Consider the following 72089-nt stretch of genomic DNA (forward strand, 5'->3'; position numbering starts at 1 on the left):
CATTGCTTACTACATATGCCTACTTTGGAGCAAAGATGCCAACACTAAATCATTTCTATTCGGGTCTAATTTTATTCCAACAGACAAAAGAAGAATATTAGTCCTCTAAAACTTTTCTTTCTAAGAATGGTAAATATACTACGAGTCCTCTAAAACTAGGCTCTTTATATATATTTACATGGATGTACAAGTCTAAAACTAAGAAAAAGAAAAGCTCTAAGAATACCGGACGTCATGGAACTACACTCATGTGAGACCCCTCTGTTTGACTAACATACAACTTTTGATCTTCCATATACCTTCATTTCAAAGTTGGAACCAAATGAATGTAACAAACAACAATTCATTAAATCCAACAGGTAGTTATTGCTCATATGGTTTTTTATCTTCCCCTACACCTTCATGAATCTTGGGCGTCTAATTTGTTCAAAAGTAAGCCCTTCAGATGACATGGATCCTAAGAGATCATCGGTCCTTTGAGACAACTTCCCTTTGAGTAACTCTATATACATCTCATCCCCTTTTTCACCTTTAATCATCATATTGATGCATTACAGAACGGTATATATGGTCTATGTAAAACATGGTTAAACTATCTCAAGCTATCTTATCTCATCTTATCCTCCATGTGTGTCGCTTGGACCTTCTATTGAATATGACCATATCTAATCTTATCCAATCTTGTATGACTTTATATACATCTTAAAATTTGCATTTTACGACATTCACATTGTGGATATGCTGAGTCCTAACTGCCAAACATTCACTCCCAGATAATTAACGGTCTTACAACAATTCTACAAAACCTTTGCTTTATTTTGTTTAGTATCTTCCTATTGTATAGCACTCTGAGTCATGAAATTTCCTCCATATGAACAATCCTACATTAATTTTATGTAATATATCTTCAACTACGATTCCATTCTCTTGGATATAACAAACAATATGATTAAGTTATCCATTGTCATTTGGAAACTCTTTCAGAAGCAATTACAGATAATTGCATCTTCTAGTAGAAAGTAATAAAAGCACAAGTGATATAAACTGAAGGCATAACAAGAGAGAACTTTTCTCAGGAAAAACCTTAGCCAAGAGTATTTCACTTAATTTCCCACATAATGCTTCTCTCCTTCCCTTCAGTGATTTCAACACAGTGCTGTACTCATTCAATCTGCCAAAAACACATCATCACCACAATTAGAATCTTGCAACCCCCACCCACCAAACTTCCATTACGAGGAACTTAACATTTAAGCTAAATTTTGTGAATCACCTGTAATTGACGCAAAGAGTACAAACGGAAGGTAGATTTGAATTCTCACAAATACCACAACAGCTCGTTTTCCGCGTCATCTCCACTGTTCCAAACCCTAGAACATCTACCTACACATAATAAACCAAAATTCAACAATTCCATACGTGAATTTCGAGCTCAATTGCAGCTATTGTGTCAAACATATATAATTGAAGATAAAATTAAGGAAAACTCACCAGGAAATTGGGCAAATCAACTCCATGAAAAAATAAAAATAGCTACAATAATAGTACCCAACCCAATTGTGAAGGGGATATTAATAGATGATTTTTTTCGGATATATAATAACGATGCCTTCGATAAGTATTTGTCGCCGGAGCTCCGGTGAGCTAATATATTGTAATTAAAAATTGAAACTGTAGACCTCGTAATAACTTTGATTGCAAGTTTAAACGAATTGACTCGATGCTATTGATTGTAATGTAATACTCTTTTACTTGACTAATTAATTTTCTTATTTTTTAATTAAGTACTTAGGACCGTTTGGCCCCAAAAATATTTGATAAAAAATTGGGAAGTAGTGTTTGATTATATAATTTGATAAATATATTTGTCAAGTATCTCAAGTTCTAAAATATTAGAAAAAACTAATATTTGGGTCAAGTTCTAATAGTTAGAAATTTTAAAAAATTCAAAAATTACCGCAAAAATTTATATTTTATAAAAAAAATACTCATCATTTATTAATTCCAACTAATATTTGTTACTATTTCCTCCGAAAAAGTTTGAGTTCTAATTTGAGTGATAAAATCGAGAAAAAATAATAATTTGTGTTTAATAAGTTATAATTATAGTTGAATCAATAACAAGTTTGAGTTTGCGATTAATGTATTATCTTGCCTATATTGTTATGTTGTTGTTGTTGATTATTATCAATTATATTAAAACATATTCATTATAAAATGATAATATAAATTTATGGGCATGTAAAAAAAAAAAAAAAACTTATGCGTATAATCATATTTTTGAAATAGTCAAATATTTTTGGAAAATTTTGGGATCAAACACACGGTGAAACTTTATCAAAAACTTCACTTAAATATAATTTGCCAATAATATTTGAGAATTTGGGGTCAAACGCTAACTTAATAATAAGAGAATTATACACAAATAATGACATAGTGTTAAGAACTAATTACATCTTATCTCTACTCTTTTTCAAATTACAAAAATCTCTTAATATGATTGAATCGAGATACATCTCAAAATATCTCAATACGTTACGTCCTAATTTCGGATACATCCCTCAATATTTGATACATTGTGTCTCTATTTCATCTATGATCGAAAAGAACCACTATTTATACACTGAATTAAGTTAGTACTAACTTCTTAACAAACTTCAGCAGGTCACGTGACCTTTAGTGGACTTGACTTGAGCCTATTTTTTCTAAGAGAAAATAGAACTGAAATAGAGACAAATGCTTCCCAGCAGTGTTGAGCCATTTAATCACTAGTTTAGTAGCAGCTCTGCTTACCAACAAGATTGTGGTAGAGTGGTAAGTACTCTTTCATCCTTAACCAAGAGGTCTCGGGTTTGAGTCCCCTTGGGTATAGAGTCGTCTTTGTTAGGAAGCGCTTTACCCTCAATATGTGGAACTTTTCAGTGCGAATCCAAATTTAATCGAGCTTCAATGTGAATATCGAATACCGGATAGAAAAAAATAAAATAGCAGCTCTGCCATATTTTTCTTCTCTACTGCTTCAGAAGTACCGAACACGGGATAGGAAACAAGCAGCTCTGCCATATTTTTCTTTCCTACTGCTTCAGAAAGAAAAGAAAAAACTATGACTTTGTAATAAATGCAATAATAACAGACAGAGCTACTCCTCTTTTCTCTCTTTTGATTGATGAAAAGGTGTGTATGTGACATGTCATGTCTAAGTTTATAACAAATCTCCTCCTTTCATAGCCAAAATGAAACACACTCAAAATTTGTAAAATTCATCAATTTTATCTACACTCCATTTATTTGTTTAATCTTAATTTGAGCCATTTTTTTTAAAAAAAATACTACATAAAATCACTTTTAAACTTGTGAGTCTGATATATTTTAGCACTTTTAACTTTTCAGACATTTAAGTACCTCAATTCTAGTTTGAAGTGAACTAAATAATATCCTAAAAATATAAGGAGATCCATTCTCGAATGTTGAAATATTTTTAAGACACCGCCAAATTTAATTCATTCAAAATTGTCATACAAGTCAAATGTGATGTCAGTATTAATTTTAAAAAGGTTCAAGATATTGAATATTTTAAAGTATGACGGAACAACAGATCTCCACGACCACATAACTCACTTATATTATCAGAGTTAAAGGAAATGTTGTTAAGTTTGGGGAACTACCCAGCACCAGACCAAATTATTTTTTTTCAATAATTAATTTGAAGTTCAAATGGCAAGCGTCTATTTCTCGTTGGTTAATTTGTCACATAGATGAATTTGTATTACACATACTTCTAACTTGTTAGATGAATTTGTATTACACATACTTCTAACTTGTTTGTATTACAAAAAAAAAAAAAAAATACTTCTAACTTGTTTGTACTACACACACTTCTTACTTTTTTAAAAATTAATATGCGTGATGATGAAAGATAAAAAAATGAAGATGATTTGGGGAATTTTCTCTGTGTCTATTGATCAATAATTACAAAACTTTATACAAGAAATAAGGACTAATCTGCAAATAGTAAAAGACTACTAGATAATTTCCTAAACTATGTAACTAATTACAACTAATATCTGTACATCTCATCTATTCTAGAAGGTGTTTTATTTCATGTCACTATTGGGCTGAATGTACACTGGATATACTCTATTTTGAGCCCAATTACATTAAGCCCTTAATGAAGGATAAAACTTCAGCCCAGGTCAAACTTCAAACTTTCTCCGACAAAATCATCCTTGATCTAGAAGCATCAAGTCTTGTCTCTCTTGTCTCAATCATTTCATCTTCTCCCTTCTTCTGTGTGTCAATGGAGGAAGAGTAAATCTTCTCTCCAACATCCCCCTCAAGTTGGAGGGGATGGAAATCACACCCAACTTGTCCAAGAGGCGTTGATGAGAACCCCAATTTAGAGGCTTGGTGAACAGATCTGCAAGCTGACCTTTCGCTGGAACAAATGAGAGAGAAATAAGGCCTGATAAGAACTGTTGGCAAACAAAGTGGCAGTCCAAATCCACGTGTTTCGTACGCTCATGAAACACCGGATTGCGAGCAATATGGATGGCGGCCTTACTATCAGAGTGAACTGGAACAGAAAGGTCCGGTGGAACAGAAAGATCCTTAAGGAGGCGTACCAGCCAAGTAAGTTCAGCAGTGACCCGTCTCATGGACCTATACTCTGCCTCAGCAGATGAAAGTGAAACAGAGGCTTGTTTCTTGGATTTCCAAGAAATTGGAGCTCCACCTAGAGTGATGAAGAAACTACTAACAGATCTCTGTGTGTCTTTGCAGGAAGCCCAATCAGCATCACAAAAAACAAGCAAATCGAAAGAAGGATATGAAGACAAGAGAATGCCTTGACCAGGATCTGACTTGAGGTAACGCAACACACGCAGGGCAGCTGAAAAATGAGACACAGTGGGTCGTTGCATATATTGGCTGAGACAGAGAACCGCGAAAGAGAGATCAGGACGGGTATGAGTAAGGTAATTCAACTTCCCTACTAATGTTTTGTAAAGAGTAGGATTCTCCATCAATGGCCCATCATCATGCTGTAGCGTAGAGTAAGGGTCAAGAGGAGAAGAAACAAGAGAACCAGAAGAATCAAACTCCCCTAAAAGATCCTGAGTGAATTTACGTTGACTTAAAATGAACCCCTGTCTCTCTCTGATGACTTCGATACCCAAAAAATAGTGAATGTCCCCCAAGTTCTTAACTCGAAACTCAGAGTTGAGAAAATCAGTGATAGAAGTAATCTCAGATGTGTCACTTCCTGTTAGCAGTATGTCATCCACATACACAACCAATATGGATATAAGAGCACCATTTGTCTTGAAAAATAAAGAATAGTCATTGAGAGAACTAGAATACCCTTTATATGCCAAAGCACCAGCAAGTCGGGCATACCACTGTCGGGAAGCCTGTTTTAACCCATAGAGAGACTTCCTTAAGAGACAAACATGATTAGGAACAAACATGATTAGGAGAAGGTGGGGGAAAACCTGGAGGAAACCTCATGTACACTTCTTCTTGCAGTTCACCATGTAAAAATGTATTATTTACATCAAGTTGGGACACTCTCCAACCTTTCTTGATGGCAATAGTGAGCAAACATCTGATTGTGGTGATCTTTACCACAGGTGAAAAGGTCTCACTAAAATCAATGCCTTCCTTTTGAATGTCCCCCCTTACCACCAATCTAGCTTTTAGCCTTTCAATAGAACCATCTGAGTTATGCTTGGCTTTATAAACCCATTTACATGGCAAAGGTCTCTTACCTGGTGGTAGTTCCACAACCTCCCAGGTACCATTTAAGTGAAGAGCTGCAAGTTCTGTTTCCATTGCCTTGTGCCATCCAGAATGTTTATAGGCTTCATCAAAGCTCTTAGGCTCTGTGATAGAGGACAAAGACTGTATGATGTTTTGATTTGGCACAGACAAAGCAGTAAAAGAAAAAATATTAGGACTGGAAGAATGAACAAAACAAGAGTTAGTGACATCAGTGAGTAAAATGGAGTTGCAAACAAAATCCTTTAGGTAGGAAGGTTGATGACTTAATCTGGCTGACCTTCTAGGAGGGGTAGGAATGGTGGGCGACACATGAGTGATAGGAGTGGTTAACAAGGGAACATGAGGCTCTGGAGATGATGTATGTGACTCAGGTGAGTGAAACATAACAGGAGAGGGTGGTTCTGAATCTGAGACAGGACTAGGAGAAGGAAAATAATTGTTGATAGAGGTGCCAGAATGTGTAGAAAAGGGAAAATGATCCTCATGGAATTTGACATCCCTTGAGACAAGATACTTTCCACTGTCTAACTCCATAACCTTGTAACCCCTTTGATTGGAAGGATACCCTAAAAAAATGCACTCCCTAGCTCTAGGTTGGAATTTATCCCTACCATGAGCTAAGGTAGAGACAAAACAAAGACAGCCAAAAACTTTAAGATGTGAGTAAGAAGGTGATGTACCAAAAAGAATTTCATAAGGAGTCTTCCCTAGAATAGCTTTAGAGGGTAATCTGTTGAGCAAGTGAGTAGCAGTTAAAATGCACTCACCCCAATATTGAATAGGAAGGTGAGCTTGAAAAAATAGCCCCCTGGCAACTTCCAAAAGGTGTTTATGTTTCCTCTCCACTACCCCATTCTGTTGAGGTATGGCTACACAAGATCTCTCATGAAGAATTCCTTGAGAATGAAGGAACATTGTCTCTTGACTACCCCTTCCTAGTTCCAAAGCATTGTCAGATCTTATCCTTTTCACCTTTAATTCAAATTTTCTTTCCACCATGGCTAAAAAATCCTTAAGTACTGGAAAAGCATTACTCTTAGTTTTTAGGAGAAATGTCCATGTACCCCTGCTAAAATCATCTACAATGGTCAAAAAATAGTTATAACCATCATGAGTGGAAGTTTTGAAAGGTCCCCATGTGTCAATATGTATCAGCTCAAATATCCTTTTAGATTTAATGCTACTGACAGGAAAGGGCAGCTTGCTTTGTCTAGCTTTAGGACAAACAGGACAAATGTAAGGAGAAACAGAAGGGAATGAAATGAAATCAAGATTTTTCATTGTTGAAAAAGGCAAATGCCCCAGTCTTACATGCCATAGAGCTATATCAGAAACAACATTGGCACAAATAGGAACTGAAACAGACCTAAGATTAGAACTAGAAACTGAAACAGATACATTACTGGAAATATTTCCTTTTGGAATTGAAATCAAATCACTAGAGATAACTTTGGAATTTCTTCCTTTTTGAAAAGAAATATCTTCTTTAAGAGACTCTGATTGCATCCTAGGTGCCTTGAGTAGATAAAAATCATTTCCTACTTCACCAAAAACTTGTTCCTTCCTCATTAAATGGTCCTGTAATACACAACCACTAGGAGTGAATAAAATATTACAATTGAGATGATTGGCTAACTTATGAACTGATAATAAGTTATATTTGAAATTCGGGACATATAAGACATTGTGGAGAGTGAGATTAGGCAATATACTTATGCTTCCTATATGTGTCACAATGATCTTAAAAGAGTTAGGTAAAGTGAGATGCAAAGGCATAGATAGAGGAAGCAAAGAAATAAAAGATTTGGAATCAAAACACATGTGCTAAGATGCTCCTGAGTCAATAATCCAAGTCCCAGAATTATAGACTGTAAAACATGATCCCGAGTATTTTAGAATTGTACCGGCAACTGCATTTGCATTGATTGTTGTCCCTAAACTTGCTCCCTGATTGTTTTTCACATCCATCCTTACTTGATTGACCAGATTTGAATATTGTTCTTTGCTCAAAACCTAGTTATAATGCTCTTTGTTAGGGAACTGGGGGTACCACATGTTCCTTGAATCCTCATGATTCCCACTAAAAGCTTCACCCTCTTCCCCTGTAACTACTGCATTTCCTTTGACCAAATTCTGAGAATTCTTTGTCTTAGTAAACTCAAAATCATCTGGGAAACCAATTAGCCTAAAACAGTCATCATACACATGTCCTGTTCTTCCACAGTAGGTACAACTCACATTTGGATTATATTTCACTCTCCTTGGTTTATTTTTGGGAAATGTTTTCCCAACCTTTTGATTGCCAGGATTCCCAGATTTCTGTGTTGCTTGAGCTCCTTTAAATGGTTGGTTACCAGATCTGTAATTCACTCTTCCTTGACCTCCCACCATGAAAGAGGCAGCATCAATTGTGTTAGCAACATTAACATAAGCTTCCTTTTGGTTTTCATCCTGCAAAACTAAAGCATAAGCACTGTTAATAGAAGGTAGTGGATTGATCATTAAGATGGTTCCTCTTGCTTGACCATATGTGTAATTTAAACCCATCAAAAATTGAACAAGTCTTTGATCCTCCAAAGACTTGATAAGTTTTCCTTTGCCTTCACATGTGCACACACAACTACAACATGATAACAGATCTAGAGAATCTAGCTCATCCCACAAACGTTTGAGCTTGGTGAAATATCCTGCAACATCATTGTTCCCCTGAACTAAATTTGATATTTCCTTTTGCAGGTGGTAAAGCTTAGCGCCATTGGTTCTGCCAAACCTTTGCTCCAGACTATCCTACAACTCTTTTGTTGTTTTAGAGTAAATGACGTTGTCTTCGATGTCCTTAGATATTGCATTCAACAGCCAAGACATCACCATGTCATTGCAACAACTCCATTGCTCATAATCTGGAGAAAGCATATCTAGAGTTTTGCATACCCCATTGATAAACCCCAATTTCTTTTTGGCTGAAAGTGCAATCAGAATAGATCGCCTCCATCCTGCAAAACCTCTACCATCGAAGATTGAATTGATCAAATTCATCCCTGGTGAATCTGAGTTGTTCAAGTGATAATGGTGGGTGTTGTTAATGGTTCCACTGGTTTCAGTTTCTTTGGATTGTGTTGAAGGAAGATCATCTCCCATGATTGATCAAGATTTTAGAAGATTGAAAAATGATAGAGATTGGATCGAACTATTGCTCTGATACCATGAAAGATAAAAAAATGAAGATTGTTTTATTTAAAAAGATATAAGTAAGGGAAAATGACTTAGTTTTTGAAAAATCGATTAAACCTATGATTTAAGAGAAATCGAATTTCCAAAAGAACAGAGTTGCCACTTAATTTTTTGTAAAAAATCAAGAAAAAACATAAGGGTTTTTCAAAAGATTCAAACAGATAAAATCGATTGAAAACAAGGGTTCGAGTTCAATGTACATTCCGAGAAGGTGTTAGGCCCTCGGAATGCCCGCTAACTCGCGGTTAACCGACGATTTGACCAAAATGAGTTTTGACTAATTTTAAAATTTTAACTTAAGTAAAATAATTTATTACGACTTTGACTAATTTTAAAATTTTAACTAAGTGAAAGAACTCGTTTTATTTTAACTAATTTTTTGAAAAAAACTTCAACTAAATAAAAAAACTCATTTACTTTAACTAATTATTATTATTTTTTTTTAAAAGGCTTTTAACTAAGTAAATGAACTCATTTATTTTAACTTACTTAAACTAAGTAAACAAACTCGTTTATTCTAACTTACTTAACTTTTAACTATTATTATTTTCATCACTTTATTTTTTATTATTGTCATTTATTTATCTTAAGGGAAAATGAACCAAGGGGGAATTTTTCTAAAGAAAAATAATTTAATGACAAGGCTAATATAAAAAAATAAAAATTAAAAATTAGTAAATAAATAAATAGTAAAAAAATATGTATATACTTTAATTTGAAAGTAAAATGAAACGACCATTCTTGGGGAATTTAATTAGATTAAACCATAAGACAATCAAAACATTAGTCAAATATAACAAAATAAATAGGAGCAAGGAAAGGAGTATTGAATTTGGGCCTTTGGTCCAAATTCCCCAAATATGTTGAACCTGTCCTATTCTAAAAATTCCCGACATGATTTTGGGCCCTTTTGGCCTATCTTTGTTACGACATCTGTCCATTTCAGTCCCCTTTGGACTGCTATAGCGCTTGAGCTTTTTTTTCAGCTCACTTTCGCCCCTATATCACGGTGTATACACCAGGTATATCAGTATATACAGGTGTATCTCGGCTTGTTTTCAGCCTTCCGAGACCTGTACGCCTATTTCCCTTTGCTGTCCAACTCGAAAAGGAGAGGGTTTGAGCCTTTATGGCTCTCTTGAAATGCGAGGAAAGAAAAATAGGAGTTCATGGGAACTCGGGCAGATTTACATGCAAATAAAATGGCAAAATGGTTAGCATATGATTCAACTAGAACCAAACAAAGAAATGGCAAGATGAAGAGATAGAGGTATATGCTAATCATGTAATCCGAACTAAAGAACATAGGGGAACATGCTGGAAATTCACCTATTTCAAGAGGTAGTAATCAAAACTAACGTAATCATTACCAAAGGGTATACTAAATAACACTAAAATTATATATATATATATATATAAATAGAAACAATAGGATATCCTATTGATATTAGACATATATAAATTAGGAGAAAACATTGGAACAAGTTGAAAGAAAAATAATGAGTGTACAACAAGTGACCCCTAAAAACAACCAAGGAAATATAATATAGAAAACCAAGAATAAGTAAAGTGATTGTGTGCGTGGGATGCAAACAGTAGGCCAAACTCATAAATTACTATTCATAATTTAAAGTGTCATAAAAGAAGCATAACTCAAGCAAATCACGTAAACTTTCAAATCAATATCAAGCACCTTAATGACCTCAAATAGTTAATGACTAAAACATACTTTGAAATAAAGGGAAACCCCAACAATAAATATTAGAAAAAGGACACTTCTGACACTTTCCAAAATTAGACAAATAAACCACAACTAGCTAATGACCATCTAACCTTGAAAGGAAACTAGAAAACCATTTAGACCAAAATTATGCTTCACAGTAAGCATTATAAGAACAAACATACTGTGTCAAAAAAAAAAAAAAGATTAATTAGGAGAGCTACTTTAGTATGCTAGACAGTGAGATACTAAGCATCCAACAACATGGAGAATGGAAAAATGAGGCAACCAATGACTTAAATACAAACATTAAAATCAGTTTTATCATGCTTCAAGTAATACTTGATAGATAGCTTAGCTCACAAAATCTATTCAAACATTAACAACTTATTTCGAACTACTTTCGAGGTGAGGTCAAGGACTAATTATAAACTCATGAAATATATGCGGACAAGTAATAACCCGGAGTGAAACATACATACAAGGAAAATACGTAACAAAGAATAGAATGAAGATAAGGGAGTATGCAGGGGAGACATCAATTTCATTTTATTATTTTTTTAAAAAGAACTTAACACAAATAAGAGCAGCAGGGCTGGTTGGAGAAATTTGGCAATACTTATATCACAAACAATGAAGAAGGAACACAAAAGAAAATTCAGACCTCGCGTAATCGGGGATTTGAACAATAACGACAAAATCGAAACCACACGGAAGAACAAGCAGGCTATTTGCAAGAAAGGGGGCTGGTCATTTTAGTTTTAGGAGGTGAATCATATTAGAGTCTATATCACAAAGTTATAATCGTATTGACCGTCGGATGACCTTCCGAACAACATGACTATCGATAATAGGAGTAACCCCTAGCTATATTCAGATGCTAAAATAATAATTCGGTATCAACATTAAATGAATCAGTAAGCGAACAACAATAACGTAATCAAATCGAAAGCTGCAACTATAGGAACACGAAATAGAGAGGAATTTAACAAAGGGAAAATGGTATTACCTTTTTCCGGGCAGCTGAACCGGGACAGATATGAGCAGAGAATGGGCAGCAACTTCAATACCACACCGAGATTCCGGCGAGCTTTGCAAGCGGCGACCACAAAAAAGCAAAAAATCTCATCGATAGCTACTGATTTTGTATATCTATTCTTATATTCGATATTATTATTATATTTTTTTTAACCAACCAAAATTCCTCCTCTTTCCACAGTGAATGAGAGCAATTATATAGAAGGGAAATAGGGTTCAGAAAAATGGGGGGGGAAAACCAACGAAAAACCGGGCAAACCAAGGCCCAAATTCAAAATTTGAAATCAAAAACTCTTTCACCAATTCGGTGAGACACCTTTCCTCTTGAGATTTTAACCCATTCCGGAAGAGGAAAGGGGTGAAACGCGTGTTGTACGGATTGAGAGGGACGTGAATAAGGAGACAAAAATTGTAGTGTACGTTGGACTGCCCTTACTGTTTCTCCCTGCTAGCGTGAAGATGCTGCCTCGCAACTGGAGTCGTTGGAATTGTTTGGAGTTGGATGCTAACGTTGGGGAAAGAAAAAAGGGTTGGGTCGGTGAAGGATTGGGCCGGTTTGAGAGGAAGTGAACTGGGCCTGGGAGCTGCTGGTGAGAAGCTACTGATTTGGGTATAGGACTAGTTGGAAGGCCTTAGAGGCTTGAATATTTGGAGAAAGAGTTGGGCCTGGGAGGTTGGTTCGTTTGGGTTGCTGGAAAGGTGGCCTAAAATTTGGTGTTTTTAAGTTGAAAAGGGTTTTAATTGGGTTTAAGGTTTGGCCACACGAGTCTAAATCATTGCCAATTGGAAATTAAAGACTTAGCCGAAGTGATCAAATTTTAGCAAACTTGGTTAATAAGTAAATAAAGTGTGAATTAGCATGATTAATTAGTGAGCTTCTTAATCTTAACGAGATAAAATAATTAGCTTAATTATAAACTAATTATTTCAAGAACGTAAATTATTATATAACTAAACTAATTAACCAAACATTTAATTAAAATTAAAATCAATTGAGGCGATTTTTGAATATTCATAAAATATACTAATTATATGCATAATTATGTAAAACAAATATATTATCTAAAAATTATAAAAGTGACAAAACTAGTTAAAATAACTTGCAAACGATATATATATATAGTAAAACTAAATATTTTTGAGACGATTTTCGAATGATCATAAAATATACTAATTATATACATAATTATGTAACACAAATATATTATCTAAGAATTATAAAAGTGACAAAATTAGTTAAAATAACTTGCAAACGATATATATATATATATATATATATATATATATATATATATAATTTTATGAAACTAATTATTTTGAATCGTTCGAAGATTACGAAGCTCAAAAATTAATTATTATCGGGGAGGGTCAAAATTGGGTGTCAACAAAGATGATTTGGGAAATTTTCTCTGTGTCTATTGATCAATAATTACAAAACTTTATACAAGAAATAAGGACTAACCTGCAAATAGTAAAAGACTACTAGATAATTTCCTAAACTATGTAACTAATTACAACTAATATCTGTACAGCTCATCTATTCTAGAAGGTGTTTTATTTCATGTCACTATTGGGCTGAATGTACACTGGATATACTCTATTTTGAGCCCAATTACATTATGCCCTTAATGAAGGATAAAAGTTCAGCCCAGGTCAAACTTCAAACTTTCTCCGACAAAATCATCCTTGATCTAGAAGCATCAAGTCTTGTCTCTCTTGTCTTAATCATTTCATCTTCTCCCTTCTTCTGTGTGTCAATGGAGGAAGAGTAAATCTTCTCTCCAACAGATGAGGTTCATAAAGTACCTTCTGAATGGATTTGAAGTGTCTTATACGTACAAATATAAAAGTTAAAATTTCTAAAGAAAATCTTTTGCCAACTTTAATTGTTCCGTATGTAGTTAATCTCAAATTTTTATTTTCAAGCCAAAAATATATACATCCCCTTAAACTTGTCATAATTTCTCATTAACATTCTAATTAAAGATACAACTTATTAAATCATTAAATTTAAATGTAACACAAAATCAGAGGCGAATCCAAGATTTGAACACCATGAGTGCACCACCAACGGCTAATGCACACTAGTTAAAGTATATCACCCAATGCCAATTCGTATAAACATAAAAATATAAAAACTAAAATATACGTTTTTGGCTTGAAAATATCAGTTCTATGTTCAAATCGATTTTCGATATTTAGGATGTAGGACTACTTATTTGAGATCATTAGATTTTTTTTTTAAAAAAAAAACAAGAAATATAGCAAATAGAATTCAAACCCAGTGCCCTGATCTTAAAGTTGTGCAGCACTTAAACCAACCCACCCACTCAAACAGTTTTAGTGCCATCTGCTGGCTAATAAAATATATATATATATATATGATTTTTGGGTGCACGTGCACCCTCACGAGGACATGTAGGTCCGTTTCTACACAAAATACCCATTAAACTTCTTTATGCAGATATGATAAATGTTGTGTTTTCCACACAAAATTTGAGTGCGTAAACATGGATATATATATTTTTTATTTTTTTTTCTTTTGTTTACTAACCAACTAAACAAAATCTAAAGTGAATTTGCAATTCCCAACCCCTTGATTAATTTTAGATCAACTCCCTCATCTCGTAAAGATTAGAATTCAAAATTAAAAAAAAGTGCGTAATAAAGAGGAAACAAATACAAATCCATGGATGGATCACGTACTTATTATTATTCGAAAGTAATAGTAGGTACTATATACTATACAAAAAAAAAAAAAAATTCATTATGACATGCATTTTGTTTCATTTATAAAACATTAGAATTAACAAAGAAATTAAACTAGCAAGTCTTGTAGCAAATACAACGATAATGGCGAAAACCGTGGCAGCGACCACCCTCAAAGTTTTCAGCCTGGCATTTTTGGTTGCAAATGTGACCCGTTATACAAATTCGGTGGAAGGTTTCGCTATGGTATTGACATAGTTTTGCCTCTGTTTTTCGAAGTCCAACTCCTACTTCCTCTGCATACACAAAATTATATAGTAATCGATCACAATCACATATTAAACGTCGAAATTATAATAAAATTTCAAGTAATAGTACCATTGCCATACCATTTGTTGAGAGAAAAAGCACTAGGAAGAGAAGGACAACATATGTAGGAAAATGCTTCATTTTTTTAAAATTTTGGTTATGAAAATTACTAAGTGAAAAGTGAAGGGGTATTTATTAGTATTATTTATAGGAACATGAATAGGGTGATGATGCTTACACTATTTATTCAACTCTTCCTTTGGTGGTTTTGAGGACTTATCTTTTTCTTTTTTTGTTGACAACCGTCTAAGGTCTTATCTACACATTTCTTGAACAGTTTGATTTTTCTTTTCCATTTGGTTATTTGGTGGTGGTTGTGTTTGTGAAAGTTCTCTAGAATTACAATAGTTTTTTGTTGGCTTTATTTGAATATGATACTATGTGTTTGACACGTTGACTATAATATCAAACCAAAAATATATATTGCTATATGTTCGGTGTATATACTATAAATTGTAATAAATTATGATTGAAAATAAAATGAATAAATAAATATTCAGGCTGAAACATAAATATCTCGCTTGCTTTTTTAAGGAAATTCAAGTTCAGTGTTGTATAATCTATACTGATCTAGCAATATAATTCTTAATTTGTCCCTTTCAGGATATAATAGTACGACGTCGTGTGACTCAAACAACTTCGAATTAGTTGAAGAGTTGAAAGATAAAAAAAAAATACATTCCTTCAATATATAATTACTCTAGTTTGCATAGAGAATTATAAGTCGAGACTTAGAATATTTTTCTTGATCTTATTTCTCTCTTTCACTACATGAACCTTAAAATAAACACAATATAATACTTCTCATTTTTCTTCACTCTAGATTTTCTTATACACAAAATAAAGTAAGATCATAACTATTTATAGGTGAAAAATTCTTTCTTGCAATGAGTTGAATGGATGTGAACAATAATGTGGATAAATGGACGGCAGGGGTGTAGCTACATACTCTTTAGGCGTTCGGAAAATTATACCATATATACAAGTAAAATAATATACGAAGTGGTTAAATAACGTATTATGGACACCCTTAACACAACAAGGTGTTGTACCCTAGTGGTTTAAGGTGCCTTGAAAGAGCCAAACCTTTAAGCGTTTGTGAGTTCAAATCTCGCTAGCAGTAGCTTTAAGCCTTTTTTTTCAAAAAATTTCATGTATATTACGCACTTTTTTTCAAAAAAAATCATGTATATTACGTAGTTTAATTTTTAAAATTTCTAGTGCATATTTTCATCTTATTCCTCTTTTTTCAAATTTTTTCATGTATATTGCATATTTTTTTCAAATTTTTTCATGTATATTACGTAGTTTAATATACAATTTCTGGATATCCTTCATGAAATTTCTGGCTACGTGTAACATCTCGCAAATTGAAATAGCTAGGAGGAAGCTAAGAATTTGAAATAATCATTTTTGGAAATAATGACAAATCTGGAAAATTGTTTAAGTTAGGAAAAGTGAGTTTTTGGTCAACTTCAAACGGCCATAACTTCTAGCTCAGGATGAGTTAGAGGTATTTCCAGATATGGTTGGAAAGCTCTTGGAATTATCTTTTCAATGCCACTAAGTTTGCACAATTCCAAGTTTTTATGAGTGAGATATGCCCTTTGGAAGTTGGGATGTTCAAATAAGGAAATGTCCAATCCGGATTTTTAAGGGGTATTTTAGTCTTTTCCTTGCCCTATTATTTTAATTCATTTTTAGGAGTTTAATATGGGTCAAATCAGATTTTGGTCAGTTTTAGAAATTTGAGATTTACGCTAGGTCTTGGAGAAAGGAGAAAAGAGGAGAAGGAAGAAGAAAGGGTGAAAATTCATCAAGATCGATCAATTTAGTTGTGGTTTTCGCCAAGGATTTATTCCTACCAGGTATGTGAGATCACATAGCGTTGGGTTAATTCTCTCACGCGCCAATCATGATTCAATTTCAGCGAAGTTATTAGATTTGAAAGTAAATCCTTGAGTTCTTGATAGATTTTCGTGTGAATTCTTATGGGTGTTGTTGATTGGAGTTTCTTGAGGTTGATTCATATTTTTAGGCTTTTAGCAGTATTTTTGAGTAGAATCTGATGTATATTGAGGGTATAAATGATTCTAAGCGTTGGGTAAAAGAACCCATGGAGTTTAGAGGGATTAGAGCTGTAAAACGAAGAAGAAACATCGGCCGAGATTTGGAGGTGCCTATGCGTCGCGCAGCTAGTCCCCAGTTTTGGGAATTTCTGTTTCGCATCGTGGAGCTGACATGGAGTGTTCTGCCTCAAAAGACATTTTTGAAACTAAATTTTAAAAGCCTCTCCGCATCGCGGACCCACTCTCAAATGTTGATTTTCAGTCTTTTTCTCATGTTTAGCTATCTAAAATCATTCATAAACATCATGAGATCTTTCCAATCACAAATCACGATTTTTGAATCCATAATTCAATTCAAGGATCAGTTAAGAGTCAAGTCATGAAGTCAAGATAAGTTCTTAAAGTTTTTCACGTATGTTTTAACTTTGTTTTAAAACTTAAGTTTCAAGTTAAGCAAAGAGTAAAGAGTTGAGTTCATTTCTCAAAAAGCTATAAGCGAACTAAGTATTCCCAAAGATTGTATAAATGTTTTCACATTTGAGCAAGAAAAGGGAACATCGATTCCAAAAGCTTTTAAGCTAAGTTTTGAGTAATTATCTCAAACCAAAGAAAGAAGTTGTTTTAAAAACATATGAGCTAAGTATATTCTTGGGAGTAGTATTGAGCATCGATATGGGGATGCAAGTTCATATTAACTCAAGTCTCTATAAACCATGTAGCCATTATGAATTTTAAAGGATCATACTTTTTAGATGACTCTTTAAGTTAAGCTAATGGATCCACTAAGTTAAGTAGGTTCTATATGACGGCAAAGTATAGGACAATTGTGGCAGCGTGGACAAGACGTTGTATCACCACTTAGGCTCATAGTGGTGGTTGTCGGTTAGAGAATCTCCCATAGAAACTATATTATTTTCTTATATGAGTAAAGTTGAGTTTATTATTGCATTTTTCTTTAACGAACTAAGACGTTTTCAACTGTTTTATAAGCTTTATATATTGCATGTGCTTTATTGCTTTATATTTGAGTTAAGTTATTCAGAAGTTGAGAAGAGCCAAGGTAAGTGCTTCTTTCAAAATCCTTCCAAGCCTATATCTTGTTTTAGCATTCCTACTTGCATGCTCGTACATTCAATGTACTGATGTCAGTTGGCCTGCATTTTATTATGGTGCAGACGCAAGTAATCAGGATCACATCCAGCGCATCGCTGATCCAGTTGAGATTCAGAGTTGTTNAAAAAAAATACCACATAAAATTACTTTTAAACTTGTGAGTCTGATATATTTTAGCACTTTTAACTTTTCAGACATTTAAGTACCTCAATTCTAGTTTGAAGTGAACTAAATAATATCCTAAAAATATAAGGAGATCCATTCTCGAATGTTGAAATATTTTTAAGACACCGCCAAATTTAATTCATTCAAAATTGTCATACAAGTCAAATGTGATGTCAGTATTAATTTTAAAAAGGTTCAAGATATTGAATATTTTAAAGTATGACGGAACAACAGATCTCCACGACCACATAACTCACTTATATTATCAGAGTTAAAGGAAATGTTGTTAAGTTTGGGGAACTACCCAGCACCAGACCAAATTATTTTTTTTCAATAATTAATTTGAAGTTCAAATGGCAAGCGTGTATTTCTCGTTGGTTAATTTGTCACATTAGATGAATTTGTATTACACATACTTCTAACTTGTTTGTATTACAAAAAAAAATACTTCTAACTTGTTTGTACTACACACTTCTTACTTTTTAAAAAACTAATATGCGTGATGAGGTTCATAAAGTACCTTCTGAATGGATTTAAAGTGTCTTATACGTACAAATATAAAAGTTAAAAATTTCTAAAGAAAATCTTTTGCCAATTTTAATTGTTCCGTATGTAGTTAATCTCAAATTTTTATTTTCAAGCCAAAAACATATACATCCCCTTAAACTTGTCATAATTTCTCATTAACGTTCTAATTAAAGATACAACTTATTGAATCATTAAATTTAAATGTAACACAAAATCAGAGGCGAACCCAAGATTTGAACACCATGAGTGCACCACCAACGGCTAATGCACACTAGTTGAAGTATATCACCCAATGCCAATTCGTATAAACATAAAAATATAAAAACTAATATATATGTTTTTGGCTTGAAAATATCAGTTCTATGTTCAAATCGATTTTCGATATTTAGGATGTAGGACTACTTATTTGAGATCATTAGATTAAAAAAAAAAAAACAAGAAATATAGCAAATAGAATTCAAACCCAGTGCCCTGACTTAAGTTGTGCAGCACTTAAACCAACCCACCCACTCAAACAGTTTTAGTGCCATCTGCTGGCTAATAAAATATATATATATATATATGATTTTTGGGTGCACGTGCACCCTCACGAGGACATGTAGGTCCGTTTCTACACAAAATACCCATTAAACTTCTTTATGCAGATATGATAAATGTTGTGTTTTCCACACAAAATTTGAGTGCGTAAACATGGATATATATATTTTTTATTTTTTTTTCTTTTGTTTACTAACCAACTAAACAAAATCTAAAGTGAATTTGCAATTCCCAACCCCTTGATTAATTTTAGATCAACTCCCTCATCTCGTAAAGATTAGAATTCAAAATTAAAAAAAAGTGCGTAATAAAGAGGAAACAAATACAAATCCATGGATGGATCACGTACTTATTATTATTCGAAAGTAATAGTAGGTACTATATACTATACAAAAAAAAAAAAAAATTCATTATGACATGCATTTTGTTTCATTTATAAAACATTAGAATTAACAAAGAAATTAAACTAGCAAGTCTTGTAGCAAATACAACGATAATGGCGAAAACCGTGGCAGCGACCACCCTCAAAGTTTTCAGCCTGGCATTTTTGGTTGCAAATGTGACCCGTTATACAAATTCCGTGGAAGGTTTCGCTATGGTATTGACATAGTTTTGCCTCTGTTTTTCGAAGTCCAACTCCTACTTCCTCTGCATACACAAAATTATATAGTAATCGATCACAATCACATATTAAACGTCGAAATTATAATAAAATTTCAAGTAATAGTACCATTGCCATACCATTTGTTGAGAGAAAAAGCACTAGGAAGAGAAGGACAACATATGTAGGAAAATGCTTCATTTTTTTAAAATTTTGGTTATGAAAATTACTAAGTGAAAAGTGAAGGGGTATTTATTAGTATTATTTATAGGAACATGAATAGGGTGATGATGCTTACACTATTTATTCAACTCTTCCTTTGGTGGTTTTGAGGACTTATCTTTTTCTTTTTTTGTTGACAACCGTCTAAGGTCTTATCTACACATTTCTTGAACAGTTTGATTTTTCTTTTCCATTTGGTTATTTGGTGGTGGTTGTGTTTGTGAAAGTTCTCTAGAATTACAATAGTTTTTTGTTGGCTTTATTTGAATATGATACTATGTGTTTGACACATTGACTATAATATCAAATCAAAAATATATATTGTTGACACCCAATTTTGACCCTCCCCAATATAAATTAATCATCGAGCTTCCTAAATTCTAAACAATTTGAAATAATTGGCTTTATAAAATTCGAAATAATTTTCTAGTCATTTTAAGTAGTTTTGTCATTTTTATAAATTTCAAAATAATAAATATGATATTTTATATAGTTATGCGTCTAATTTGTATATTTTATGAATGTTCAAAAATTGCCTCAAAAGGATTTTAGTTTTATTTAAATATTTGGCTATTTAGTTTAAATTAATTAATAGCTTATATTTTGAGTTAATTAGTTTATAATTAAGTTAATTATTATATAATTATGTGTCTAATTAGCATATTTTATAAATATTTGAAAATCATCTCAAAAGAATTTTGTTTTAATTAAATATTTGGTTAATTAGTTTAGTTATATAATAGTTTATATTTTTAAATCGTTCGGTTTATGATTAAGTTAATTATTTCATTTCATTAAGTTTAAGAAGCTCCTTAATTAATCTTAGATTTTAGCCGAATTTATAAATTCAATTCAATTCGGCTATATTGTGAATTCTATGGCTATAATTGCAATTCATTTAGCCATTTTATATTTGCAAATCTAACCCTTTCTATTACGAATTTTCACTATCATTTTACCCCACCCTTTACACCCATTTGAAACCAAATTTTGGGCCGAAATTCATTCCCAAACCAGCCCAAGTCGGCAGCCCATTAAATAACCCAAAAATCTGCCCATTTTCTCCTTTTCCTCCAACCTGTCCAGCAGCCCACTCCAATTCCAGCAATACCCATCAACAAACATTACAAAGGCCCAACCCATTTTCAATACCAAAGACATACAGCTTCAACAACAACATACAATACATACAGTACACAGCAGCCCTACCCCTGTACTCTTCTCCTTCATCGTAAAAACCCAAAAAGCCAGNNAAGGTGCCTTGAAAGAGTCAAGCCTTTAAGCGTTTGTGAGTTCAAATCTCGCTAGCAGCAGCTTTAAGCCTTTTTTTTCAAAAAATTTCATATATATTACGCACTTTTTTTAAAAAAAATTCATGTATATTACGTAGTTTAATTTTTAAAATTTCTAGTGCATATTTTCATCTTATTCCTCTTTTTTCAAAATTTTTCATGTCTATTACGTAGTTTAATGTACAATTTTTGGATATCCTTCGTGAAATTTCTGGCTACGTGTAACATCTCACAAATTGAAATAGCTAGGAGGAAGCTAAGAACTTGAAATAATCATTTTTGGAAATAATGACAAATCTGGAAAATTGTTTAAGTTAGGAAAAATGAGTTTTTGGTCAACTTCAAACGGCCATAACTTCTAGCTCAGGATGAGTTAGAGGTATTTCCAAATATGGTTGGAAAGCTCTTGGAATGATCTTTTCGATGCCTCCAAGTTTGCACAATTCCGAGTTTTTATGAGTGAGATATACCCTTTGGAAGTTGGGATGTTCAAATAAGGAAATGTCCAATTCGAATTTTTAAGGGGTATTTTAGTCTTTTCCTTGCCCTATTATTTTGATACATTTTTAGGAGTTTAATATGGGTCAAATCAGATTTTGGTCAGTTTTAGAAATTTGGGATTTACGCTAGGGCTTGGAGAAAGGAGAAAAGAGGAGAAGGAAGAAGAAAGGGTGAAAAATCATCAAGATCGATCAATTTAGTTGTGGTTTTCGCCAAGAATTTATTCCTACCAGGTATGTGAGATCACATAGCGATGGGTTAATTCTCTCACGCGCCAATCATGATTCAATTTCAGCGAAGTTATTAAATTTGAAAGTAAATCCTTGAGTTCTTGATAGATTTTCGTGTGAATTCTTATGGGTGTTGTTGATTGGAGTTTCTTGAGGTTGATTCATATTTTTAGGCTTTTAGCAGTATTTTTGAGTAGAATCTGATGTATATTGAGGGTATAAATGATTCTAAGCGTTGGGTAAAAGAACCCATGGAGTTTAGAGGGATTAGAGCTGTAAAACGAAGAAGAAACATCGGCCGAGATTTGGAGGTGCCTATGCGTCGCGCAGCTAGTCCCCAGTTTTGGGAATTTCTGTTTCGCATCGTGGAGCTGACATGGAGTGTTCTGCCTCAAAAGACATTTTTGAAACTAAATTTTAAAAGCCTCTCCGCATCGCGGACCCACTCTCAAATGTTGATTTTCAGTCTTTTTCTCATGTTTAGCTATCTAAAATCATTCATAAACATCATGAGATCTTTCCAATCACAAATCACGATTTTTGAATCCATAATTCAATTCAAGGATCAGTTAAGAGTCAAGTCATGAAGTCAAGATAAGTTCTTAAAGTTTTTCACGTATGTTTTAACTTTGTTTTAAAACTTAAGTTTCAAGTTAAGCAAAGAGTAAAGAGTTGAGTTCATTTCTCAAAAAGCTATAAGCGAACTAAGTATTCCCAAAGATTGTATAAATGTTTTCACATTTGAGCAAGAAAAGGGAACATCGATTCCAAAAGCTTTTAAGCTAAGTTTTGAGTAATTATCTCAAACCAAAGAAAGAAGTTGTTTTAAAAACATATGAGCTAAGTATATTCTTGGGAGTAGTATTGAGCATCGATATGGGGATGCAAGTTCATATTAACTCAAGTCTCTATAAACCATGTAGCCATTATGAATTTTAAAGGATCATACTTTTTAGATGACTCTTTAAGTTAAGCTAATGGATCCACTAAGTTAAGTAGGTTCTATATGACGGCAAAGTATAGGACAATTGTGGCAGCGTGGACAAGACGTTGTATCACCACTTAGGCTCATAGTGGTGGTTGTCGGTTAGAGAATCTCCCATAGAAACTATATTATTTTCTTATATGAGTAAAGTTGAGTTTATTATTGCATTTTTCTTTAACGAACTAAGACGTTTTCAACTGTTTTATAAGCTTTATATATTGCATGTGCTTTATTGCTTTATATTTGAGTTAAGTTATTCAGAAGTTGAGAAGAGCCAAGGTAAGTGCTTCTTTCAAAATCCTTCCAAGCCTATATCTTGTTTTAGCATTCCTACTTGCATGCTCGTACATTCAATGTACTGATGTCAGTTGGCCTGCATTTTATTATGGTGCAGACGCAAGTAATCAGGATCACATCCAGCGCATCGCTGATCCAGTTGAGATTCAGAGTTGTTTGTGAGCCTTCTTGCATCCCGGAGGATCCCTATTTTCATTACTTTATCATTTTAGTTTATTAGGATGTTGTGGGCCTGTCCCGACATCCATCTCAGTTGTTTTAGAGGCTTCATAGATAGTTAGTCAGATGTTAGTTCATTCGTCATCATTTTGTTATTGGCTTATGTTCAGATTTGAGTTGTCATTTTGGCTAAGTTAAATGTTTACTTTTAAAACATTATGAGTTCAGTTTGAGACATATTGAGTTATCTCGTATTTGGATTCTCTTTCTTATGTCTAAGTCTTCCACTGAGTAAGTAAGTCAAGTCAAGGGTTCGCTTGGGGCCAGCAATAGTTCTCGAGTGCCAGTCACGTTTGGGGTGTAGGCTCGGGGCGTGACACTACGCCATTGATGGACAGCTTATAAAGTTACATGAGTTATAAGGCGTAATGAGGTAGAACATGATTTAGTGGTTATATAAGTTACACAGAAACTAATTAAACACATTCTTATCTATTTTGTCCTTTGGGATGGCTCAATTGGTTTGGAGGGTGCCTTATGAGTCGAGTCTGTCGCATAGGGCTTGCTTAGTGCGGTTTACATCCCCTGTGTAGTTTGCAAGCTATTACACAGTGGGGGGTTTACCCAGTGGGCACAAAGTGCTCACCCGAAGGGCAGAGGCTGTGGCAGAGGTTGTAGCGACTGCGGGTTATCGTGGGGTTCCAAAAAAAAATAATGTATTTCAATATTAAAATGTCATGCTCCAACACTATCTTATTTTCCTCACTATTTCGATCATGTCAACTAAATTTAATAAAGGTATTTTAAAAATATGATATTACTATCCCTCATTTATTTATTATAATTAATTTTAAAAGAAAAAAATCTAATAATCATAACTTTAATTAATTTTAAAATCTAAAAGTTGAAAAAAAAAAATACTCAAATTACAATTTTGTTCAACGTAGATTTATTTCTAGTTCTTATTTTTAGTTAGCTAAAAATCGATTGATGTTTTTTTATAAAGATTTATGCTTTTATAAATGATTGCAGAAAATATTCCAAAATATCGAACGCATTTATACCCTGCAATTTTATTTTATTTTAGAATATTGAATACATACAATTAGAATAAAAATTAAGTTAATTGGAAATTTTAAAATTTAAATTATAAGAAAATTACAATATTCGAAATCTTCATATTTAGGTCCATAACAGAGGGGTCAAAGGGGTGAAAGTGGAAGAAATGGGGAGGGAGGTATCTGAGAGCTGTGTGGAGAGTTTACTAACTGAGATCGTCTCTTCTTACTGCAATGGCTTCTACGCCGACAAACCGGAGCTTGCCGCTCGCCGGATCGAAGCCATCGGTTTTCAGGTTGGCCACCAGCTTTCCGAGAGGTAACGCCGGCAAAACATTTGAATTTGATTGGTATAGATCGTGCTAATTTGGTGTATTTACTGTCTCTAATTTTGGGGGATAAAGTTCATAGCTTGAAGTAACATAGATATGGACATCTTCAAGTATCTAAATTTTGTATTTGTAAGTATTTATTTCGAATGTTTTCAGATTCATGAAATTATACAGTTCCAAATTGTCCTCCTGGTAGAGGAAGAGGCTATTGGTTGTCTGAGTTTTTGACATTTTCGGTTCAGTACATTTATACAGTTCCAAAATGCTTAGCCTTAGGCTACTGAATTCTTAGTGTCACTGAGTTTTTGTCTCATTCCTTGATCTACAACTTATATATTGGTCAAAAGAACTCAAAATGTCACTGTTGCTAGCTTGACTCGATGTTAAGATGAAATTACTCTTTATTCCTCTGATTCTGTGGAGGAACCGAACCAAAATCCTTAGGGTTTCACTTGTAGTTCAAACCCTGCTCCTTGTGTCGAGGACATTCTAGATTGGAGAGTCCCATTGGATCCGAGTCACTACCCCATTTATTCTCGGGCAAAGAAATGTTAGCAATGATACTTCGTAACTGTCATTTTCCAAATTCTCTCCCTCCCACTCCGATGTGTTTAGTAACTATTATTATCTTCATAATCCCAGTAATATGACGCCACCATTGCCTTGCCATAGGATTAGCTAATGAGTACTCCAAAGATGATGAAGAGATGTTAGTTCAACTTGATTAATTCTAGGGATGAGATTGATTGTAGCCTAGGGGGAAAAGCCCATCTCAATGTGGTTCAGTGTGTGTAATAGCCAATTTGGTAATAGATAACAAGTCGAAGTATATATCCACCTGTACCATCATTTACATGAGTAATGGTCTAATGGAAAGTCTATGAAACTTGTAGTTGACAGGATTAATTGTATGGATTGCATATAGGATATATTCTAACATTGACTTGTGTGGTGGTTATCATCAATTCCGAGTCTGCCTAAGACCTAAGTAATGAATGATTTACGTGGATAGTCCTGCCTGTTGGTAGTCTAAAGCTTTGTTGTTCGGACTCTTCAAAAATATCGGCAGGTGCGTGTCAGATACTCCAAAAATATGGTATAATCCGACACGAGTGTGGCGACATTTTTGGAAAGTCCGAGCAACAAAGGTCTAAAGCCCTTAGTACCTTCATGCATGTTACTTCTCTCCATTAACCTTATCTTTGTCAAAATAAATAAATAATCATTCTTATGGAAGCAAAATTTATGTTAATTGTTCTCTGATTAGTGTGTTGAGCAAGCTTGCACACAAACTGTCGGGCCCACTTGCACAGGTTTGCCTAGGTAATCCCTTCGTTGTGAATGTGATGAGTTAGAGTTGTAGAGAATGACGTGAGCCCAAAACTATCCCTCAAGTTTGTAGTTTTCATGGGTTGGCCTTCTATCGTTGGTTCATTAAGAATTTTTGTACCTTCATGGCTTCTACCACTGATCATTGAAGGAGATGTCTTCAATGGTCTGTTAAGGCGGCCAGAGCTTTCTTTGGTATCGAGGACTAGTTTCAGCTGAGCTGGTCCTTGGGCACTTTAGCTTCGATATTCATGGTGTCTAGGCCATCTTGGTTGAACCTCTACTGATCCACTGGTAGCCCGTCCAACCAACAAGCGCAGGTTGTCAAGGTATCTCTTATACGAGGGATTAAAATCAATGATGATGTAAGCATACATAACTTTGAAGGCTGAAACTCTAGGCTCTATCTTTTCTTTTTTGTTATTTCTTTTGCTTTTATTGAGTTTACAAACTTCTGTGGCTTGTCATCAAGTTGCAACCCAAAGACTGTTCTTGCTCTGAGTTCTAGTTTGAAGTGTAATGTAGTCTCTGGATTGTGTTGAACCGTATTTTAAAACTTATCTGCAGTGAGTCTGACTTTTAGTTGAGAATTTCTATCACTTCTATCTTGATCTCAGTATGATTATACACTGCTCAATATCTTATTACTAAGTTGGACCATGTCTTACCTTTCATGTTTTACTTTCTGAACTATCTCTATATTTTCTTCTTTCTAGGTATACCATGGATAGGCCCCGGTTCACTGATCATCTGGAGGCTATCAAATTCATATGCAAGGACTTCTGGTCTGAGGTCTTCAAGAAGCAAATTGATAACCTGAAGACAAATCACAGAGTAAGTTTGAGAATTTGTGCCATTGTTGCTTAAGCATGTGTGATCTCTAACTCCTGTTCATGTAGGGCACCTTTGTGTTGCAAGACAACCGTTTTCGTTGGCTGTCACGGATGTCAGTTGATCCTTCTATAGAAACTCTTGGTTCAATTCAAGATCCTTCAGCGATGGCTGAAAACAAAGCTGCACAAGCCATAGGAATGCATCTCTATTTCCCATGTGGAATCATAAGGGGAGCACTTTCAAACCTTGGAATTCCTTGTGCAGTTTCTGCAGATATATCTAATCTTCCTGCTTGTAAGTCTTTTCATTTTGAGTTCTTTTATTCTGCCAATTCTCTAACTGAAGAGGAAACGAAGAGCTTCATTTGTATAATATCCATGCCTATTTGAAAAGTGGGTGGGCGTGAAATCTCCCATCTGATTGGTAATTCTGCCTAGAAGCACACATTTTGAGCACAAGAGTACTCTTAAGTTCAAGGCACTTTTAGGTCATACTTCTGTTATTAATTAGATAAAGATGTCTCAAGACCATTTTCACATCACTGCCCTGGCCATTTGGGAAGAAGCCTCAACTGGAAACTGTGGATGGTGATAGATAAATTAAACTTACGAGGAAGATCTAGATTTCCTGTTTGCTAGGTACTTCTCTGTTTCAATAAATGATCACCGGGTAACTGAAATGTCTGACTTTTGTGTAGTTGCACAAATTTTTTCTTGTTCGAATTACTTGTGTAGTATATATATAGACTCCTTTTTCTTTTATAAATCAAAATATTTTCGTTGAATTTCACACCAAGCTGGTGTCTATGGTAGAGGTACTGTTGTTATTTCAAAAATCCATCTATCTATCTATTAAAAGGAAATATTTTGTGTTACATAAAAAAATGCAAATGACAAAGAAAATCCCTATATCTCTTAACCATTCCAATCGTACGGAGGATTTGCTCATAATGACTTGCTTTGTCGGGATTTTGATGTTACAGGTTCATTTGTGATACGAATAAAGGCATGATGGGCTTTTGCAAGAAGAGTGAATTATCCAAAGGGTTTCATGAGCCATTTCTGTGCTTAGTATGTTCAACTCTCTCACATGAATGTCCTGTATTGTGTTATGATTCTAGACTCTAAAAGAAGTGGAATTTTTCAGAGAAATATTGGTTTTCACCTATGTGACAAACATTGTATAGGTATTCTGAGTACAAGCTTTCTTCTTCATGATACAACATGGACTCCTCTTGCTAGCAAACTTGTTGATACAATTTATCTTTTCTAAGCACAAATGTATACGTACTTTAAGATCTGTATAAACAATTTGCAAGTATACATGGCCTCTCAACCTAATCAATATAGGTGGACAAATCACCTGATGCTGGTAACCACGGCTATAAAAAAAAAAGTACCTTTTCGCGTTGATTGTTGACTAGCGATGAGCTTCATAATAAATGATGCATTCGTGTATAACAATCATCCTAAAGATGTAACTGAGCTTCAAAATGAAACATGTTTCTCAGTAGGAAAAAGACCATCAACTAACTATCATCCCACAATAAATATAAGGAAGCCCTATCATACACAAAATTCCAAATGTTCTATACAACCAGCGCCTGCTAACGACACTTTTGGCAACATCCCAATGCTCCTGAATCGAAGTCTAGAAATATCCAACGCAGATTGAATCCATCAGGCTTTATATTCCAGTTTGCGATGCAATCATGTAGTAGCCAGATTAGAGCAGGGATATATTGCATATCGATGATTTATAGCACGAGCATGAATCTGGCACTGGCAGCAAGGCTCGTACCTGCTTACATTCAAGCAAATGCTTACATGAAGTTATCTACGATCAACTTCTTCAACTCCTCCATTTTCTTAATTATTTTAGGGTTCATCAAGTCTCTGGCTTCTTTTATAAGAGTGCCTTCTTTACTGAAATTATATGCATCCAGCACTGTCCCTATCCAGTTGTATAGCTGCTCCGGAGTCCTGTAAAGATTAGGCATTTATTAGTCACAGTTAAAAAGTAAAACTACATTAAAGAAACCAAAAATGAGAGAAAAATATAACCTCTAATGGAAAGTAGTATTTAAGACATAAAAAGTACAATTATGTAAAATTTCAGAATGAAACTGTCAAAGTATTAAATGTAAGATTTGATACATACGTGTATAAGCAATCTACATCTTCCCCTTCAAGTTCTTCTCCCGGTGTGAAGGCATCTTTCAAAGCGCTCATTCGCTCCTCAGGATCCTTAATCGTTAGTAGATATTTCAGAATTCTGATTTCTTTTGGCATGAGCCTCTGAAGATTTCCTCTTGTTGTCTTATACAAGTGATAAAGAACATCCTTTACCTGAAAAAATGGAGAAGAAAAATAAGACTTCACAAGCCAAACCATTTGCCTATTAGAAAAAAAAGGAATAAATTATTTGACACAGGGGTGAGTAGAGCCAAACACTTTGCTGAGCCAACATACTTGTACAGAACTGCATCTCATGCAAAAGTTTATCATCAAAACACTAGGGTTGAAACATGAAATCATGTAACTTAGATAAGAATGGCCAAATGACTGTTATCTTTTAGCGCTAGCTATGTCTATCTGTCCTGAAATTCTAAAACATAAAACTACCACCTCTAAGATGGAGACCTGCTATGCTACCTGTAAAATTCCAATAGCAACTTCAACATATAAGCATACCAAATTTCCAACAATAGGTTCTCTTCAAATGCTAGATGAAAAAAGCAAAGGTCACAAGGGCAAAGCAACTTGGTGCATGAACGCACAGAAGCTACCAACTACACACTATTTTAATGGGCATAAGCACTTTTCTCAGCATGGAGGACAACAATCACTATTCCAATAGACCAATTCCAACTTGATAATTTTAGTTTGTGGGCAGTAGACTATTTACGTTCATGTCGCTTAGCAAAAATCACACATGACATTTGCTAATGAGATAAGTTACCAGTTAGTCATAAATACTTTGCCTCATGTTCTTCTTCTATAGGCTCAGAAATGGAGAGGTAAGAACACTAGAGAGTAGAGAGAAATATTCTCCAACAAAATCAAATCTTAAGGGGCTCCCACAGGAAAAGCAAGAATTATTTGGATATCACTAAGAATTGTGTCTGTTTGAATGCCGTCATTTCAGTAAGCCTCTACTTCTTAATCAAGTTAATGCTAGATGTGACACTGGGAACTTACCTACTACATATCTTGGCTTTTCTCTGGGAACAAACTGCAAAGTAGATAGTAATTGGTAAGAGATACTTGAAAGATGTGAAAAAAGATATATCTAGTTGGAAAAGTCAATATCTCTCTCTTAGTGGTAAGCTTATTCTTATAAACAGTGTACTGGATTATTTACTTTGACAAGGTAAAGTTTATCGATGTGAGCAAGCAAGGTGCTGTTCAGTTGTACATCCAAAAAGGTATGTGCATTCACAAGTCATGTAAGGAACAGAGAAAGTCCAACATGGCTTTGCACCAAAACTAAGCCAAGATATACAATTGTGTTTGAGTTTGATCCCAATATATTTCTTCCCCTCAAAAATTGGTGGCGCTGCTTTCATTCCAAATAACCCAAAAAATAATGTGCTCCAAGTACCAAAATCTGATTTGGTGACGCCTTACCAATGCCATGCAAGTAGGAGATCTAAAATGGATTTCGACATGCACCATTTGATATTCAAAACCAAAAGCCAAACCTCGCTTGAGACCTTAAGATGGAGGAAAAAGTAACTACTCCATCTTCCTCAGAAGGAATACACCTATTGGATAACTGTAAGCTTCTCTTTTGTAGATTTTCAAGTGTGAGGCATCTATCATTTGGCACAATCCAAGTGAAGCATTTGACTTTGTTCAGGGCCTTGCTTTTCCAAATTGTTGTCCATGGACAAAAAGGGAAGTGTTCTGGATTCTTCGCTATGGAGCAAACAGCTTTGGGTGTATCAGAAGCAGAACTTTACTACATGAAGTGGGTTCATGGAGAAGCATAAGGACACTTTTCCTTCCCTTCACTGAAAATATTGACTTCAAAGTGGGTAATGGAAGGAGAATATCCTTCTGGAATGATAATTGGATTGGCAATTTCCCTTTGAGAGACCAACTCCCTGCTTAATACAGACTGTCAAAATCAGCCTGATGCCACAGTGGCTAACTACAGAGACCAATGCACTTGAAACTTCATTTTCAGAAGGCATCCCAATGATTAGGAAGTTAGAAAACTTACAACTTAGCTCAATCTTTTGGAACCTTGCCATAGCTTCAATCGCAATGAGGATGTCTTAACATGAAAGCAACATAGCAAAACATTTTTTACTGTGAAGTCTTGCTACCAGACCTATACTCAGTCACACAACCAACAAAAAGTTCTACTTTTTGGCCTTGTCAACAGATTTGGAAAACAAAAGCACCATACATAGTGGCCTATTTCTCTTGGTCATTACTAAGTAGCCCATAATACTTGACTGACTCATGAAACCTTCAAAGGAGGGGTATCGTTCTACATAACAGATGTCAAATATGCGGGAGGAGGCAGAACGATAAACCATTTGTTCATTCATTGCAAAGTTACGGCCCTACTCTAACACATATTTTTCCGAAAATGGGTTATGCCAAGTAACACCGCAGAACTGGTACATTGTTGGAACAATGGCAGAAAAAGGAACAAGAAAACAAGGATGAAGAAAAGGCACTAGCTTAGTCTCAGGCTTCCAATATTGTGCTATCATATATCACTTTTACCTGTTCAAAAAAAAGAGGAATAATAAAACATGGTGGTCAGAGACTATCCTAGATTCATATGGTGGATATGGAGGGAAAGAAACAATAGACGTATCGAAGAAAAGGCAAGCAAATCCAGCAGATCAAGGTTAATTGTATAATTTTGTTCTCTTCTTGACGTGAGGAGTTTGTGAATGATGCAGATGCAGTATCAATTCTTAGCCTCTAGGAATCCCTATAAGATTAGAAAGGGATTTTTTTTTTTGGTTTTTAGCTCAACCTGTAAATAGACCAGCACTACCTTAGTGATGTTTTTACTTTTTATAATACAATGACCTTCTCTGAACAAAAAATCAAGTTTATGCTAGAATGAAGAAAATACTGGAAGAAGTGAGATGTGGATGTGTATCTGATGGAAAGAATGATCTTGCCTCATCTTTTGTCATGTCCGAGTCCTTGGCTGCTGACCATGCTTTTGTAATCATGAGCATCAGTGCTGAATCAAGTTGATTTTTTTGGGCCAAATCATCTATTTTCTTACAAGCCGCATCCACGGAAGGAGAATTGATTATATCTTGGAATTTCAACTCTGCAGCATTCAACGCTTCCATACTTTCAGTTGCAGTATCATAAGCTTCTACAGCTTCCAAACACATATTCCCTAGTTTTGCCACAGCTAATTATTAAGAAAAAGCAAAATCTTGTCAGTGAAACCGATCAACAGCAGAAACAATGTTATGAAAAATAAGGAACTGATTTTTGTGGAGCTCATGGCTTCCAATTTCTGAATTTACAGTAAGAGGTTTACACTCCCAGAGTCAGAGATTCTCCAAAGCTTCTTCTATCTCATTGAAACAACAAAATATTATATTGTAGCATACTAGCATTTGCTTTATATGGCAAGAGGAGAAATTTTTCAGTTGATACCTTTTGACTTCTTCCCCTTGGACCTTAGGAGTGACTTCACATATTGTGAGCTTTGGGGGAGAATATATGTGTTCATATATGGGAAACAACATTTCTAGAATGTATATATTGCAAAAAGGAAATAGCGTCTTAGTGCAGATTACAATGCAAACGTTCATCAGAAGTATGACCCCAAAAGAAGAAGAAAATTCAGGAAGGAGGCATGTTTACCATTTTGCTCCGCTGGATCATCATAATAGGATTCTGCCACAGTGTGAAGATGAGCAAAAAACTCTTTTGTAAAATCTTTACGACGCCTGGCAACAATATCACCAACCTCCGATGGTGACCTTCTGATTGCCTCAAGAAGTTCGCTATGCCTCTGAACATCATCATCAACCTGGAAAAGAAACCTCCAAGTTGAATTTCAACAAAAACAGACCAAGCTCACATGAAAGCTGAAAATTTTAACACAAGAAAATAAGATAAATTTTGCAAGAAAACTACTAATATAATCCTCAATCCATTGATCTGTAACATGTGATTGATCATAAAAATGCATCTCATCCCAATAGAGCACTGCAACTAGCAACAACTAAACATAAATAACTGATTAATTTTAGTATTTATGAGTCAACTGAGGCCTTGCTGAAACTTTCTTAAAGAGGAACCTCAACTAAATGCAACGAAATAAGGTTTGATCTTATTCATGGAGATCTGAAACTATTCCAAAATGAGTTTGACATAATTGAGCCTCTTCGGAAATTGAAAGCAAAAACAGTTAGTAATTCATGATTTGGCATATACAGAATGACAACTTCAATGCTCGCTATGGAAGTTAGTTACCTCTCTTAGCTTTCTTTGAAGCTTGAGAAACTTGTGCTTCATTCCAGGATCACTTTCACTGTCTGCTCGGTCCTGACATCGCTTGTAGAAATGGGGCCGAATATTGTTCCATTCCTTGCTAAATGCTAGCAATCTTCTCCATTCAGTAGGTTTGGGCTTGTCAACCAAGAAGACCTCAATTAACTTGTCGCATACTCGGATCATTTTATTCTCATCCAACCCTTCAGAAGCATCTTTCCTGTCCTCTCCATTTTCCACGCAAGTTTCTTGACTAGTAGCAGAATCAGATAATTTAGTAGTGGACGTTTCCTTGTTAATTGCGCCATCTGACACAGCAGGTGTATCGCCAATTACAGCAGCAAAGGATGACTGTCGCAACCTCACTCCATTTACAGATAAGAGAGAACCTAACATTTTGAGAGACAACATTATTATCCAAACAATTTCACAGAACCAATAGACAAATTATTCTACTCCCCTTATCCCATTCTTATATTGAGCTTCGACTAATTCCAGATGTTAAGATGTTAACTTAACTAAGGTAATATTAAACTAGTGATACTGGATTTGGAAGGAAAGTATTAACTCAGACAAAGCTATTCTCATCTTCAAATAATCCTGTCTTCCAACTTCACCATAAATTTTGTCCAAACACATACTAAATTAAGAGTTTCAAAGATTACTTCGACAGAAAATACATCACACCTAAGTTCAATTTTATATTATTTTCTTCTGTGTTAAGCATGTTTAAGTTCAAATTTTGAACTTAACAATCTTGTCTTTGAATTTCACCACAAATTTTGTCCAAAGGCATACTAAATAAAGAGTTCCAAAGATTACTTTGACAGAAAATACATTACAACTACGTTCAATTTCTAATTTTTTTTTCTTTTATAAACATCTCTAAATTCAAATTTTGAACACATTCGAATAGTAAAATGAATTAGAATTCAGGAAGTGAAAACTATATTAATGAGATGTATCAGTAATATAATATTTTCATGATACCACCAACGGAAAGAGTGTAATATGAAGGGAGATTGAGTAAAGTGTACTAGCTAGCTGAAATGAATTGACAAATTATTCAAGTTGCAGAAGCATGAAGAAGTAAGTAATTTTCGACCGGGAGAGGCTACATACCTCCGGAATTAGCTCCGGCGAGGAACGGCTGGCGCTGTTGAATTGGACTTCGGATAAGAGAGAGCGGCGGAAGAAGAGAGAAGCTTCTAGAAGCAGAAGTGGACGGCCGTACAGAAACGGCATAGCATGTTGTTATAGAAGCTGCTAGCACCATTTTTTAATGCTATATAAAAAAGTTTTTTAGATTTTTTTGAGGGTTTATAAGTGAAGAAGAAAGCAGATGAACTCACCACTCGCTCTGTTTGTTGCAACAAAATACCAGGCAGATGCAAAGACAAATCATGAAACGGGCCGGGTCGGGTCAGGACCTTCCTGCAAAGACAAATTATAAAAGTAAGGACGGGTAATTCGGTTCGATCAGTATTTTTTTTTATTTTTCAATTTTCGGTTCCTGTACCATGTGTATCGAACACTTCGATACGATTTGATTTTTATTATTTTGGTTCAATTTTTGTTATGAGTTGTATTGTATATCAAATACAAATATACAATACCTGATGCCTGAATCCTGATGGTGGTCGCCAGCTGCTGCTGCTGGAGTGCTGCTCCGCCGGTCGCTGGTCGACGCGACAACGCCGGAAGTGGGAAGTGGGAAAGCGCTAAGGGCAGTGAAAGGCTGAAACTTGAAAGCGGCGCTGGGCAGTGAGCAGTTGAAGGAAATTAGGAAAATCTGAAAAGTGAAAAATGCGTGCTCACTTTAATAATAAATATTAATATATATTCTAATATAATATATTTCGGTAAACCGAAATTCCGAATAATACAGAAGTTACATACCAAAATATCGAAAAATATGAAAATTTATACCGAATACCGAAAACCGAAATACCAGAAAAATTCGGTTCTGTTCGATATTTTGATTTTTCGGTATTTATACCCAAAAAACTGGAGAAGCGGTGCACATTGCACAAACTATCTCATCGTCGCTATGCTTACGAGTAAATTAACTAAATATTTATAACTTCGCACCACCATTATACTATGATCATTCCATCAATCTCCTATTGATGTTCTTGTGCTTACATTCGATCGAATTTTAGTCCTAGTTATACTCTCTTGGTAATTTTAATATAATTACAAGTAAATTAACTAAATATTTATAACTTTGCACACCTATTATATTATGAAAATTTTACATCATTCTATCAATCTCCTATTGATGCTCTTGTGCTTCCTTTTTCTTTTCAATGATAAAAGTGATTAAATTAACTTATGTGCACCTCAATTTTGATCTCCAAAGTTTGCACCAATCACGCAAAGAAACTTCAATGGGACTAAAGATACCTTCAAGGTTGGACTAAAAGTGCTACATTGCATACTTCAAGAACATTTTAGGATTAGTGTAATATTTTAGGAGAGTTTAATCCAACCTATTAACTTAAGGGATGGTTTATGATTCAATTCTGAACGTAGAGGCGCTGTGAAATGTATTCAGTACCATAAAAACACAGCCATAAATTTATTCAAGAAAATGCTATCTCCCAAAACTGAAGTAACTTGGATATCAAACCCTTGTTCTCAGGTCTGTCTCCAAAGTCATAAAAATAATTGCATTTTACAAGACACTGTCATACATAACACAAGAAGGCAGGCGATCACATGAGGATGAGAGATACATGCAACCAGGCGAGCAGCGGAGAATGAAGGACTAGACGTATATTTCTGTTTCTCCATAATCAGTAGCAATATACTCCTTGCATGAAAGACAATACCACCCTTTCACAACTAGGGTTGTTGACTTCATATACTAGATTTCACTTTGCAAATGGAAGTACAAGAATCTTCTCAAAAGTTCAACACTATCACGATGTTTTCTCAAGAATGATGCACCAATTTGATTTATCGTAGAATCTATCAACAAGAATGGCATTGTCCAAACCAGACACCAACCTGTCGAAGAACAGAACATTTTGATTAGTGCAGCTCATTGTTACAAATTGGTAAACTTCTAATTTGGTGAAACTGCGTAACAGAGAGGTACTACCTCATCTTGCCCACTCCTCACCCCAACTACTCAATAACCTCCCACCCCCAAACAGAAAAGGTGGGAGGGGGGGTATGAAAGGAACAATTAAAGAACTCCAGAACAAATAAGAGACACAAGTACAAGTCCTCTGATAATGGGAAACAAAAACTAAACTTTACTTATCAAGAGAAACTTATCAGCTGGAAGCAGAGGCTCTTTTGTTTGGTTTCATTCATACATCTATATGCAGGCACTTTAGTGTATGGGGATAAACAGTAAAGTTGTCATTATTACTTCCGAATAAGGATGAAAGTGACTCCTGCATTGCCTACAATGTGATAATCAGAACTCCAAAGCTCATTGGTCTTTTGAGGTCAATACAATTCCAAAGACTCACATGTGACCTCCTGAATATTGATATGTTTTTAGAGATTCAAACTCTATACCATATTATTACGAGAGGATTGATTGTACACTAAATTTCTACTTAAAATCCAATACAAGTGTTTAAACTGTCTTAGCCAAAGAAGACATAACGGAACACTTATAAGAAGTATGAAGAAAATTTGGTTGTCTATGCTGATTGGAAAAATTACTAACCATGACAAGCATTTGTTAACATATAGCGACTTGACAGAATGATATCAGTCAAAAATAATAATAATAATAATAGAGATTTCCTTTACTTTTATAGAATAGAAAGAAATTACCTCTCAAGTTCACCTTCACTAAAAACATGGTAATATCTATTGTATACCACAGAGCCCTTCTTATCATCTTTCTTTGCCAAACCACTAGCCAAGGCAACAGCTGAAGCCCCACTTACTTCAGCTCGATGATAAGGTAAGTGCCAGGGAACGAAGAATTCCTGCTGCTCTGGATAATTTTTTTCAGATCCAGTAGGCAAAGAATGACCTTCATCCAGAGATATTGGGTGCATAACTTCAGCTGATTTTACTTTAGAAGAGTTTGCATGTAGACCTTTCAACTGCTCCCCGGCACTATTTTCCTCTGCTTCTGGGATGCTTTCAAGGATGCGAGGAGATGAAGGGTTGCGAACTCGAGGACTCCCTGGTCCTATCCATTCCGCTACATACCTTTGGTTAAGTGGAGTCCACTTTTCAATTAACGAACTGTCTTCTTGCTCCCTAGCCCAGACAGTAATTAAAACACACCCGCCCTTTTTAACAACACGGACAAGCTCCTCTACCGCTTTCCTCCTCCTACTTTCAGTACTAAGGTGATGCAACACAGCAATAGAAATTGCTGCATCACCATAACCAGTCCTATATGGTAGGTTCACAGCATCTGCAACCAAAACTTCCTGCTCTTTATCTGCACATATATTAATAAGAGCCGCACTAATGTCACAGCCAATGAAGAAACAATCAGGATTTAATCCTAAGTATTTCCCATTTCCACATCCAGCATCTAAGATGAGAGAACCAGGAGATAATGAGCTTAGGAAAGCTGACACTTTAGGCCACTTCGCAAACCGAGTGGAACTGAAATGGGGAGCAATGGCATCATAAACACCATGGACATACTTCTTTTCAATTTCTGGGGTTGATTGAACATTTGAAGAACATTTTGCTCTCACTGACACAGGACGCAGAACAGGAACCTCTCCCACAGATTCCACTGTAAGCAAACTAGAGGCACTATCAATTCCAACTTCGTTCATCGTACTAAAACTTCTTGTACTGAAAATATAACCAACTATAACAGTAGATTTAGTATATATTCCTTTAAAACAAAATGACCTTGCCGTTCCAACACCAAAGAGCATCAACTACATGAATGGTACATGAAAAGAATCTGCTCAGACAACAAGGAAAAGCAATAGCAACTCAGATTCACAACAAAATTCTCAACCAAGCAATCTCCCAATAGAAAAACAATATATTTCTTCACTCCACATGTGATCTTAATTTACAGAAGCTCTTTTCTTTTCTAAGTTTTCAACCATACAAAACATTCTAATCCGTTACATAATAACATTACCTCAAAAAGGCCTATTGGATACACAAATTAGGATTAGCATTTAACTTAATGACACACTTTGGGTAGCAATAAAACAAATTAAAAACGGTTTTCTCTAACAAATTGACTTAAAAAAAAAAAAAACTTTAGTACATTAGTATGATTTGATAGGTGTATTGAAACTTAAGAACTCCCATTTCACTTTTCTTTTTTATGACGGTGGTATCCGAGCCAGCTTGAGTGAACACAACAAATCCACCAAACAGCCTAACTACAGTCCACAAGCACAGTGCCAATTAAACCCACGTATGAATTTTAGCTGGGATTTGAACCTGAGATCTCCGGTTAATTTACTTCAAATACCTCAAAAATAGGAATTCAACATACAAAAACAATAATAACACAATTCACATATCCCTATTTATTGGAATTAGAGTGGGAAAAATAGGAACTTACAGATCGACTATCGTCGGAGAAAGATAGGAAGAGAAGCAAGCAGTGGTTGCAGTTCAATCTATTCGCAACTTGGGCTTTAGTCTCAACTGGAGAGTGCTATTTTAAGCATTGTATCTTAATCTAATAGTAGTAACAATGAAAACCCTAATTCATGATTTTACCCAATTAAATTTGAATAATATTTTTTGTTTACATTAAAAAAAAAGTAAAATTATATATCATCTTGTGATTTGTGACAATGATTATATAACTTCATTTTCTTTGGGGTCAATTTGTTAGGTGGGTTTGAAAACTTGTCTCATTCTCTCTTAAAAATGTTTGAAAAAGTAAAAAACCATTATTCCCCTCGTGGGAAATTTTATTGCGTATAGAATTTAAGGAGAAAATCATCACTGTTATAACCTAAATATAATACTCCTTTTGTTCAATAATAATTGTCCAATGTTGACTTGACACACTCCTTAAGAAACAATAAATAATACGGCTAATATTATTATATTATCATTTGACTTTATTAAATTTAATGTTTTGAGAAATGTGTTAGATGATACATAAATCATAATATTTAATAGCAGAATTAAAAAATACACAAAAAGTAAAATATCTTTTGATTTTCTAAATTGAACAAGTATTGTTGGACAATGACAACTATTATTGGAGAGATGAAGTATCATAATATAATTTTTTTTGTAATTTGTAATAGGATTAAATTTGTTATGGTATTCATTTGTGCATGTATAAAAACTTCTCGTCACAAATAAAATGATAAGATTAAATTCAATTAACTCTGAATTTAAGTTGTTATCACATAGCTGATGATTTGTTTCTTTTTAATAATAATATTGATAAGTATCTTAACTCTTATTGTTCCATATGACATAGCGTGTAAGGCAGGCTTGTAAGCTAAGCTATACTTAAACGCAACAGCATCATACCTAAATTAATTTAAATACACAACTTTAACAAGACAGTTGTAAATTTTTTAATATTATCTACCATATATATGGTATACCAAACAAAAATAGTTCTAGGTTGTCACTAATCAACATCAAACAGATATACATTAAAAAATTCTCCAACAGACTAATTGACTGGTTTATAAGAGAGTCCAACTTCTAGAAAGCGCGCACAAAATATATTATATTCATTCACCTAAATGATAATAACCACAAATAAAGATGGGTTACCTCCAACATTTTTAAAAAACACTCACTATACATACTATATAGAAATTCTTTACACTGTCAGTGTTGGGGAGGAGGGGGAGTTGCATGGGTGGAAAGACGCATTATAAATAACTCACATGATAAACCAGCAAATATAACATATGTCTAATCTATTACTTTTGCTATTATATGAGGCACTTTCACCAAATCCTCATATAACAGTGACAAGAGCCAAGTTGGGTTGAGACCAAAGAAACATGAATTTTACTTTCACATAATATCATGTTGAAATTTCTTGTAATAGCACACAAAGTTGACAGTGACTCTGAGAATGGAGGTAGAATCCAACGCTAGTTATTCAGTCCCCAGTCGTAAGGTTGGTACACCACCTTCAGCTGACTGTTGGCAAGCAACTCTAGCAAAGCTTGAGATACCGATGAATCCAAGTAATTTGCAGCATGTTTCAATACTTCAACCTCATTCTTCCCATAATCAACACTAAACCTGAGAATTGACAATAAAAATAGCAATTCTTAGTATGGTGTTATTGAAACTCTATGTTATGCAAGTTAAATCATCAGATATCCATATCATTGCATAGGGTTGCTACTAGAACGGGAGGGAGGATACACCCCTGAGGATTACACAAATGAATTAAGAACTCACCATCTCAAGATTTTACTAACGTATGCAACCTTGGTACTAAGATCAACAATTAGTCCTCCATCTCTTAAGAAATCATGGGCAGACTCCACCAACTCTTTATCTATATTTCCAGGTGAATAACATCGAAGAGCAGGCCCAGATCGCATACCATTAACCAGGGCAAAATGAACAAGAGGCTCTGGATAAGGAAGAGCTACCTGCAAGCCAGAGATGGATTACGGGGATTAGACAGAGAATGGATCAAGAAACATTACATAATATAAATGAAGAGTTTCAAAATACAACCACGTGGTCAACACAACCACTAATTACTGCAGCTCCAATTCTATAACCAGATTGTGCTGTCAGCATTTGCACCAGAAGTCATGGAATCAAAAACTTGTACTATTATATATCAAGTCAAATTATAACCAAAAAAAAGAAGTCAAATTTATAACCAGTCCACTATTACAGCTTCTGCATGAAAACCCACAAGAACGGAAACAACAACTGGTACTGATGCAACATTACTCTTGAGCAACAATATATGCAGACAGGCAACAGCCCTCTCAAGATGTAGATTGACGATCAGCATAGTTACACTATATTCCTTCCAGAAAAGGGAATGGTTAAAACATAAAAGTGGCAGCAGAAAAAGTTCTATTATTTCTCCATCCTAGAAAAGCTAAAAATATATTACTCAGTGTTTCAACTAGAACAAAATGCTGACCACTAAAAGTACTTCATCTACTATAAACTTGAACCAAAGAAAACCACAACAAATTATGATAGATTAGCCTATCTTCAAGGATCAAATATATTATTGTTCCTTCAGATGTGAACCTTACCATTTGTGCTAGCTACAGTATAGCTCGTAATTAAATGGGAATAGTGCTTGGCAATAAAACAACTGAATAGACTGATATTTTGTCATCTGAACCACATTTGGATATGATCAAATGGATATCTGAAGGTGAAGAAGAGTAAATTACTGCCCAAATGAATGTCTGGTTCCCAAATTCTACATATGTAGGAATCCAAGATATAGCTGTGACCATGTAAACAGAGTCTTACCTTAAGACGCTTGTCTTTAACTCCAAATGGTTTGATTAGATTGTATGGTGGTCTCTGATTGCTCCTTAAGACTCCATTATGGATAGCTGATAGTGAATATGTGCACCCACCAATGACATATTTGAACTCTCCAAACAATTTTCTCCTCTCCATTGGTCCAGAGGGATGTCCCCAAACCAATATTGCATGAATGGCCATCATGTTGTAGAGATTAATAAAAAAGGCAAGCTTCTCCTCCCTGGGCATGTCTTTCAAGTTCACTCTTTGAAGCTCCTCGGTTGTTCTCAAGTACCTAGAAGAGCATCATTCAGTCGATACCAAGAAATACAAGTTCTACAAGCATGTGTACAGTGTACCCAAGTATGAACACACATTGGATATCATCCTGTGATCCTGTCAGCTTATGGAACCCAAGAAACCAACCTTGCAAATTCCTCACTGCCGTGGATGCTTCTATAATCAACATGTCTTCCATCTTCTGATGCATAAGCTTCAAAAATTGCATGAGACAAAAATCTCAATCGAGATGAAATTTCTATTATGGGTTTGGGCTTCACTTCTGTTAAACCCCTTGGTATGTTCTGACACTGAGATACAAAGGGATCATCATCAAGGAAACGATACAGACTGTTTCCATCTTCAAACACATTTTCACTGTAAAAAACAAGGAACGGGGACACATATCAGACTGATTAGACACTGAGACAAAAACATGTACACACTGTAGAGATGGATGAAAAGAAAAAACAGATACTTACTCTAGTACATGTTGAAAGAAAAGATTGATTGCAAGCTTCCTACCAAATTCAACAGCCTAAAGGACAAAATCAATTAGTGTTATGATCCACAGCACGAAAGATGTTTCTAAAAGCGAAAAGATCATATAAGAAACAAGGCGGATGGGAATTTTAAGCAAGAAGCAAGAAGTGATACATGTTTTTGACATGAAGTACATTATTTAACAAAAATACACATATTACCTAACAAATATGCATTTTAGATTTATAGCATAAGATTGCAATTGAAATACCAAGTCCAACATCCAGTATACAATAATGACAATATTAGTCCAACAACTTAATATATATTATTATATGTAATTTCTACAAGGCCAAGGAAAGATAAATTCAATCGCATAATAGATCTTTTAAATCTCAGTAAAACGACCATAAAATTAATTGATTGATGCATTCAGTATGGTATTTAATCAATTTAGTAACTATGAATCTGTAATAAGAAAGTAGAAGAGGAATGCAAAAGAGACATCCAAGATCAAAGTAGCAGAAAAAGAGAACCCAAAACTAGAATAAGAAGAAGGAAGTATTCATTGTTAGAAGATGAAAAATGCAGAGAGAGAAGTGTATCAAAGGAATAGAGAAACTGAAAAAGTGATATAGAGAAGGCTGAACACGGTAGAGACTAGAGAGAAAAGTCTTGGTACTTAAATAGATTGTTTCACACATTCTCTCTCTTTCTTTTTCATATTTTAAGGTCATATAATCAGCGTCAACGTTTTGCACCTCATCGTATGAACATACACTTGCTTCACCCATGAAGGGATTACTCCTTGTGTAGCATCTCCCTATCGCTTTAACTGGTGAAGAGATGATTTGTAATAATACAGCACACAGATATGGTGTGGACTAACAATATGGATTCTTCTTGCTTTCTAGTTCCATATCTTCTAAAGATGAAGGGATTACTCCTCGTGTAGCATCTCCCTATCGCTTTAACTGGTGAAGAGATGATTTGTAATAATACAGCACACAGATATGGTGTGGACTAACAATATGGATTCTTCTTGCTTTCTAGTTCCATATCTTATGAAGATTATGGAAACTAACTAGATGGATTTCTTCATCTCTTGTGATTCCATTTTTTCGTCTACCAATAGGCACCAGTGCATAAATATTTGCTGTGGAATAAACAAATTTAGAGGGCATCCAAACATGAGGCATACTACTACACAGTGATCATTGGTACTCAGTTCACTCCCCATCAAAATTTCTTTCAAATTTTGATTTCAACAGTAAAATCTCCAGTATTCTATCAGGAAAATGTGAACATTGATGCTCTCAGGCGACATACATATTTCGAGTAAACATAATGAAAGGAGACTTTCAGGATTTAAAGAGAAAATAATCACATCAAATATGTGTGTGTAAAATCTAACCATCTATCAAACCAATATCTTTTAGTTTTCAGTCCAATAATTGAGGTCATGGAATGAACATGTTCTATATAACAATACTAAAATACAATTCCAAGAACAGTTGATGTATGAAAACTAAATTGCACGTAGAAATAAATATGTAACAATAAGACACAAGAAAAGAAATGAGTTTTAGTCAAGAAAGAAATACTTGAATATAAAACATGAATAATCCTACAGGGGTACTATCTACAATCTACATAATTATTGAGTATTAACCTGGTGACATCAGACCTCAGATAATACATATATAATGATTTCAAGAAGAAGTTTCACTCTGGTTTATGAAGAAAATATTAGTAATAGTTACAAACAACAAGACATGGAATATTAAGCATCAAAGCAAAGCCTAACTAGACATGGATTAACAGCCATAATTCACATGTTGCGAAACTTTGCTATGGTTACCATAAGTTGAGGTCAACAAGCAACTTTAGAAGATCCCCTAGGTTTGATTAGTTTGTTCTAGAGGAATCTTGAGCTTTAAAAGAATCAAATTATAGAGTACCGCATCTGTAGATATTATTAGTAGCTGACAGTAATAGAAACAAATATTATTGACCATTTTTATGATCACTTATTTTAACCCAGTTAGCATAAGCTAATTCTTTATGCAATTTGAAAACTGACCTCTTCCCTTTCCAAGTACTGATCTTCTGACAGGAAGTCCACAGCTTCTGATCCCAGGAAACAGTTGGTGAATCTGCGCAGCTTATAAAACCGGTCTTTCAAAGCAATAGACTGTTTCATTTTTTTAACAATAACAGCTAGCTCATCGATAGACCCACTACTAGACAAATCATCTTCACCAGAAAGAGGTGGTAGAGGAGCTTCAAATGATGGTGCTTCATCAACTACATATTCAATCTTCTCTGAGAGCTTTCCAGACTCATCCAAGCTCTTTAGCTCACTCCATCCCCCTATTAAAACTTCATTAAAGAACACTCTAGGAACAACAGAATCACCAGCAATTTTCTCCAGCTCCATCTTTCTACTAGGATACACATCAATGTTGACCTCAACATATCTGAGTCTTTTCCGGTGTAGAAAAAGTCTTGCCTCTTTACTTTCGTGGCATCCCAACCTTGTATACAATATAATCCTTCCCTTCATGGCTATTGGTAAAACTGCTTCTGGTGAGACCTCTGTCTCCACAAGTCTGTTTCCGGTGTCATCACGTAAAATCCCAATTAAGCTAAGGGGATTCCATCCAGTCCGTTCTGCAGTTTTCTGAGACACGGCTTGCATTTCATGTTCTTGTGATGCAACAGCACTCTTCTCATAGCATTTACTCTTATCTTCTTCAGTTGTAACATCTTGCCCGTCATCACTTTTACCAGAAAGGCGGCGTAGAACAGTACTCACCGCAATTGTACTCTTCGATCTAACAAAGTTTGTAAGAGCCACTGCCTTCTCAGGCCAAACATATCCCTGTGCCTCTGAGTCACGGTGTGCAGAACAGGCTGATAAACTCCTATTAACACCCATCCCAGGTTCTTCTGTTCCATCAAATACAGGTTCTGCTTCCTCCTCATAAACAACTTCGTCGAGATTCTTGTTAGTTTCGCGGAGACTTTTCAAGTCCACTTTGACACAATCAGTCTTCTTTCCACTCAAACCAGACATCTCTGCTTCGGAGCGTTCCTGTCCACTTTTTAACGATTTTAGTTCCCCTAGGATGAGAACTTGATCTAAGTCAGGTTTATCAATCTCATTTTTATTAGCAAGTGAAGAACTAGACGTGCTTTCACCTAAAGAATTCTCCTTCCCCGGTTCATTAATTGTATCAACCTGACTTTTTTCAGCACCAGAATGTAAAATAGAATTATCAACAGAAATTTTCTTTTCCTGTTCATCCATTCGATCATTCACAGTATTCACCTCCTGCAGAACATCTGGTATACTCCCTAAATTCCTCTGGCTAGAAACTTTATTTTTTACAGATTCATTGTTAAGAATAGGTTCATTTGCTTCCTTTTCAGCAGCAGGATGATTGACTGAACCTTCCATAATAGCATCTTCTTTTTCCATGACGCGAGTCTACTATCATGGGAAAGTTAACAGCCACAGTGAGTTTCTTAATTTGGCAGCTGCCAAAAACTAACCAAATAAAAAAAAGTTATAAGTTCCAAGAAATTTATGAACAAAGCAAGAGGCATCTCTCATGTGAGAGAAACACGTTTAAACAAACATCTACTTTTTATTCTACTTCCAATCACAACACAACTATATGAAACCTGTAATTCCTACACTGGACCAACAACAACATACCTAATGGAATCCCACTTGTGGTCTATGGAGGGTAGAATGTACGCAACCTTGCCCCTACCATATGAGGGTAGAGAGGCTGTCTCCGATAAACCCTATGCTCGGAACCATAGCAACACATTAATCTCAGTACGAAAAACTTATTTCCTCCACTATTTTTTTATATGACCAGTCAGCTTTCGCGCAACTTCACTAATTCCACCCAATATTTCCTCCACTATTCTTAGCTTACTGTTTTCACTTTTTTCAAGTACACTGTACTAGACATTTCTACGCTACCCTCATCAAAAAACCAAAAATCTTCAATCCTCCATTAATCAACATTGAAAACATCAGTTAATCTAAATCTTCTAACATAACGAATTAATCAAAACCTCCCAAAAAAAGGGAAAAAAATAAATAAATAACTATAACAAGAGGATCAATCACCTACAAAATTTAAACTTAATTTGGACCAAAAATAAACTAAACTTTCTGAAAAAAATCAGGAATTCAAAATTCAATTTGAGTGAGGAAGATGCAAAAAGGGTTTAATCAAAAAACACATGCAAGTAATAGGGAAAACGTAAGAAAAAAACTTACAGATCTGAGAGGCGATAAAATAGGGAAACAGAGAGAAAGATGGAGAATATAAGGGGAGAAATTAGGGGGTAATAAATGAGAAATGTAAGAAAAATTAAGGACTTTGAATGGAAACCGTCGTCGTTACTATAGTACCAAAGGAAAATATGAGCAACAAGCGGGAACTTGTTTTTTGGGTGATTCATAAGGAATATTTTTTTTTCATAGGAGACCTTCATTTTCTACTTTGGGTGTGTTAAATAAGTGATTTTTTTATTTATTTTTTAAAATTAAAAACATTTATGTATAATCTAAGCGGATATTATGGAAAATGAAGATGAAAGGTGGGTGTAGGGTGGTGGCGATGGAGGCTATAGCGATAGGTGAAAATGAGATGTGTTGGAGTATGGGCAGAAGTGGATCTATGGGGCGGGAGAGTGTTCAACTGAATTTCGTAAAAAATCATATTGTATATTTAAGGTAATTTTTTTGTTTTGTTTCTTATAAATAGAGAGAGATTTTGAATTCTTTGAACACAAATTAGAGATTGGTTCAGTGGTTTATGGGTTCGAAATTCATGTCGAGGTTCCATACTGAATATGAAATGTGGTGAAATTTGTTTTTGCTAACTTTCATCAAAAGTATTTTTTCTCATTTTTAAGCAACTTGTTTTTTAATTGAAAAACTCTATTGCTTTGACCTTCCCCAATAACCTGAGAATTCGAAACTTGAGATGTTAGAAGGTGCAAAATCAATGAGCGTAGGAGTTGCTATACTTGTTTCTACGAAGAAGACTCTAACAGAATTTGAAGATCCTAGTTATGTCATACGTTTAATACAAAATCTGAAAAGTTGCAGAGATGATAAAAAGAGAGTGTTTTCCAATGTTGCTCTGAAAAAAGCAAATTGTTCCACCTAAGTAGAATGAAAATAAGGAAATGGAAAGAAAAAAAGGGAATTATTGTAAAGTCTAGAAAACAGAAGAGGAAAATCATTTATATTGGGGTTCCCCAACAATAGCTTAGCCTCCAAAATAATCAACCGAGCATGAAAAAATTGATAAAGATCTTTCTTCCTATCAAATACACCCTTAATTGTGTTAAGAGGGGGGGGGGGGGGGGGGNTGTTTTACCAAATTTGGATCAAAATTCTTTGAAGTTGACTATTCATACATGCTAACTCTGTTGCGTTTGTTTACCAAAGTTTATAAATATAAAATAAATTATCTTATATTTGTGTATTGAATGGCTACCGCTTTATAAACAAGAATTTACGTATTGTTGGTCAGATGTTCAATCCAATGTGGAAATCACTAGAGGAAACAAATGCTTTGATTGCAATATTTGTTTCAGAGCAACTTGTAGTTATGGAAGACATGAGAATTGATGAATTTTTACTTCTTTTCTTTAGTTTGAAATGTATTTGTGCTTTAGGTTGTCAAATACTTAAATGGAAAAAACAGGATATTTTGTGTATTGTGATTGTCATACTGAATAGCAAACTACAATAACGAAATTTTGGAGGTCAAACAATAAACATAGAGTGCTAAAAATTATCAAGTAAAATGGTGCACTTAAATTGTTTAATAAATTGTCTGAATGAAATTTTTAGAGATTTTGTCAAGTCTGAGTAGCAATCCGATATCTATGAAAATGTAATGAGTCCCGTAAGTGTGGATCAGAGTCGTTGATTGAGAATCTTTGTACTTAAATTGCATTTATTTTTTTACAAGTGTATACTAACCCCACCTTGCTTACAATAGATATAGGCAAAAAAAAAAGAGTAAATTTTAGGAATAGCAAACATAAAAATCATATTAGCGCTCTATAGCTACAATTTTGCTATTTCCTCTCTATGGAGCATATGATTTGTATTAAATCGCAACAATTTGTACAAATCAGATGTTTGTGTCTATGAAATTGTGTTTGTATATGCATATGTTATTTGTGTTAGACTAGAGTGGCGAGCAAGATTAGGAGCGAGAGGAGAGAGGCAAGCTAGAGAGGGTAGAGAGTGGAGAGAGGTGAATTGTATATGTATATCGGTTAGATAATTGTATATATGTAACTACTATGTACATGTATCAATGAGTGTGTTTGTATATCTGTATAAAATTTGATTTCGTATACAATTGAATCGAGTTAAACCATTTGTATTTGTATATCAAATCTCTCTCTCGCTTTATACAAACACAAATTGTACATTGTATTTGTATAATTTGTGTTTTGTATAAATCGAGAAAGAGAAAGGCAAAAGAGAACTGAGCAGGGGAAGATTTGTATTAGTATAATTATTAGTGTATTGGACGGAGAGATATGTATTTGTATTTTTATATACAATCTTTCTCGCTTTATACAAACACAAACACAATTTATACATTTGTGTTTGTATAAGGAGACGAGGGAGAGAATTGAGAGTAGCGAGCGAGATTCAAGGGAAAGAGGTGAGAATGACAATGTATTTGCTACGAATTGGAATTAAATGAAATTGTAGCTATAATATTTATTTTGAATTAATAATTTGCTATAATGCATAGTTTTTCCAAAAAAAAAAACTACTTCATTATAGTTTTTTTTTCACAATAACAAAAAAATAATTAAATGTCACTTGCATTTAGCAATGAGCAGCAAATAATGCAAAAAAAGGAAAATATTGTTGGAAAAATTAGAAAGAGAATAAAGTGAGAATTTAATTTTAAAAAATGAAGATATATATTATAAAAATTATTGATAAAGGATTTAATTGTTTTTTCGATGTTTTTTTACCCTTGAAATTTACATCTGACGTGCATAGCTTGGGTGTATTTCACGCATTTGCCAGATAGGATTCGAGTGTTTTTTATTCAAGTTTTGGAAAATTAATATACCTACTTGTGCACTGACAAAGTTAAAGGTCAAAGTTATAATTTGGAATCAAATCAAGGGTCCAATTTATGTATTATGCCTAAAAAATATATGTTGTTGTACGTATAATTAGGTTAACATTCATAGATGGGATAATTTAAAATTGGCTAAGATTTTGGGTTAAATGGTGTTAAATAAAGACAAAGTCAATCTCTCAATTTTGGGTTGTGAAAGCTAAAGTCTTAAGTCATGGAAAGATTTGACGTATTACAAAATTTTATATTGAGAAGTAGGTTACCTAATTGTTTTTGTTCTTAGTTTTATTGTTTTTTTTTATATATATATAAAATGAAAACCTCAAAAGTTAAAGTGGAATTATTAAAATATTCTTCTATAATAGAATTTATTTTTATATTTAATACTAATAATAACCAAGTAAACTAAAAGCTATTAATCAAAAGTGTCAACAAGAAGTTATTTTTTTCACTGCTTATTAAATGTTTTGATTACCTCATGTCCACCTTCGAGAACCAGTTAAAAGGCTCTGCTTATAACCTATATAATAAAAGCTCATGAATTTTTTACATGATAAAAATAAAGAATTTAAATTATATATATGGTTTTGTGTAAAATTATTAGGTCAATTAAATAATATTTATAGGCAAATTTTCATTAGAGTAGCGAGAGAGGGAGAAATAAAATTCATAAATCCTCACACACATACCCAACCTGACTAGCTCCACCTCCCACACTTCCATAATTTATTTATTTATTCTTTCTTGTAAGCTAACTATTAAAGACTTCTTTAACAATCTTGATTCGTCAAATAATATCAATTTGAAATTTCCAATTCTAACTCACTATCGTTGATTCAATCTATAGTTTTTAACTTATCATAGTTTACATAATAAAGTATGCACTATGGTTTAAGATTAAGACTAGATAATCAATCCATTAATTATGAGATTAAAATTAAAATGTGACTTAGAAAAAAGGTTCACCTCACAAATCATACAATTATAACAAAATTAAAAGTTTACGCGTTCGATTACCTCAATAATATAATGTTGGGATACTTATTATATGAAGTTTGACCAACTAATTTATAAAATACGGCCGAAATATGTTAACTGTATTTGCTAATATTTGCTAATTTATACATATTCAATATAGATATACACATTGTTATTTTTGGTTTAAGATATACACATACTAAATGTACACAGTATATACATTTTATACATATTTTGACCATGTTGGAGTTCTAAAGAATCCACGGACCAGGCCCATTTCAGCCCAAGATTACAGTCCAAGCAATCCTGGTAGTGCAGCCCACTATCTAATATTTTGTATTTGAATCAATTAGAAATTAAAAAAAAATTGGAATTATAATATAAAAACCAATTAAACTAATTTGATTTGATTTTGACCTCACTCGTAAACAGGGCGAGCTAGGTGGGGGTTCATGGGTTCAGACGAACTCAATAGCTTTTTTGTAAACCCTATATTTGTACTAGAAAATTAAGTAATAACTTGTAAATCCCTAACAAAACTGATTGATAACTTAAAACCTAAATCCGACTAATCTAAACAAACTCATAATTTAACCATAACTAAGATGTGATTACAAAAATAATCTTCAAATCGATGATTTTGAACTTTTGACCTAAAACTTCAAAATCAATAATCTTTGCCTCTTGATGTTGAGGAAGTTTGCTTAGAAACGCAGGGGTCAAAAATCTTCACCAATTTCCATGATGGTGCATGTAATTTTCTGGCAATTGACTAAAGTGAACATTATTGAAAATTAAAATATAAGCCTTAGCTTTGAAAGATGAGTATAGTCACATTTGACTCTACTTTGTGAAATATATATACGAATTAAAATTTATTAATAACTGCGAGGTACAAAAAATGCTACTCCCTCCTTTTAAAAAAAAAATTATTTGATCTATTTTTTAGTCCAATTTAAAAAGAAAGATTTTTTCCCCTTTATAACCGTTTTTAAATTTCAACTTTTTTATAACATATGTTAATATTATAATATTAAATAATATTTTAGTACATTTAATGTATTTTTAATTTAAGATCACAAAATTAAAAAAAATGTATATTTTTTAAACTTCATACTAAAATAAAATATGTCAAATAAATTGAAACGAAGAAACACGAGCATCATTAGAATAGAATAGTCAAAAAAATTGACGGGCCTTGGACCTTCTAGTGACAAATTGAGAGCAACAAACATTGAATTTGAATGCATGCATGCAGACTCTGTACGTCATACCATATATAGATTATATTAACTTTACATTTTTTTACAAATATTTTTTATTAATTTTTTTTATTTGCTTAAAAATTAGAGATCTTAAGATATTTTTTCTTCGTTATCTAAAAAAAATAAAAATCATCACAATAAAAAAGTAATAATGGGTTATAAGTTGAAAAATAAAAGAAAATCTTCATTAATTGTAAAAAAAAATCTAAAAAAATATAATTAAATTTCCTAAAATGCAAAAAATCAAATCAAATTAAACCGATAAATATATATAGTAAAATATGTATTGTAGCAATAAGTTGCGGCCTCACGAGAACCTTCTTTGAAAATCCCCGGAAGGCAAACTTTGAAAAGTAGCACGTTATACCAAATATATATAGATAATTAATTAGTTGGTGCCTGGTGGTATGATTGGAGAAAAAATTATCTTTTATCTTTTAAGAGTGAGATGAACGGTTTTTATAACATGCCAAATCTCATTTGAAGTTGATATAAATAGTAAATTGACAATGAATTAAGTAGGCGTTTGGTTATGAAATTCCTTATAAAGTGAATAGTTATTTTTAAAAAGAAATATTCATAAAATTTTCAATTTTAATTTCTTTTAGGCGGAATGACTTAGGAGACCCTTGTACTTGGCCCCGTTTGTCACCTGGACCCTTCTACTCACAATTTTGTCAATTGAACACTTAAAGTTATTAAAACACAGTATTTTAAACCCCTCTGATCATGTGTGTCTCCCAATCGCACTGATGTGGACAATACCTCACTATCCACATCAGAAATATATTGCCACATCATTTTTTTTATTACAAATAACATTTTTTAAAAAGAAATCTCAAACTAATCTCCAAAATCCTTTGTTTTTTTATTTCTTTCCATTTCTTCTTCTCTTCCCATATTTTTCATCTATTTTGCTACTAATCATTCATTTTTTTTCTTTTCTAGTGATTTTTTGTCGTTGAAGAGGAATTAGAGATAAGCAAAACTTTGTTATGTTTTTTATTATAAATTTTGGTATTTTAATAGTGGTGACTGGTGAGAAATAAAATGACTAAAATGGAGGATGAGAGAAAGAAGATAAGGAGACCAAAAATGGGTTATTATAGAAAACTCTTCAAAAATGCTCTCAATAAAATTGTCTTACATTTAGAAAGAAACTCAAACATATGTTTTTCAAAAACTCATCTAAAAGTCGCATCTATTTCACAATTTAGAACCTCGTTCCCCCACCCTCCTCTCTTTTACCCAAATCTAAATAAATATCTTTTCCCAATCATTATAGAACTCTCAAATGATAGGTAACATATGAGAAGAGAAAGAGGAAAAATTACGTGTAAGAGTATTGGAAGAGATTGAAGAAGATATGTGTGTGGTGATGGTGGGGGTTGGGTGAAATCATGAGGAGGAAGAAGAAGAAACATACAACATTTGGGAATGGATTTTTTTTATAAAAAAATTTAAGGAAAAATTACCTATCTATACACCTTTATTTTTCATAATTTCTATTATTCCTTACCATTCTAAAATATTACCAAAATCCCTTATTTTACTTCCAAAACCCCAACAGCCGATACATAACTTCACACTCCCAAAACCCACATTTTCTCTTCCTTATTTCACTCCATCAATATCTCCTTATTTTCCCTTCCACAATCTTATCAATTAATTCCTTCATTACAATTTGAAATTCAAAACTGTTCTCTCTCCAATCAAATTGAATTCAACACTGAAATAACATTTCATCTTCTCCAACTTTCTGTTTGCCTTTTTTTTTTTTTTTATCATCAATCCTCATAACCAAACTTTCAGTCTAACTATCCTCGACCACCTACCACATCGGCAAATTTACCTGCTGTTGTTGGTGGATCTTTCACGGATCTAAGTACCCATTTTGCATTGCCAGGACATTCTGGCTCAACATTCCAAAGTGGTGTGCATCTTTTTTTCCTTAATCTTGGAGGTAATATGAGATATTGTGGTCCATCCCCTCCTACTTCAAATGCCAGTACTGCTGGACTTGCTATGCCAATGTATTAACAAGGTTTTTACTGTGCACCCAATGGACTCTCACAAATACAGCAACAATTTGACACATTATCGATATTGTTTATGAAGATGCGATACTTTCTTTAAAATGCAGCAACAATCTGATACATTATATTTTTTTGTTGTTAATCTTTTTTCTAATACATATAGGTTCTGGTTTATTTTCATAGCTAAACATGTCTGTCTCATGTCTTTAATTATTATCTGATACATAATTATTACAAATTGAATAATCTACCACGTATGAGTTGTTGTTATGTATTTGCAGTCTTTAATTTTCGTTCAGACTTATTTAAATTAGAAGATTATGTGAATGTACACATTACCCAATAAATACACTTGCTACATAAACCTTAATATTCTATAGATAAAACGTCATGTATCAAATATGTACATGATACATAATATATATCAAATTCAACAGTTTTCAAACTTCATTATATGTATCACATACATATCAACTCACTATTGTGTTGTGTATCACACAAAAAATGTTATTGGGAACAATTACATGTATAATGTATCTTTTTTTATAAACTACAGTGTTTCTCAAACAAAATAAAATACATAAATAGTAATGTATCATGCACTAATTTTTTGACATGATACGTAAATTCAAATTTATACTAAATATATCTAATACATGACAACTATCACAATTCACATAGTAATGTATCGATTTCAAACCTAACATCTTATAAGTAACAATTACTTATTTATGTATCTAGTAGAAATACAATACTTATCAATTTAACAAGATACATATATAGTGTATTGATAAATCTATCCATCTCGAAAACGCAAATCAAAAAACGATTACACAACATTATAAAAGGTATGGATGATCCATCAAAATTATGTATCTCTTCGGTCTTTTTGTCTGTTGTATCAATACATAGCGGATACATTGAAAATTTAGTCTTTTGTTTCTTCACCTCAATGATGTATCGGATCTTCAAATTTTTCCTCAACTCACGATCTCTAACTCAACTGCAATGACTGATATGAGATTCACAAAACTAAAGTTTTGACCAACAACAATTTTATCACTTTTGTATCGTCCATACCTCACCTTACTTTCTTAGATTTCGAAATGTCTCAACAAGATTGATAGGTTCATGTTGTATTAGTACAATTTGACGATAAATTTAAAAGATTCTTCGATGAACAAGGAGGAGAAATTAGAATTTTGAATTTGTTGATTATGTTAGGACTCAATTTGTTTCTCCATATTTATTGTACCAACAATCCCTTCTTCAACTTCACTTCATTAAGTTGGGTAATTGAAGCACCTGTTTTATACTTCATGTGCCACAAAAAATGACCATGTTTCAGTGCCGAATGCCATTTGCAGCAATATCTCCATCTCTTTCTCCAAGAATTGAACTTATAAAATTGTTTCTTGGAAATAGTAGCAACCCATTTGCTAAAACCACTCAAAAGAAGTTTCCGTTTCTTTGTTATGCTTTGAACGATTTCTTTTATTCGACAATTTCTTATACTCGACGATTTCGAATTGATGACTTGAAATCGTGAATCGTTTGTCCAATCATCTACAATGGCGGATTTGAGATTCAAGATTTCGAATTGATGGAGAAGATGAAAATTTAATTTTTTAATTTTGTGAAGCTGTTACAGATTTGAATTGGTTGATATGAATAAGTTCTGTGTGATTTGTGGGAAAGAAAATCAATACTGCGTGATTTGTGGGGAAACAATTAATTTTACATTAATATTCCATATTAAGTTCAATACACAAGTTTTATAATGTATCACAATTAATGTATCCGGATGATTAATATTTTAAGGGATTTTTGTAAAATAGAAAAGAGTAGGGATAAGTTGTAATTTAGGGTCTTAATTACACTATGGGATTTATGTAAGTTGTACTTTTTTTAATTGTTATATTTTTCTTTTAATTCTTTTTTTAAAAATAAATAAATAGTTGTCTTCACTTGCTTTTAAGAGTGTGTAACCACTCTCTTGATCTGATTCAGAAAAAAAAATACCACATAAGCTTAGTCAACGGTCAAAGGGGTTTAAAATAATGTGTTTTAATAACTTTAAGTATTCAGTTGGCAAAGTCATGAGTAGAAGGGTCTAGATGACAAACGGAGCCAAGTACAAGGGTCTTCCAGGTCATTCCGTCTTTCTTTTATAAAGATGTATATGATTTCATTTTATTGTTAACATTAGAGCTGTCAAAAAGACCTGGCCCAGCCTCACCCAGCCCAAGCCTTGCGGGCCAAGGAATTTGAAGGGCTAGAACGGGTTGTCCCCTTATTTTGGAAGGGCCTGAAAACAGTGACGGAGCTAGAATTTTCGATAAGGGGTTAAAAATCTAAAAGTATTACACACGAAATAGCCGAAGGGGGTTCGACATCTATTATATATACCTAAAAACTTATTTTAACCATGTAAATATAATATAATTTTTCGCGGAAGGGGGTTCATCCGAACCACCCTAATGATAAGGTGGCTCCGCCACGTACTGCCTAAAAATGCTCAACCCAACCCAACCCTCGAAAGGCAGAGGGTTGGGGCAGGCTAGCCCTTCTTTTTTTCTTTTCAAACTTATAATTCTATAACATCAAGAAAATGAGAAGATTTTCAAATAAAGTATGACAAACAATGGTGTTGTTTCAATAGCACTAGCAAAAAATCTAGTGTAATTAGCATGTATCTCGCATACCAGATACACGAGCGAGATAAGAGAGTGACGAGCAAGATGGGAGGGAAGCGAGGGCGCGATATTTGTCTATGTATCCTAGATACATGTGAATCTACTTGGATAGAGTGTATGTAGAACAAATTAACCTAATATTGAGTCCATATATTCCGAGATACATGTATCTGGACGTACCAAAATATGGTAAGATTCATAATATTACAACATAGTCAATAGTGTGTATTTAAGTAATTAGATTATATCCTAGTGAAATTATTGTAAGTTATCCTTAGATGAAAAGTTTTGGCCCATGGGCAAACCCCGATCAAGCCTCAAGCCAAGGGCTTATATGGTCGGACTTATAAGCCCTAATTTTAAATGGTCTTGAAATTTTTTATCACAATCCTACCCCAATAACAAATTGTGTCGGGTTGGCCCATGGGCTAAGCCCGTTTGACAGCTCTAGTTAACATATAAGCTAAGAGGTCTGAATTTGAGCCATAAAAATAAGGAAAAATTAGCAATCTAGTCAACATACCTAACATAATTAGTCAAAACAACTACACTTTAAAATATTTATTTAAAATGTCAAAATGTCAATACTTTACAAAATAATTGTATTCAAATATTATTATTTATTTTACCCTTTTTTTCCCCCAAAACAGTCCATCATTGGAGCAAATTCTAAACCAATAACAGATAAAAAAGGAAAAAAGAAAAAAAAAACTACCGATTAATTTCTTTCCCCATCATTCACGTTTCTTNNNCCCCCCCCCCCCCCCCCACCCCCCATCATTCAAGTTTTATATTTTCTCTTTCTTCAAAATTCTTTGCGGATCAAGAAATACAAATTGTGAACGGTTCTCCTAATTTGTTCAACAAATCTCTAACTTAACTCAAGAAATATCTCAATTGTTAAAGGTAATTTTGATTAATTAGTGATATTTATGTTGATTTTATTTTTTAAATCACCGATTAACTTGTATTTCAGATTTTATATATTATGGATTTTCCATCAATTTTTTTGATTTTTATGAGAGTTTGGTTAGATAATCATCAAATATTTATGTGTTTCAGATTTTTAGTCGTTTAAATATTTTTTTCGATTTTTTTGTGATTTTGTTTTAATATTTCAAATTTAGTAGAATGTGAGTTTGGTTAGATAATCATCAAATATTTATGTATTTCAAATTTTTAGTCTTTTAAATAATTTTTTTTGATTTTCTTGTGATTTTGTTTTAGGGCTCGAGCGGTTTCCATGTCGGGTTTCAGATCTCCGCCGCCGCTCTATGGATGGTTCTGAAAAGACTTCTTGAATCCATGGAACTTGATGAATCAATTGTCGGATAGAAGTTCTTAATTGTCCATTCATTCTCAATTTTAATTAACCAAAATACAGCTTATTTATGTATTCATTATTTATGTATTCATCCTAATTGCATATGTAAAACAAAGTTTTTATCTTATTTTTTACAATATCACTTTGTATACCAAATAGTTTGTATTTAGATTTGATTTTGTATTTGTCCTAATGGTACCATCAAGTTTTGTATTTATAGTTGATTTCATATTCATTCTCAATTCTAAATAACCAAAATACGGTTTATTTATTTTATATAGGTATTCATCCTAATCGCATCAATAAAATAGATTTTGTATTTTATTTTGCTCATTTTGTATTTTCAATATCACTTTGTATATCAGATAATTTATATTTAGATTTGATTTGTATTCATTTTCAATTCGAAATAACCAAAATACAATTTATATACGTATTCATACTATTTGCATTGGTAAATAGAATTGTATTTTATTTGGCTCATTTTGTATTTTCAATATCACTCGCAATTTATATTTCAATTACATTTTAAAATAATGACACACAAAATCATATTTAAAGAAGTCCATCCAAATACATTTCAGATAAAATCATATTTAAAAAAGTTCAAACAAGTAAGGATAAAAAATTAAGGGAAATATTTTTACCTTTTTTGAAATATTTTTTCTCCCATGATTCTCTCCCTTTTGTTATTAAAAATTTGTATTCTTTCAAATTAAATAAATACAATCAGAATTATAACAAATCAAAATATTGACATTTTCAATAAATATTGAGAGTGTTGACAAGGAATCCTATTAAATGCTAAAATATTATTGTTTTGAAAATTTTCCCTCAAAATAAAAGAACATCCTGATCGAATACGTTTACTCCTTTAATGAGTGTTATACTAGTTAAGAATCCAAATTAATAAGAGTCAATAATTGATATCAGACATCAAATCAAATGAGAAGAAAAAAAATATTATCAAATGTCAAGAAGCCATGGAATAAAAAAGCCAAAAATGACTTGGCGTGCTTATATTTCACCAATCAATGTGAATTACGTATACGTCAAGGAAGTACACGTATAAAATATTTAATTTATGTATATATTTTAAAAAAATAAACACACAATAAGCATTTACCTTTTTTTTTTTTCTTAGATTTGTTAAGAGCATGTTTGATATTGCCGTTGGGATGTCAAACGTGTCTTTTTTTTCAATAAAAGCTTTTTTGAAGAAAAAAAAATATTGTCTGGCAAATTCTCAAAACTGCTTTTAAATAGAAGCAGAAACAATTTTTCTATTGTTGGGAAGAAACTAAAAATTTTTGCTTCTTAAAAAAAGCAAAAGCCGAAACAAAAAATTATTTTCTTGAAGACTAAAATATCCCTCCCATATATACATATTTACCAATATATCCCTTATTAATTAATTAACATATATCATAAATTTGGTTAAGTTTCATACAAGAATTTTATTTTTATATAATAATTTTTCATTTTATGTTTATATACTATTATTATTTTATATTTTATATATTATTTTACATCTTATTTTACAGAATCAAAAATAAATGTAACAACAACATTTTTGTAGGATTAATAATATGAAAGATTTTATTTATTTTTGTGGTGAGTTTTTTTGTATATAGTGGTTTAATTTGTGGAATAGTTTTTAAATTTATTTTTCTTAATATTTTGAATTATATTTAAGTCATCATGTTAATATATATTATATTAATATTTAATTTACTATTTATTTATGTATAATATTGATTGAAAATTTGAATATGCATATTTTCATTAAAAAATTCTAATAGATATTTAAAATAGTTTCTCTATATAAAATAATCTTAGTATTAAAAGTACATTAATAAGTAACGGCCCTAAATCTTTTTATGGTTGTTGACACTCTCATATAATTGTGATTTGCTAGTTGTATCAATAATTGCATTGAAAAAATTCCTCAGTAACAGTTACCTTACCATCCCAATTTATTGCCTTCTTTGTTGTCTAGGTAATTTTCATCGCCACTTTATCAAACATATATTCAATATATCTTTTCCATCCCCATAAAGAAAAACCCTTGCCTAAATGATTATCAGGAATTTCTTCCGATTCTTCAAACGAAAAAAGTTAAAAGAATTTTGTAACAACCTGATATCGTTCAACATAAAAATATTATGTCATATAGCTTAATATATATATATAATATTATATTATATTTGGGAGTACACTATACATAAGATGTCAATCTTGTATAAAAAAAATGTACAATAATATATAAATTAAAAGCGCTGTGTATACATAAAAATATGACTTAAACCAAATTGGATATAATGTTTTATAATAATTTATGTTGAGTTACATGACACTAATATTTTCTTCAAATAAATATATACACATATATAAAAATATTTAAGTAATCACCCTTGAATTAATATAGGTACGGTACTGTGATAAAAAAAAAAGTGAAATAATAAAGAATCTTACTGTCAACAGTTCTAGAAGTCGACAATTATAGTTGATTTTATATTTATATAGAAAAAAAACAATACCATATGGTCTAAAGACTCTAAACATAAGGAATGTTGCTTTGAATTTGAACGACACTTTCCCCCCTGACCTGCTTTCTCTATAATTTTATAATACTGTATCGATTGATACAAGAAACTAATATTTACATAACCAAATTTTCTTTAAAATAATTATTAATTTACGATAAATGATATTTAACATGCTACACTAAAGAAATCAATACAAACGGTAAAAATAAAAAACTTGTTAATGTCCGTCCACAACTCAAGCCAATAAATTACAAATTAATTTAAAAACCATTTTAAAAAATATTATTAAACATATTTTAAAATTCAAATTAAGAACTCAGTAATTAATAATTAGTACTATTAGATAATATTTTGAATAGTTTTACTAAGTATATTACATTAATTTTATAAAATAAATCAGCCGCCACCTCCATGACATTTTTACATTTCAAATTTCAAACATAAACTATAAAAGGAAAGTAGTCTCAATTATATTCGAACTTTGACCAAAATTATTGTAACAATTCCAAACTTTGGGCAGGACCTATTACTCCATATACTATTTAATAATGAGAAGTATTAAATATCTTTAAAATACACTATTAAATAATGTAGGAATAATAGATCTTGCCCAAAAGTATGGATTGTTAAGACAATTTTGGTGAAAGTTCGAATCATTTTCCCAACTATAAATAAAGCTCTGTTTTCTCTTCTTTTCACCAAATGCTAAAGCAAAAAATAAATAAAATGTCATCATTCACTAAATTCTTCTCATATTTCAATAAACTCATCAACATTTTATTCTCCTCATGGATTCCTCAAGCATTAACATTCATAATGCTTTTGTTTTTAGTTTCTATCCGTTCATACGAACAAAGACAACAAAGTTACAATTGTTGGAAAGTTATAAACAAAAAGAGCATTAAATTCGTTTACAAAAAGCGAAAATTACTTGGATTTGTTGCAACTGAACCAATTGATTGCGCGATTTGTTTATCGGATTTCGAGCACGGAGATAAAGGGAGGAAAATTGAAAGGTGCAGTCATATTTTTCATGAAAATTGCTTAGATAAGTGGTTGATGCACGGGAAAGGACAAGCCACGTGTCCGCTTTGCCGGAGCGTAATTGTACCGGAAAATATAGTGGACGATCACCGGAAAGTTGGAGATGAAAGACTTACGTTTGGTATATTTGAAGAAGAACTTGCTCTTCTGTTGCTCTTTTGGTTGACTACTGGATCTTCTAATTCAAGGTGTTTCTAATTATCAAATTTTGCTACATTTTTTTTAATTTTTATTTTTTAAAAGTATGGTGTTTTTAATTATTTATGCACATCTTAACTAATTTTATAAATATTTGTTTTAGAAATAATTTGAGGAGGAAAATGTAATATGATTCAATTGAACTGCATATGTACTAGGAGTAATTTTTATTATATAGATCGACTTAAATACTTAGGTCCCGTATGGCATAGATTTCCAAAAATAATATTTGGGGAAAAATTTGGCAAATAGTGTTTGTCCATATAATTTGTTATTATTTGGCAAATATTTTTGGCAAATATCCCAAATTTTCACTAGTTTTTTCTAGTATTTGGCCAAATCTCATTATTTGGGATTTTTTGAAAATTGAAACTTTACACCAAATTTTTATCTTTTACAAAAACACCATCTATAGTAGTTGTTTGCGTTGTATTACATAATTTTTTACGTGAACACCAAAGTAGTGATGAAATATTCAGTGAATATGAAAGTGATGATATGGTTGTTGATGAAAATGATGAACAATCGACTCAGGGTAACAAAGTCATATGCTTTGTCTACTTTACGATGTATGGAATGATGCTTGTTGCACTCACTCCAAACTATCACATTGCTCTAGTGTCATGGACATTACTTGTTATTTGTTCCAATGAAGATCCAATTGACCTGTAAAACAAACTTATGGTTATTTTTGATAGTTTTTAAAACTTATGGGTATAAATCATATTTTTCTAAAAAGTGAAATATATTTCCCAAATACTATGGCCAAATACATAGTGAAATTTCACCCAAATAATATTTGCCAAGAATATTTGGAAATCTATGGTCAAACGCTAGCTTAGTAATTTTTGTCAGAGTAACAAGGGAAAATTATGACGTTAAATATTTATTTATAAGAAAAATACAAATAACGTTTGAATGATGTATTGGACGCGAAGTTAAAAATTATTTCAATAATATAAAATATTTTATCAAAATAAAATAAGAATCTAAGAAATCGAAAAGAAGGATTATGATAGAATAACAATTCTCTATCATGGTACATCCTTTGATATTTTTTAAGTAGCCTTTGGTGGTAAAGTTAACAAATACTCACCCCATTTCAATTTAGTAATTTGTTTGAGTTAATATGAAATTTCAAAAAATGAAATAAAAAATAAATTTAAACTTTTAAATTGAAAATATATAGAGTTAATCAAGCAAAATATTTTTAATTTTCTTATAAGATCTTTAATATGTTATATAAAAAATTACTACAAAAAATACATTATTTCTTTAAATTCACTAAAAGAAAAGGTGAAACAAAAATTGGAAATAGAGCGTAAAAGATATATTTTACAATAACTTGTGTTATGATAAGACAGTTGTCATTACTCATTTTATCTTGTCTTAAATAGAATGACTCTTGTGTCTCGACTCGAGCCTCCATATTTGCCTTTTTTTTTCACTCGCAACTCAATAAATTGGCAAGGCAACACAAAGGACCTTACCGTAGTAGTAGTAATCAACTTATTAAATCAGAGAGATCAATAAACTTCATAGTAATCAACTTCCGATTTTTATGAACTTTGTTTGTTCTTCGTAGTAACCATAATCAACAAGTCAATAAACGCTAATTAGTCTTCACGTAGTAATTTTTCAAATTTTTTTGTTGGTTTTCCATCTGACGTCCAGAGTCTGTATTTAAGAGACGATTAAATATAGATCGCGCATTACATGACTCATTCGAAAGTGATGCTTCCAACTAGATTTTCTCCATACATAAGACTCTAACCCAAGACCTCAATATAGAAGGAAAACTCAAGACCAAAGGGTTTCGAACTTGAGACCTCCAACATGGAAATCTCAAGCCCAAACCAATGGGCCATCCGGGTGGCTTTATGGTCAAATTCATAAATTTTCAATTAATTTTTCAAAAATAATGTAGCTTTGGCGTGAAAAATAACTAATTGTCTTTATTCAAAGAACGTCGTGAAAAATAAATTCTACTAATAATGTACGTTTGTTTAAACATCTATCAGTGATTTTAAATTTAAAAATATTAGTAATCCAAACAATGTGCTCTAAGATAAACTTAAAATATTAAGAGTAAAATCGTGCTTGAGCTGAATTTGAACTCAAGTCTCGCGGGTGGTTCCTCTTGCTTGTACCAACAATATAATTACACTTCTATGCTTCTTGTGGGTGCATTGTTAATTATATTCTAATTTCTGCTAGTTTATCAAGATAAATATACATATATACATATGATTTTTTCCGAAGTTAATGAGTACATGACTCTATTAAGAAAAAAAAGTAAAAGTAAAAGTAAAACATGATTAGTGAATGGAAGCTTTAATTAAACAATAGCTGCAATTAGGTTGCTAACAAGAACCTTCTTTGAAAACCCCAAAATAATTTCAACTAAATACAGTTTAGTGAATGGAGACTTTAGTTTAAAAAATAATAATACAAGGAAAATTTTGAAAAAGTGAAATGCTCCAATGATGATTAATAATCCATAATATGATTACTTATTAGTTAGTAGTATATTGGAGAAAAATTACCCAATTTTTAATGTAAAATTAATATTTCACTGAAAAGTCAAGTGTGGCTAACAAGCAAGAATGGTTATTTCGTCATACAACAATGTTCATCTAACAAAATTTTATAAGAGAAGATTACATGAAAATATTAATTAAAGGCAGAGTCAGAATTTGAATTTTAAAAGTTCAAGGTCAAATTAAATATATATTTTTTACTTTTAGTATTTGTTTTTTTTAATTATAAACATCTTAAGATGATGCATAAATAAAATCTATAAAGCGAAATTATATCTTAAGATACATTAAAAAACTAAAGTAAAATAATCAAAATAACTCTTCTTCATTAGTAAAAAAATTAAATACGATAGATAATTTGAGACGGAAAAATAACCTTATCCAATAGCATGCCATACAAACTCTAGGTCTTAATTAATTAACAAATATATAGGTTAAAAAGAATTCAAACAAAACACCTTGAATAAGTCCAGGGAAAAAAAATCATGATCTGACAAAGGAAGCTTATGAGAAACTTTAATTAACCGTATCAGAACCATGCATGCACCTTCTAATATGTTACAATAAATGATATAAATAAATATACATAAATAATAGGCTTAATATATAATCAAATCTTTAAATCTCGTTTCAATCGAATATTTCAACTCATAATAAAGTATTTAAATTAGATATTTTTGGTTCAAAATTTATTTTTGTGTGTATTCTCATTCATATATAGATAAGTTAACCACATAAATATGTCATTTTTTAAATTATACTCATTACCTCAATAAATTGTACAATTTCAGGCAATTTTTACTTGAGATTAATGCATATAATTAAAAAATATGACATATTTTATATAATTAATTTAGCTATGGAATAGATGATTCTAGTCTTCAAAATAATTATATACATGGTCAATATCAATGTATGATTTTTCTCATTGCTTTCTTTTTCTTCTTAATGAAAATTTCTCTGCCTCTTTCCAAACTTAGATTAGGGGTTGACTCATGACTGAATAGTTTACTTGGGTCTTTGGGAGGGCATTTGGAATTTTAATTTGTCTGTTGAGGTGGAATGATCTAATGGTGTCAGGTAATTTAAAAAATTACGTTATATATATATATAAAAAAAATATTTTGAACACTTTTTAACACAATGAAAAATATATATATAGTAGCTTAACGATTAATCATGATATGCACAGAGCTTCTGAACGCACAATACTCAAGTTCAATTATATTTTTCGCATCCACACATAGTTATATTATTTTGTAGCCTTCCAAATAATAAACATGAAGAAATTTATTTGTATATATACCCTAATTGACGCTACAAAATTCCAAATGTCCACCCAAGAACAAGTAAACTTATTCAGTCAATCCCTAATCAAAATTTGGAAGGGGGCGGATAAATTTTCGTAAAGGAGAGAAAGAAAGCAACAATGAGAAAAATTACATATTGTTATTAACCACATAATTAATTTGAAGAATATTTTTGGTTCATAGCTTATTTTTACGTGTGTTTTTATTCGTATATTAGATAGTTAAATTTCAAATATTTTTATCAAAATTGACGTATATTATAATTAAAAAAACATATTTAATATAGCTAATTTAACTATGTAATGGATGATTCTATTCTTCAAATTAATAATGCGGTCAATATCAGTGTGTGATTTTTCTCATTGTTGCTTTCTTTTTCTTCTGTATGAAAACTTCTCTGCCCCCTACCACATTTTGATTAGGGGTTGACTGGTCAATAGTTTACTTGGGTCTTTGGGTGGGCAAATGGAATTTGAGTTTTTCTATCATGACCTAGAGGTTATGTTTTAGGGCGGATGCGCGGAGCTCTGATAGTGTCAGGGTGGTCCACTAAAAAAAAATGTCAATTACATGGGGATTTTTCTGGGGATAAGTATGAAAATTTACAAAAAAATTATTTTCCTGTAAATTTTCATACTAATCCCCATGTAATTCATAGTTTTCTTATAGTGGTCAGTCAAAAATCTTTCTCCAAAAAATTACGATATATATATATATATGCACAAAGCTCCTAGACACACTATATTTATATTTAATTCGTCACACTCGCACATAATTATATTATTTTGTAGCTTTTCAAATTTCAAATAATAAACATGAAGAAAGTTATTTGTAAACCCTTATTAACGCTACAAAATTCCAAATTCCCACCCAAAGACCAAGTAAACTATTGAGTCAATCCCTAATAAAATTTTGGAAAGGGCAAAGAAATTTTCATAGAGGAGAAAAAGGAAACAACAACAATGAGAAAAGTTTAAGGCATACATAAATTTATTGTCCTAGAAGAAATCTACATATATATATATATATATATATATATATATATATATATATTATTTTTCTTTTGGGATTTTTAATTGTCTAAATATTTTAATTAATGTTTTATTCTTTATCTATAATCACTTGTAATTAATTTATTAAATTTATTGGTAAAAACAATCAACCCTCCCTCTCCCCCACGTCTAAGTGCCCGTTTGGATTGACTTATTTTATGTGTTTTTAAGCCAAAATATCTTTTAAGCAGTTTTGAAGTGTTTGGGTAAAGTTAAAAAGTGTTTATAAGCACTTATTTTAAAGTCAAAATAACAAAAATAAGCCAAAAGCCATAAGTTAGAAATCCTAACTTATGGCTTTTGACTTTTAAGTCATAAGCATAAGCTATAAGCCAAAAGTCAATCCAAACAGGCCCTAAGATCATGACCAATTCTTCAACTTTTCATCTTCTCTTTAATTATTATTTATACTCGTTTCTGACATTAAATATTTTTTGTTCACCAATTGCTTCCCTTCTAATGGGACTACTTAGACAGTATTCAGGTACCATTTATTTTATTTGTTTTTGTTTATCAATATTAATATTATATAATGTTTTAATAATGATATTTTGAATCATATACTTTCATTTTTATCATTTTAGATGACTATATTTCTCAATTGTTCTGCTATTTTGTATCACAATTNTTTGTCTTCTTACTCATGGTCTTTCGAGGTTTGCTTTGCTAGCTTCCGCGTTACACCTGCTTATTTCGGTCCTAACAATTTTTTCAATTGGTTTGCTATTTTATAGATTCTTGAATTTATTTGGAACAAAATATTATATTTGTATAATCGTGTTTTGTCATTTTATCATGTTATCTTATTATATTGCTTTATTCTTGTGTTTATTTCTACTCTGATGTTGTATTTATTTAAAATTTTGATTTCTCGATTGATGAATTAAATTTCATCTCATGTTGTTTTCACATTAATGCGTAGAATATCATCTTTTCTAATTTATATTATATTATGTTGTGGATTATCACAATATGCATTATTCTACTTATATTAATGTGGATTTTAGGGGTAAGTACAAAAAAAAATGATGATTATATCGATAGAGTAATGACCCATTTTTCCTATTGACATTTTAATAGCTTTAGTTAATGATAAATGTCATACACAATTTTTCTTGATATTTTGTTTGTTTACAACTTATCCGTACTTTTCTTTTAATATCATTCTTTATTTAGACTTCAATTTCTCAATTGATATGCTAATTGAAATTCTTCTTGATTTGTTTTTAAAAATTAACCTACATTCAAACATATTACCTTATCTAATTTAGATTATATTGTGGGATTTGTCAAAATATGTGCTATTGAACTTCTCTATCAATGTGAAATGATAATACATAAGTTAAAAGATTCATCGTCTAATATCTCATTTTTATTATTGATAATTTAGTAGCCTTTTTGTATCCATAAAAATCTCGCTATATATTTGATAAAGTTTGATATAGAAGAGGTGAGGTGAGACATCACTTGGATCATGATTCATAATTTCATATTCATCTATTTTTTTAAATTCTTTTTCTTTTCTTATTTATATCTCTAGAATTTTTTTAATCTTTAGCGTAAAAAAATTAAAAATTTATGTTACGAATTATTCCTTATAAGTTTTTATAACACTAAAGTTTATACCCATAATAACTTGCCTTTTTAAGTTTAGTTTTGTTATTTATCCTTTATCCTATTTTAGGTGCTTACGACCTTACAAATTAACCATATAACAAATTAAACTCAAAAGGCATATTTCCAAAAAAACGAAGAAGTCTTAACGATTTCTTCTATAACTAGATGTTTAATAAATTAAAATTTATTCTTTCTTGGATCAATATTATATCATTATGATTCTTGATTATGCTTTATTCTTACTACTTTCATTCTTTTACAGAAATATTTTATATATTATAATGATTCATGATATGATAAATTAAGCATGCAAAAGTAATTAAATTAATTAATCAAATGTTGTCATTTGATTTGCAAATTGGGAAGAGTAGTTCATGCTACTAATTATTTATAGACGATGAAATTAGGAGGAAGGCAGCTATATATATATATATAATTTAAAATCATTTGAATCATTTCAATGGTGTGATTTCTAAAAATGTGTCAATGTGGTAATAAAACTTAAAATCATTTGAATTTTAATAATGCTTCCGAGAGTCATTTAGAAGAAATTTGGAAAGAGGAGAATGACTATGTGGATTTTTTCACATTTATAATTGTTTGTCACTATATTGACTTTGTTTTCTATACATATGCTTATGTTGTTGATTAATTGCAGTTTGATGACTTTTTTTTTCATGATATATGATAGAAAAACATTGTAAAAATATTTTTATATATAGGATCTTAATATTTTTTTTTATTCAAGATAGTTTCTCTAAGGCAGAAGTTCTGTGGCTATTAATCGTGTATTTTTTATTTAATTTTTAATATTTTTTCTTCAACAAGATCATTAACAATTGCATTTGCATGAGAAAATGACATATTATAAGCATTTATTTTATTTATCACTTAAAGTGTATATATATTTTTTACCTGATAACTAAGTGATTTTTATACTTATTACTATATCATAACTCTAGAAAAGAATGTAGTTAGATGGATAAAAGCATATTAACGTTCAATTATTACTACTTCAATATAAAAGAAAAGGAGCAAGATATTTAAATTGTGTCAATCAAGGAATTGTTTCCTTTTTCGATGAAGCTAATACTTCAAGAAGAAATTTAAAATATAGTTAAAGTGAGTTAGAATTTAATATTTAATTTATTTGAATTTGAAGATTGAAGTAAAACACTATTTTAAAAAATCATGAATCTAATATCTTTTCGCACCGCGCGAAGCGCGACTATGTTTACTAGTTATTTTATATACTTTGAGAATGCAAATAAGTTTCTTTAGGATTCTTTAAACTCAAATATTAATGCAAAATTATTAGTGAAATAATGTGTTTATACATAAAAAAAAATATTAAAAATTCTAGCTCTTATCCCGGTATAGTACTATAGTTACTCAACTCGTCTTAAAATTTGAATATGATCAAATTACATAAAACATAAAAAAACAAAAAAAATCATTTTATTTTTAAAATATTAAAATTAAAATTTTGTTTGATCATACTTTTTGTAATAAATATTTAGAAATTTAATGTACTTTAAAAAAAAAACCACAAAACATAATTTAAACATGAAAAATATAATTCAGACGGGGTTATTTTATAAAAATTAAAAATTTAGGATAAATTTGAAAATAAAAAAATTCAAAGTGTGAAAATAAGATTTTGATTTTTTTTCCAAATTTCAAATTTTTATGGCCAAACACAAAATTTTAAAATAAAGTAAGAAAAATAGTTCAGAAAAAAATGAAAAATTCTCATAACCAAATCGATCTTATATATTTTTTGACCATTTTTTTTTAATTTATTAGTATTATTCACATAATTTTTAATATTCCAAACAAAATCGATCTCTATAAAGAAAGAAAGAAAATTAAACCATAATTTTTCTTTAGAATAAAATAGTCAACTAAATTGATTTTTATTTGCCATATTACGCATTTCGAATATCATTTGACTAATTTTCAAAGTTAGTTAGATTACATTTATTTGTATTTTAAACAAAAAATTTAGATATTAAAAAACTATACGAAAAGTACTATAAATTGCAATTTTTACATATCAATATGATGAATAAATAAATCATAAAATGTTAGTCAAAAATTTTATAGTTAGACTCTAAAAAAGGAAACTATGACAATTAAAAGTGGATAGAGATATTAATATTTTATCCGGTTATATTTACTTATTATTCATTTTTACTTGACTAACATTAACATGACACACATTAAGGTGAGATAAAATAAAATAATAATTTAATTATATTATTTTTTAAATATAATAAAATCAACATTAGGATATGAATTGTGAAATAATTATACTCCCTCTGTCCACTTTTATTTGTCATGTTGCGCTTTTCGAAAGTCAATTTGACTAATTTTTAAAGTTAAATTAGATTACGTTAATTCGATATTTTTTTTAAAAAAATTAGATATTCAAAAACTATACGAAAAGTACTATAAGTTGCAATTTTTTGCATATCAATATGATGAAAATATACATCGTAAAATATTGGTCAAAGTTCTTATTGTTTGACTCTAAAAAAGGAAACTATGACAATTAATTGTGGACGGAGGGAGTAGTTAATAATAAAGACAAATTAGGAAATAAGTGATAGAACATCTCTTAATATCCTAAGCTGGATAAGTAAAAATAAATGCAAAAAGGTCAAAAATGCTTTTAACGTATTGATAATGGCTCAAAAATTGTCCTCCTTCTACCTAATGGATAAAAAATGTCCTTTCATTCACCTATTTGTAGGGCCAGGCAAAAATGCCGAAAAACCGAACTGAATCGAACCGAAGTTTTTCGGTATAAATTTTCATATTTTTCATGACTTTTGTATTATTCGGTATTTCGGTTTACCGAAATATATTATATTATAATATTATATTAATTATTAAATAATAAATTTTATATGCATAATTGAATTAGTCAATTAGGTCAGTGACCACGCTTCACTTTTCAGTTTTCTTCAACTGAGTTAACAGCGCCGCTTTCAGCCTTTCACTAACCCTTAACGCTTTCCCACTTTCCACTTCCGGCGATCGGCTTCGTCGCGTCGACCAGCAGCAGCCGCCAGCCGACCAGCGGAGCAACACTCCAGCAGCAACAACCGGCGACCACCATCAGGACATGGAAGTGTACTAATGCTTATTCACATGCTTAGTAAGGGTGTCAATTCACCAAATATGGATACCGAGAGAATCAAGAAACCTACTGGTCTGGCTATAGAACAAAACCAGATTAAAAGGTGCTTTCTCTGTTAGTCTTGATAGCATGTAAAATTCCTTTGAGAAAGGAAAATTTGTGCGGCGCGTGTTCAGACAGAATATGAGGTGTTAAATCCATCATCTTTGCTAAATCTCCACCAAACATATCTACAAATCTCCTCTGTAATCCTCTAGACTCTCCATGTCCACAAACATATCCATAACACTTTAAGAACCGCTTATTTTTAGCCCATTAAGCTGAAAAATCAAATAAAAAAATTGTAAAATTTTAAAAAGCCCACTAAGCAGGCCCATAACAAAAAATCGAACTAACAAAACTCGAACTGAAATAAC

General features: G+C 32.3%; 6 protein-coding genes across 7 annotated transcripts in view; 1 reads left to right on the top strand and 5 right to left on the bottom strand.

Moving 5' to 3' along the window:
• The window catches only part of LOC125854886 (uncharacterized), an 8171-nt gene extending 6477 nt beyond the window's left edge, over positions 1 to 1694 (bottom strand). Inside the window, exons 1-3 of the mRNA XM_049534485.1 lie at positions 1492 to 1694; positions 1274 to 1383; positions 1084 to 1171 (exon numbers count right to left, since the gene is read on the bottom strand). Of these exons, the coding sequence (XP_049390442.1) occupies positions 1084 to 1171; positions 1274 to 1353 (168 nt within the window). The 5' untranslated portion in view covers positions 1354 to 1383; positions 1492 to 1694. The remainder of the gene's footprint in view (positions 1 to 1083; positions 1172 to 1273; positions 1384 to 1491) is intronic.
• Positions 1695 to 7791: 6097 nt separating this feature from the next.
• On the bottom strand, positions 7792 to 8916 carry LOC125855657 (uncharacterized). The gene is made up of 2 exons (XM_049535411.1): positions 8710 to 8916; positions 7792 to 8565 (listed from the first exon to the last, which is right to left on the bottom strand). The coding sequence occupies exons 1-2, from the start codon at positions 8914 to 8916 to the stop codon at positions 7792 to 7794; spliced, it is 981 nt and encodes a 326-aa protein (XP_049391368.1).
• A 15740-nt stretch (positions 8917 to 24656) lies between these two features.
• LOC125854899 (uncharacterized) lies at positions 24657 to 28363 on the top strand. The gene is made up of 4 exons (XM_049534498.1): positions 24657 to 24921; positions 26980 to 27097; positions 27163 to 27391; positions 28080 to 28363. The coding sequence occupies exons 1-4, from the start codon at positions 24770 to 24772 to the stop codon at positions 28106 to 28108; spliced, it is 528 nt and encodes a 175-aa protein (XP_049390455.1). The 5' UTR covers positions 24657 to 24769; the 3' UTR covers positions 28109 to 28363.
• A 512-nt stretch (positions 28364 to 28875) lies between these two features.
• On the bottom strand, positions 28876 to 35323 carry LOC125854888 (uncharacterized protein At4g37920). 2 transcript variants are annotated; one of them, XM_049534488.1, is made up of 8 exons: positions 35205 to 35323; positions 34941 to 35022; positions 34711 to 34873; positions 33571 to 33977; positions 32956 to 33124; positions 32250 to 32494; positions 29258 to 29445; positions 28876 to 29079 (listed from the first exon to the last, which is right to left on the bottom strand). In XM_049534488.1, exons 3-8 carry the CDS (start codon positions 34862 to 34864, stop codon positions 28920 to 28922), a joined length of 1323 nt encoding a protein of 440 aa, XP_049390445.1. In that variant the 5' UTR covers positions 34865 to 34873; positions 34941 to 35022; positions 35205 to 35323; the 3' UTR covers positions 28876 to 28919. The 2 variants fall into 2 exon arrangements, with proteins under 2 accessions (XP_049390445.1, XP_049390446.1); XM_049534489.1 differs by lacking the exons at positions 34941 to 35022; positions 35205 to 35323 and having other exon boundaries at positions 34711 to 34914.
• A 799-nt stretch (positions 35324 to 36122) lies between these two features.
• On the bottom strand, positions 36123 to 39292 carry LOC125854891 (tRNA (carboxymethyluridine(34)-5-O)-methyltransferase). The gene is made up of 3 exons (XM_049534492.1): positions 39116 to 39292; positions 37387 to 38494; positions 36123 to 36600 (listed from the first exon to the last, which is right to left on the bottom strand). Exons 2-3 carry the CDS (start codon positions 38463 to 38465, stop codon positions 36513 to 36515), a joined length of 1167 nt encoding a protein of 388 aa, XP_049390449.1. The 5' UTR covers positions 38466 to 38494; positions 39116 to 39292; the 3' UTR covers positions 36123 to 36512.
• Positions 39293 to 40424: 1132 nt separating this feature from the next.
• On the bottom strand, positions 40425 to 47265 carry LOC125854882 (uncharacterized). The gene is made up of 7 exons (XM_049534479.1): positions 47063 to 47265; positions 44843 to 46312; positions 42759 to 42814; positions 42424 to 42654; positions 42001 to 42292; positions 40948 to 41144; positions 40425 to 40785 (listed from the first exon to the last, which is right to left on the bottom strand). The coding sequence occupies exons 2-7, from the start codon at positions 46241 to 46243 to the stop codon at positions 40632 to 40634; spliced, it is 2331 nt and encodes a 776-aa protein (XP_049390436.1). The 5' UTR covers positions 46244 to 46312; positions 47063 to 47265; the 3' UTR covers positions 40425 to 40631.
• Between the last annotated feature and the right edge of the window lie 24824 nt (positions 47266 to 72089).

Source organism: Solanum stenotomum, chromosome 2 (genome assembly GCF_019186545.1).
Source record: "Solanum stenotomum isolate F172 chromosome 2, ASM1918654v1, whole genome shotgun sequence".
In the NCBI taxonomy this organism is placed as follows: Eukaryota; Viridiplantae; Streptophyta; class Magnoliopsida; order Solanales; family Solanaceae; genus Solanum; species Solanum stenotomum.

Excerpts from the sequence above, each read along its gene's own strand:
- LOC125855657 (XM_049535411.1), bottom strand. The coding sequence starts at position 8,916 with ATGGGAGATGATCTTCCTTCAACACAATCCAAAGAAACTGAAACCAGT. Across the intron at positions 8,566-8,709 it reads AATTGGGGTTTATCAATGGG|GATAGTCTGGAGCAAAGGTT; the intron begins GTATGCAAAACT and ends AAAGAGTTGTAG.
- LOC125854888 (XM_049534488.1), bottom strand. The coding sequence starts at position 34,864 with ATGGTGCTAGCAGCTTCTATAACAACATGCTATGCCGTTTCTGTACGG. Across the intron at positions 32,495-32,955 it reads TGATCCAGCGGAGCAAAATG|CTGTGGCAAAACTAGGGAAT; the intron begins GTAAACATGCCT and ends CTTAATAATTAG. Across the intron at positions 29,446-32,249 it reads CGGACATGACAAAAGATGAG|GTAAAGGATGTTCTTTATCA; the intron begins GCAAGATCATTC and ends CCATTTTTTCAG.
- LOC125854891 (XM_049534492.1), bottom strand. The coding sequence starts at position 38,465 with ATGCTCTTTGGTGTTGGAACGGCAAGGTCATTTTGTTTTAAAGGAATA. Across the intron at positions 36,601-37,386 it reads AGTGAAGGTGAACTTGAGAG|GTTGGTGTCTGGTTTGGACA; the intron begins GTAATTTCTTTC and ends GTTCTTCGACAG.
- LOC125854899 (XM_049534498.1), top strand. The coding sequence starts at position 24,770 with ATGGGGAGGGAGGTATCTGAGAGCTGTGTGGAGAGTTTACTAACTGAG. Across the intron at positions 24,922-26,979 it reads GGCCACCAGCTTTCCGAGAG|GTATACCATGGATAGGCCCC; the intron begins GTAACGCCGGCA and ends TCTTCTTTCTAG. Across the intron at positions 27,392-28,079 it reads TATATCTAATCTTCCTGCTT|GTTCATTTGTGATACGAATA; the intron begins GTAAGTCTTTTC and ends TTGATGTTACAG.
- LOC125854882 (XM_049534479.1), bottom strand. The coding sequence starts at position 46,243 with ATGGAAAAAGAAGATGCTATTATGGAAGGTTCAGTCAATCATCCTGCT. Across the intron at positions 42,655-42,758 it reads TTCTTTCAACATGTACTAGA|TGAAAATGTGTTTGAAGATG; the intron begins GTAAGTATCTGT and ends TGTTTTTTACAG. Across the intron at positions 42,293-42,423 it reads GGCAGTGAGGAATTTGCAAG|GTACTTGAGAACAACCGAGG; the intron begins GTTGGTTTCTTG and ends ATGCTCTTCTAG.